At 49.6% G+C, this 59,856-nt stretch overlaps 1 protein-coding gene and 1 pseudogene across 1 annotated transcript; one reads left to right on the forward strand and one right to left on the reverse strand.

The window, feature by feature from the left end:
• Nucleotides 1-24,575: 24,575 nt before the first annotated feature.
• On the forward strand, nt 24,576-37,365 carry LOC103285911 (cofilin-1-like; annotated as a pseudogene).
• An 18,886-nt stretch (nt 37,366-56,251) lies between these two features.
• Nucleotides 56,252-57,896, reverse strand: LOC103285910 (protein FAM209). The gene is made up of 2 exons (XM_008141325.3): nt 57,569-57,896; nt 56,252-56,682 (listed from the first exon to the last, which is right to left on the reverse strand). Exons 1-2 carry the CDS (start codon nt 57,815-57,817, stop codon nt 56,419-56,421), a joined length of 513 nt encoding a protein of 170 aa, XP_008139547.1. The 5' UTR covers nt 57,818-57,896; the 3' UTR covers nt 56,252-56,418.
• Between the last annotated feature and the right edge of the window lie 1,960 nt (nt 57,897-59,856).

A 59,856-nucleotide genomic window follows, 5' to 3' on the forward strand; every position in this document is an offset into this window, starting at 1 on the left:
AAATCTTTGACTTGATTCTTGGGATCCTCTAGTCTGCTGTTGGACCTCTGTATATTATTCTTTTTTAAAAAAATATATGTTTCATTGATTTTTTTTTTTTTTAGAGAGAGGAAGGGAGAGGGATTGAGAGTCAGAAACATCAATCAGCTGCCTCCTGCATACTCCCCACCAGGGATGCGCCTGCAACCAAGGTACATGCCCTTGATTGGAATTGAACCTGGGACCTTTCAGTCCACAGGCTGACGCTCTATCCATTGAGTCAAACCGGTTAGGGCTCTATATTATTCTTTATTTCAGTCAGTGTATGCTTAATTTCTGATTGGTCCTTTTTCATATCCTTGAGGGTCTCACTAAATTTCTCAGAGTTTTCTAGAAGATTCTTGAGTAACATTATAACTGTGGTTTTGAAATCTATATTCAGTAGTTTGCTTTCCTCCATTTCTTTCATTTGTGACATGTTTCTTTGTCTCTGTATTTTGGCTGCTTCCCTGTGTTGATAGAGTTGCCTTGTGTGTTAGGCATTCTATAGGGCCCAGTAGGTCAGCCTCCATAATCACCTGAGGTGGACACTCTTGGTGCACCCCTTTGTGGGTTGTGTGTGCAGTCTTGTTGTAGTTAAGCCTTGATTGCTATTGGTATTACTGGGAGGAATTGACCTCCAGGCCAATTGGCTGTGAGGACCAGCTGTGTCTATAATGGAAGAACTGCTGTGCAGGAGACACCCTTATGGGGCAGGACTTGCTTCAGTGGGCCTTTGGTGCTCACTGAGTCTGCCCCTTGAGTGTGTCTCTTATGGATGTGAAGGGTTGTAATCTGGTATGGTCTAACACTGACCACTGGGTACACTGGCTCTTGGATCTCTAAGGAGGTGCAAAGTCAGCCACTGCCTGAGGCCACCCATCAGGAGCTACAGAGAGATCTGCAGATTCCGCCTCTTTGTTTGGGGTTTGGAAGTGCCCAGCTGTGAAGGGCACTCCAGATGAGGCCCAGCTGTGAAGCAAGGCAGGCTGCTGCTGCCAGGCCTTGGGTCTTCTTTTGGAAGCTTTGGAGCTCTCTGACCCAGCTTCAGTTTGTTAGGTTTTAGGTTGCAAAAGGACAGGCCATTCATATGCAAAAGCCAATGTGCACAGCTTGGGTGGGGTTGTAAATTGGGTGGGGCGGTGTCTCAGGGAATCACCAGGGAGGAGCAAACAGCAATGGCTGCCAGTCAGCCCTGCACCATGGAGGTCTCCAGGTCTCTGTGTCCCGCGATCCCATGCAGGAACAATGATCACTGTGAGCACCTCTGAGAGAAAGCCACCCTCGCATTCTGGCCCAATGCCAGACAGTCCAGTTTCTTCCCATATGAGTCTGTGTCCCCAGAGTCTCACCCGGAACTGGAGTTCAGAGCAATTGGGAGCTTGTATCTCCCTCCAGATTGAAAAAAACATCAGTGCACCCAGTTGCCAGCCCGTTTCGCATGTGTCTCTGCACCTCCGCACTTCCGCACCTCCTACCAGTCTCAATGCACTTTTTTCTTTCCTTCTAGTTGTAGAACTTCCACTCAGCCAGATTTCCCATGGTCCTGGATGATATTTGTTTTGTCTTTTAGTTTGAGTTTTGATGTGGTTTTGAGAGGCAGCAAGTACAGGTGTTTACCTATGCCACCATCTTGGTTGTCTACTCTAATTTTTATATATTAACTAGAGGCCCAGTGCATGAAATTCATGCACGGGGGGGGGGGGGGGTGTCCCTCAGCCCAGTCTGCACCCTCTGCAATCTGGGACATCCCTCTCACAATCCAGGACTGCTGGCTCCCAACCATTTGCCTGCCTGCCTGCCTGCCTGATTGCCCCTAACTGCTTTTGCCTGCCAGCGTGATCACCCCCTAACCACTCCCCTGCCAGCCTGATTGACACTTAACTACTCCCCTGCTGGCCCGATTGCCGTAACTGCCCTCCCCTGCCAGCGTGGTCGCCCCTAACTGCCCTCCCCTGCTGGCCTTGTCACCCTCAACTGCCCTCCCCTTCAAGCCTGGTCAACCCTAACTGTCTTCCCCTGCAGGCCTGGTCACCCCAACTGCCCTCCCCTGCAGGCCTGGTCACCCCTAACTGCCCTCCCCTGCAGGCCTGGTCCCCTGCAACTGCCCTCCCCTTCAGGCCTGGTTCCCCCAAACTGCCTTCCCTTGCAGGCCTGGTCCCCCCACAACTGCCCTCCCCTGAAGGCCTGGTTGCCCCTAACTGCCCTCCCCTGCCAGCCCAGTAATCCCTAACTGCCCTCCCCTGTCGGCCCGGTAAATCCTAACTGCTCTCCCCTGATGGCTTGGTTCCCCCTAACTGCCCTCCCCTGTAGGCCTGGTCCCTCCAACTGCCCTCCTCTGTAGGCCATCTTGTTTCCACATGGGGGCGGCCATCTTGTATGTTGGAGTGATGATCAATTTGCATATTACTCTTTTATTAGATAGGATCTTTTTGCCCTGATCAGTGTGGCTCAGTTGGTTGGAGCATCCTCCCATACACTAGCAGATTTTGGGTTCAATTACCGGTCAGGCACATACCTAGGTTTCAGGTTTGATCCCAGGTTGGGGTGCATGCAGGAGGCAACCAATCAATGTTTCTTTCTCACATTGTTATGTTTTTCTCTCTCTGCTTCTAAAAAAATTAGGTGAGGATTAATATATATATTAATAACACACACACACACACACACACACACACACACACACACACACACACACACTAGAGGCCCATTGCAGGAAGATTCCTGCAATAGGGCTTCCTGGGGAGGTCTCCGCCGCCTGCCTGCTTCCCTCCCTTCTCTGCCGCCCCGCTTGCTTGCTTCTCCGCAGCTTCGATCCCTTCTGCAGTTTCCTTCTATGCTGTCTTCAGTCTTCGCTCTGTGCCTGGATATGCAAATTAACCACCATCTTGGTTGGGTTAATTTGCTCCTGATTGGCTGGTGGGTGTGGCTTGTGGGGCGTAGTGGAGGTACGGTCAATTTGCATGTTTCTCTTTTATTAGATAGGATATATATAGATAGATAGATAGATAGATAATTTTTTTTACCAGTAATCTTAAATCTTACTGAACTCCTTCACTTGTAATAGTTTGCTCAATCTCTCTGATTTTGGATGTAGTCAGTCATACCACTATTGAATTTTTCATTTCTTTCTTTTTAATTCTTATGCTCTTTCCTTCCTTTTTCTCAGCAGGGATGGGCTTGGCTTAGAAATGGGAAGTGGGGAGCTCTGAGGCTTTTATTAAGGCTGTTTCTATTGGACTTTTGTGCCTTTGCTTGTGTGGTTGGTCTTATTTTTAATAAAATAACTGGTGGTATTTTTCATTATAAAAACAAAATGTGCCCATGATCCAAATAAATCCATGTGTTAGGATAAGAAAAGACAGTCTCTGGTCACTGGCCAGGAACTCCAATGTCATGTGGCATAAAAGTAGCAATAGTGTGAGTTTCAGTCTCATTCCTAAATTTAGTGAAACATTTTCACCATCAAGAATGAAGTTGACTGCATGTTGGTGGTGGATACTCTTTGTCAGTTTCAGTTGCTCTTATAGAAGAGATTGTTGATTTGTTTAAACTTGAGTGTGTATGGAATTTTACCAAATGCCTTTTCTGCAGCTACTGATAGAATCAAGGAGCCTAAACATGTTTGTTGAATGATTGTCTGTTTTCATCTTCAAAACAACCCAATGAGCCAGGTATTGGTTTCCTCATCTATGAAATGAGCCGATAAGACCCAGGGAGGTTGAGCTTTCGCAAGAACAACCTGCCTGGAGATGTCAGCTCGGAGTCCGTGGGTCCCAGCATCTGTGATCTGTCTGTCAACTCTTCATGCGGGCCTGTGACTGAAAGTCAGAGAGCACCAGGTGAGCTCCAAGTATGCACAGGGTGGAGAGGCGAACGGAAGGGGCCAGAGACACCCAGGCCGTTGGCTCCTTGCAGACAAAGGTCAGTTTGGATTTGCATTTCCAGGGCCTGATGTGTTGGGTTCCAAAACTGGCTGTGGAGAGATCTGGAAGTTACCATGGTAACCCGGGGGTCCGGTCCACGGTCAGTAACTTATCCACAGAGAGACCCCCTGAAATAGACAGACAGCAGCCCTGTGGTTTTAACAGGGAGTCCAGATAAAATGTGGTTAAGTTTGAACTTTGGATAAACAATTAATATATCATTCTTAGTAGAAGTAGGTTATACAAATACTGTGTGAGGCATAACTTATACTAAAAGAGTGTGCATTATTTATCTGAAATTCAAATGTAGGGTATCCTATATTTTGATTTGCTGTATCTGTCGATCTTACCTATGAAGAGTTTTTGACAAAAAAAGTTTAACCTGAATCTAATTAAGCCCATAAAGCCCACCTCCAGTTTCTGGAAATAGAGGGAGTGAGTTAAAGATGCCACCAGTGGATAGAGTGTCAGCCTATCTACTGAAGGGTCCTGGGTCCGATTCTGGTCAAGGGCACATGCCTGGGTTGCGGGTTCGATCCCCAGTGTGGGGTGTGCAGGAGGCAGCTGATCAATGAGTTTCTCGCATCATTTATGTTTTTATCTGTCCCTCCCTCTCCCTTCCCCTCTGAAATAGATAAAAATATATTAAAATAAAAAAAAATACACCACCAGGGAAGGACAGAGAGTCAGGTGCTGGCTGGCACAGGAAGGTGTCACCGGCACTGCAGGTGCCCACTGTTGGCCAGTCCCCACCCACCTCAGGAGCAGGTCATGCTGAGGACAGGGTTGAGGCCACATCTGCTCTCCCCAAATCTCTGTGATTAAAAAATATATGAAAGATAAGCCTACACACAAATTAAGACCAAGTCTTTAGTTTCAGTGCAGCTTTGAGGAGAAAAACGATGAGCAATGAATCAGTGGCTGAGGCTGCCTCTTAGTCAGGACTTTCCAGATTGGTGCCTCGGTCGCCTCTCCAAGTGGGGAGACAGCGGTGCCCAGTGCCTCGAGCTGGTGTGACCAGCGAGTGGAAGGGTTGTGTAGGGAGCTTGGTGAGGGCAGGGCCCTGAATGTACCACCCTGTGGGCTACTCGGAGGCCATGGGGAGGGAAAAGTTCTCCTCACCCTCCTAGGGTCTCGGGCTGGGCCAATGAATTAACCTGACGTAAGACAGGTGAGCGGGAGAAAAACATGCAGGTTCTGTTAAGTTTCCCAGGTACCTGGGACCTTTGTAAGAGAGTGAAGACCCCAAGAAGTGACCCTAACAGGGAGCTTTTACCCTTTTCTGACAAAGAAATGATACCTTGGTGAAGAAATGACAAGACACAGGGTTAGAGTGAGTACCTGTCGAGAAGTGATGAGGAGACATGGGGAAGGGCTAGTGGGAGATAAAGGCGACGTCAGTAGGTTTGTTTGTGTGGATTTATTTCAGCGTCTGTTTCCAGTTTCTGGAACATTCTCTTCCTGATGCAGGGAATATTCTTTCTCATGGGAAATTCTATGGCCTATTTTTAGGTGGAGACGGAGAGGTCAGGCAGCCCTTCCTGTACCTGTCTCTCAGGTGCCTTCAGCTCAAAATAACGAATATGGCAAAGCAGCCTATTGTAGGGCGGAATGTCCTAAACCCCTTTAAGGTTTTCATGTTTCTGTGGGAAGCTACATGTGTGAATACAGATATTGTTAAGGAAAATCATTGCCTAGAAGTTTTCAGAACTTTTCACACACACCCTGGATGGTTATAATGGAAACAACCCAAATGTCCATCAGCAGAAAAATAAACATATGTGGTCCCACCATGCACGGAATGTTACTCAGCCGTAAGAAAGGAAGGATGGCTACTTGCTGCAATGCAGATGGACCTCAAAACCGTCATATTAAGTGAAAAAAGCCAGTTACAAAAGAGCACATACTGTATGATCTAATTTATATGAAATATCCAGAATAGGCAAATTCAGAACCCATGAAGAGTGACTGCTTCATGGGTCCAGGGTTTCCCTTCTGGGTGGTGAACATGTTTTGGAATAGAAGTGATGGTTGAACCGCCTTGTGAATGTACTAAATGCCACTGAATTGTACACTTTAAAATGGTGAATTAAAAAAACAAGATTAAAAAAATGGTGAATTTTATGTTATATGAATTTACCTCAATTTAAAAAATGATATATCAATATAATATATTTATATCAATTTAAGCACCTGCAAAAGAGGTATCAATAACTCCACAGGAAATAAAAGAATAAAAATATGAAAGGGAAGAAAAACTTTAAATTTAAAACCGTTTATCTGTGGGGAGGTTGGAGGGGGCGGGGGGCATTCATTGGTGGAGATGCACCCAGGGCTTCTCCTGTGTCCTCTTAAAGATAATAATAATAATAATTATATGTATATATATATATATTTATAATATATATATATTATTGATTGATTTGAGCAAGAAAGGGAGAGAGAGAGAGAGAGAGAGAGAGAGAGAGAGAGAGAGAGAGAGAGAGAGAGATTCTGTTGTGCCACTTATTCATGCATTCATTGGTTGTTTCTTGTATGTGCCTGCAACCTTGGAGTCTCTAGACGCTGCTCTAACCAACTGAGCTGCCCGGCCAGGGCTCTCCTCTCCTGTGTCCTCTTATGAGCTGGGCACTGAGCACACAGGAGGTCCTGGTGTTTAATGTGCCCCTTTCTGGCTTCATGCCTGAAACATTTCACATTTGCAATTCTTATGCGGTGAAATGTACCAGCCTTTCCCTTTAAATGAGGTGTCATTTAAAAAATGTCTTTGGTTAATATTATTTTGAATAGTTCTTTCTCTGCCATTTCCCAGAGCCCCCTTGAGCTGTCTGTTTTTCCTTTTGCTAGTACCCGATGATTGTACTTTTTGGTCAAAATTTGGAAGAATTAGTATTGTTACAAAAAAAGATATATGTTTATGGTAAACAAAGTTGAAACAACAAATAAAGGGTGCGATTTCTCACTCCCTACCTAATCCCACTTCCCAGAGGTCTGGGTCAGGGTTCACAGCGGGATTAGGGAACAGGAGGCTGGCGGAGGGCCAGCATTTCAAAGGCAGCCTGGGGTGCCAGCAATTTCATGGAGCTTCTGGGTGGTCCTGACCTTTCACAGGAGAGGAGGACCTGCCAGACTGGCTGCTGCCGCCAATCTGAATGCCACTCCTCGTCCCTTCCTTCGCCCATTCCAGGGGCATCCTTGTACACTCCTCTTGGCCAGGCCAGGGGCTTGGTCAGTGTCAGAGCCAGTGAGATGCTGAGCTGGACCTGGATGGAGGGCAAGCAGCCCTCATGCCTGGGCCTGTCCACGTGTGTGTGGGGGTGAGGTGGGGACCATGGGGTCCCAACGCCTTGCGTTCAAGTCTCATCTTTATCCCTCACTAGCAAGTTGCATAACCTCGCCATGCCTGTTTCCACACATCTAACAGACATGACATTCTCAAGCTCTTGGTCGGGGGAGGGCAAGTGAGAAGCAAAGCCCTTAGTGGGAGCTCTGACCCTGAAAGGTCATTCAGGGTGTGCTCAGCGCCCCGGAGCTTCTGGGCATCAGCATGGGAGAAGCCCAGATTCGTGGTCCGTCTCGTACTGAGCTTGTTATCCGTGTCACCTTCTCAAACTGGCCTCCCGAGCCACCTGCTCCCCATGGTCCCCTACCCTGTGACCCCCCCATCTCCGCCCAGGTGTCTCTCTGCATCCTCATTCCACGAGCATTCGTGACGCACGTGTTACGTGCCAGAGCTATTCCAGGCATTAGGGATACAACAGTACACAACATGCATTCACATTTCCATCCTCCTCGAAGGACCTAACACATAAATGTGTCAGATGGACTCAGCCTCAGAAGACGCGGGGCCACGGAGAAAATGAGGAATAAGAAGGCAGGGGAGAGGGCGGGGACAGTGGCCAGCTAGAGCATTTCAACCAGAGGTGGTCAGGAGGACCTCCCACTGGGGATGTGAGCTGTCACAATTTGTAGTGCCTCATGGATTTCTCATTTTCTTATTTATTTTGTGCTGGTCAATGTCCACACCCCCACTGCCCTGCCACAGATAGGAGCCCAGGAGGTGGGGGCCCTGCCATTGGCTAGCCCTATCCCCAGGAATTATCTCAGTCCCCAAAACTAAATCCAGCAACTCTGTATTTATTCATAGGATTATAAGGGTGGTCCCCACTCTCTAGAACTCAGATTAAAAAAATAAAGAGGGTAAAGCTGAAAAATTTGGAGCTGGCTGATCCCCTCTCAGAACTTCATTCAAATAACCTCCAGCACCAGGACCATGCCCACAGCGTCCCTACTTTGGCCTCAGGAAAAGCTGAAAAATACAAGTGGACTGTGGAAATCAGGTCTCAGGGACGGTGGCATTAGCTCATGAACCCAACTGAGGCTCCCGGTGCTGTTACCTGAGTGAGTATCTGTATGGCCCACTGGACCCGGATGCCAGCCGTCTGTCTGGACAATGATGCCGTAGCATCGGTGCTCTTTTCTGGAGAGAAGGGTAATCGTGTACTTTATCAGACAAGGCACAAGGCATTTTTGAGAATGAAAGGGGGTGATGTTAGTCATTTCCTCAGCTCCAGAGAGGAGACCTGGTCACAGGTCACCTTAGGCCACAGCTCAGCCAGGGGTAGGGGTGGGGCGATTCTGCCTCTAGGGGACAAATAGCAGTGTCCGGAAACGTTTTTGGTTGTCTCATCTAGGAAAGGGGTTGCTGCAGACACAAAGGGGGGAGTCTAGGCCATGCTGCCCAACATCCCAGGGAGCACAGGGTTATCCGGTCCCCAAAGTCAGCAGTGATGAGGCTGGGAGACTGGCCTCCTTCGGTTTCTCAACCTGGTTTCAGACCTTGCAGGGAGCTCTGGCAAAACAGCAATGCTTGTTTTGCTGCCGCCTGCCCGGTCCCTGATGTCATCTCTAACTGTCTCACTACTTTCTGGAGAAGGGAGGCATTCCTTTGCATGCATATACCCTGATGTGTGTGCATCATGGCCCCTCCCCGCTTAATGGACCCTTAGGTTATTCCAGTTCTTCCTGCTGTTACCAAGCGAGATAAAAGCTCGGTGCACCTGTTGGCCCCGTGTGTCTCAGAGGATGAGGTTCCAGGAATTGAAACTGCTGAGTCATGGGATCTGCTGGGATTGTCTTAAACTTTCCTATCATGGCAGAAGTTTTAATATCGGGACCATACGTGACCGTCCTCTAAATATATACCTCTCTGAGGGTTTAGTTCCTCATGGGACACCCTTGTCAAGAAGACCAAGGCAGAAAGCATTCCTTGATCTGTTACATTACAGCAGGCGCTATTTTATCAGGGCCAAGAACTCCCACCTGATTGGGTGGTGATAACCTTGTAAAGGCCAAGCCCGAAGTATGGTAATTACAGGAGAAAATCCAGTTTGTTGGGGACATTTGTGGTCAGGCCTCGCCCACCGTATAAACCACACCTGAGCGCCCCCTGTCTGCGTACAGTCCATCTCACTTCCTGTGTCCCCAGCTGTGGAAGGGGGTGCTCGTCAAAGACGCTTGGGGGGAGACAATGCAGAATGCCATTTCTCACCAAGTCCTAGGCGCCTCCAGGGGCCCGTGATGAGGGTGGAAGCAAATACTGTCTGTCCCTGACTGCACGCCTGCGGGCTGGGGTGAGGGACCCTCTCAGACTTTGGGGTGGAACATTTGAGGCTGAGTCTCGGAAAAGCTGCCTTGCACACAGACACCCCCTTTCCTGAACACGTACACAGGGGCAGGCTAAGCATGTGTGTAAATGACCCTGAACTCCCCACTGTCTGAGGCACTGCTGTCCAGTCACGACTGAGATTGATCTCATTTGGAGTCCCGTGGGACCCCTGGTCTAATGGGACAAGGACTGAATTTTTAAAATCACACAAACATATAGTACAAAGTGTAGCATTGTGTGGGGGTGGGGTGGGGTGGGGACCACTCCAGGCAGGAGGGATAGCACTGGGCCTGCTGAGCACTTTAACCTGGACCACTCTCCCACGCAGCAGTGTGGCCTGAGCAAGCCACCTCACCCTCTGAACCTCCCCTTCTCCCACAGAGGAGAACTTATAACCGCAGTCCCAGTGCATTAAACTGCACCTGTATAATTTATCACCTACAGAAGGACCCTTTTGAGGATAATAAAAGGGCACCGTTAATAAAGACTCTGCGAGGGCCGGCGTGGACCAGGCCTGCTGTGGGCAAACGGATCCTCTCTCCACCCGTGTCCACCCTCGGGATATGAAGAGTTGTCCTGATTTTACAGCTGAAGAAACAGGCCCTGCTCTTGAGTTTAGCTGCCTGCATTCACCCTGGAAGTAGGTGGAGGAGCCAGGATTTTTATGGGGGAACTTTTGACTCCTAAATCCAAGAGGGGAATTATTAGGCTATACTACTGAGCTTTGGTTGAAATACTTGCCTTTAGGGTTGTTGGAACTGCCAAAATGTATTCAACTTGTCTGGCCTGTAGGAGGCACTAAAAAAGGGGGGAACTATTATTATTGTCACTGTGAGAACTCAGACCAACATAGTCCTCCCTGTTAAGCAATACAGTCCCGGGATCTGGCAAAAGTCACCTCTGCTGTTCCAGGAAATACCTGCCTCTGGAAGATAAGATTATGCATCAGCTCTCACTTCAAAACCTCACTCCCTGGGCCCACCATTCCAAAGCTCTTATGTCAGAAATTGCCCAGTCCTGACCAGTTCCTGACCAGTTCCTGGCCTGACATGACCTGCTTTTAAATCACCCGGCCAGGGCCCTAAAACCCTACACACAGCATTCCCTCGCACCCCTCATGACCTTTCCCGAGGGAGGCCTAATAAACCCAGCTTCCATGGATCAACAGGTTTTTCTGGGGGAGTCAAATCCACGGAATTAAGGCCTAGGAAGGCATTCAGAAATGATTTTTGTAATTCTACAAATTGGGAATAACCAAGTGTGGTAGATCTAGGAATGGCCTCCAAAAGATGTCTGCGCCCAAATCCCGGGAACCTGTGCATGGGACCTGACATGGCGAAAGGGGCTTGCAGGTGTGATTAAGTGAAGGCCTGAGGCTGGGCGATTATCCTGGATTATCCATGTGGGTCCAATGTCATGGATCGTAAGGGTCCATGTCAGAGAAAGGCAAGAAGGCCAGAGTCTGGTGGCAGCAACAGCTCTGCAGATGGAGGAAGGGGCCCCGAGCCAAGGAATGCGGGCCTCCAGAAGCTGGAAATGGCAAGAAAATGGGTTTTCCTCTGAAGCTTCAGAAGGAACACAGCCCTGCCCACCCCTTTTAGACTCTGCCTTCCAGAACTGTAAGAGAATACATCTGTGTTGTTTTAAGTCGCTGTTGTTTACATTGCAGGGATCAAACCCGCAACCTTGGCCTATCCGGACGATGCCTTAACCAACTGAGCTACCCGGCCAGGGCCTGACAGTTCATTTCTTAATTCACACAACCGGGATTTCCATGAAGTACACTGCATGTTTGTCTAAGTGGCTGTATCTATATATGGTCTGTTTTGCATGAGCATGAAGCAAGGTGCAGAAGGACACAGGCCAGGCAGAGGGGAAGAGAGCGTCTGGGGTGGTCAGTTTTCCTTCCCCTCCCCAGCTCCTGCCCCTCCTCCCCAGCTCTTGCTCCTCCCCTCCATGCCCCTCCCCTTCCTCCTTCTTTTGCATTGCTCCACAGATTGCATAAAATACCTGGGAGAAGGAGAAAGGCAGGAATGGCATTTCCAGTTAGCAACAGGAACAACAAGAAAGTTCATGGTGGGGGAGGGGTAGGAAGGGTGGGTAAGGCAAGGGGTTTGAAACCCAAGTTCCAATGACTTAATAGAAAAAGAAGGAAATTCTATAAAGTAGGTCTTCTGGACAGGAAATTCTCAAGTACTTTATACTGCATCTCTCTCTCTCTCTCTCCCTCTCCCTCTCACTCACACATACCAACACACACACACACACACACACACACACACGGAGACCTGTTTCTAGGTAGGATTTCTAAACCTAGAGCCTGGGAAGATGGGTTGCAAGAGGCTGTGAAGGCCAGGACACCGTGGGCCAAACCTGCTCTTCCTGGGTTCCTTGTTCCTGCTGAGGAGCCACCAGCATTCCCATCAGGTCTTCCTTAGGAGGGTCTGACCCCCAGACCAGCATTCCCATCAGGTCTTCCTTAGGAGGGTCTGCCCCCCTGACCAGCATTCCCATCAGGTCTTCCTTAGGAGGGTCTGACCCCTGGGCCTCAGAGCTGGAAGCCCCAGGGTCCCCATCTTCTCCGACTCACACTATTTCCTCTCAGATGCGGACTCCCGCCTGGTCTAGGCTTCATCGCTGCTTCTCAGATGGAATGGGTCACCGAGCCAGGCCTGGTGGAAGCTGGGTGACCAGACTCCATGGAGGCAGAGACCGCCATGTGTGTGCGAATACGCATGGTCCCCAGTGGTCCCTGGTGCCTGGAGCGAGCACCAGTACCCTGTGAAGCTGGTGGAGGGAGGCGGTGCTCGGTCAGATCAGCTCCCACAACTCCCAGGAGGTCCCACCCTTCCGAGGAGAGGGTCAGGACCACCCAGAAGCTTGGGGGAAAGATGCAAACCTCTCCATTCCTGGTGCCCAATCTGGGCACCGCTGCCTCTGAAATGCTGGCACCTCTGCTGAAATAACCCTTGTTTTTAACATTATTCTGAAAATGAGGTTTTCCTGTACAGAAATAGTATGGTCCTAATTCAAAGAAATTGAATAGATGAGGGGAGAGGGGCGTGAACATAGATACACACATAGATTCGGTGTTTGATAATACGTGTCACTTTCCTTTCAGTGAAAACAGAATGATTATCCAATAAATCACATCAAGTCCCATTTTGAAAAATAAAAAGATCAATAAAGCAAAGATTAATGAAAAGGGAAGAACTGACTTCAGCCTTAAACTCACCATCAGCGGGCCAGCCCCCCAGACGGGCAACTGAAAAGGCAGCTTCCTGTGGAAGTAACAGCAGGCAGGTCAGGCCTGAGAGCGGAGATTCCGCCGGGTCTCCAGAAGGTTCTTCCTACTTCCTGCTGGGAGTGAACCCACTGGCCCTCATTGAGGTCTTTCCAAAGCTCTGGAACCGAGAACCTCAAGTGTTCACGTGCATGAGAAGCACCTGGGAGCCTGTTGGCCAGGGTTGCGAGGCAGAGCTCGGAGTTTCCAATTCAGTGGGTCCGGATGGGTCTGGCAGTTCGGGTGCTGCTGGCCTGGGGGACCGAACAGGGATCTGCAGGGTTAGGTTTCTCCATAATGAAGTTACTTTTCCCCTTTTACATTTAGTAAGTATTTCAGGGGGGAAAGACTTAATTTTCTATTTATCTTCTACCTGCTAATTTTAGCAGCCATTCTTGTTTCTTGTCTGGATTATTTCTATGATGATTGACAGTGATATTCTTATTCCATCATTCTCTCTTTATGTATTAGTTTACAGTATAACAGTGTGCCACAAGAATTTTTAAAAAATATTTTTTTTATTGATTTCAGAGAGGAAGGGAGCAGGAGAGGGAGAGAGAGATGGAAATATCAATGATGAAAGAGAATCATTGGTCAGCTGCCTCCTGCACACCCTCTCCAGCGGATCAAGCCTGCAACCTGGGCATGTACCCCGACTGGGAATCGAACAGTGAACTCCTGGTTCATAGATTGACACTCAACCACTGAGCCACGCTGGCTGGGTTCCACAATAATTTTTAAAACAGATAATACCTGGCTAAAAGATCTCTTTTCCTTTAGATGAACTAACTCACTAAATAAATAAATACAACAGCCAACACAAGAAATACCATCTTGTGTGAATGAATCAAAATTATATTGTGGCTTAGTTGGTTGGAGCTTCATCCTGAATATGGAAAGATCCCGGGTTCGATTCCTAGTCAAGGACATGTGTGAGAGGCAATCAATTGATGTTTCTCTCTCACATCAATGTTTCTCTTTCTCTCTCTCTCCCTCCCTCTCTCTAAGATCAATAAATGTGTCCTCCGATGAGGATTAAAAACAAGTTATACCTTTTTTTTTGTCAGATTGGCAAACAATATATTTTTTGGTGTGCCACAGAACTTTAGTAGTTTATGTGTGCCAGGAGGTGGGAAAGGTTGAAAATCCTTGCATTGCAGTGTCAAGAAGAGCTTCCTCTTCCTCTTATTCATTCTTTAATTTATGTCAGTGTGAACTCAAGGACTCCTATTTGATTCAGTGGGTTGTAATCCATTTCTATCATTCCTTATTTTGAAGTTCAAGGTGTCCCAGATTTGGAAGTGGGAGTCCACTCAAACCAAGTGTAGTGGCTTTTGTATTATTGTATCAGTCTTGAAGAGCTTTCTTACTCTGTTGCCTAAAAGTAAGTTCCAGGAGCATCCTGTTCTTTTCTGCCCTCGCCCTAGAACCATACAGTTCTCTATGCAGTCCCGGTTTCTCTTAGTGCAGAGTGGCATTTAGAAATTTAGACACCAAGATCTGGGTGCTAGGTGTGCTCATTGCTGCTGGGGTGTCTGCTCCCAGGCCATCTTCGTAACAAGATAGGAAAGTGTGTGTGTGTGTGTGTGTGTGTGTGTGTGTGTGTGTGTATTTGCATATTTATTTCTATATTTACATTGAAAAACATACATTCAACCCTTCCAATGCTAATTCAGTTTCATTTTTTAACTTGATTTTTAGAGAGAGGAAGGGAGAAAGAGAGAGAAATATTGGTGTGAGAGAGAAACATCAATTGGTTGACTCCTGCATATACCCCAACCAGGGATCAAACCCACAACCTTGGTATGTGCCCTGATCGGAAAATGAACTTGCAACCTTTTGGTGTATGGGATGAGGCTCCAAACAACTGAAGCATCTGGCCAGGGCTGTTGTTCAACTTATTCATGCATTCATTGGTTGCTTCTCCTATGTGCCCTGATCAGGGATCGAACTTGCAACCTTGGTATATGGGACTGACACTCTGAGTTACCTGACCAGGGCCCCTCCTTTCATATTTGGATCTCCTTTCCCTAACAGTAAGAAAAATGGATCATGTTATTCTCAATATAGCTACATATTTTCTTGAGCCTTTGAGTGCAACAAACCCAAAACACTAGGCAACCGTTCTCACACATCCTCCTCAGGTGAACATCAACTGCTGGCTCTTACCTCACCATGTCCAAGGGCCTTCACACAAGGGCTCCATCCTCATGGATACTCTACATATTTAGTTCCATTGGACTTGGTAACACTTGATGTAAGATTTTTAAAAAATATATCTTATTGATTTTTTACAGAGAGGAAGAGAGAGGGATAGAGAGTTAGAAACATCGATGAGAGAGAAACATCTATCAGCTGCCTCCTGCATACCTCCTAATGGGGATGTGCCAACAACCAAAGTACATGCCCTTGACCAGCAACCAAAGTACATGCCCTTGACCAGAATCGAAACTGGGACCTTTCAGTCCGCAGGCCGATGCTCTATCCACTGAGCCAAACCGGTTAGGGCGACGTAAGATTTTTAAAAAATTTATCTTTACTGTTGACAGTATTACAGATGTCCCCTCTTATTTCCCCATTGACCCCCTCCTCCCCACTCCCGCCCCCTCCCCAGGCCTTCACTGCACTATTGTCTGCATCCATGGGTTATGCATATAAGTTCTTTGGTAGATCTCTTCCCACCCCCACCCCCTTCCCTATGAGAATCCTTAGTCTGTTGCATGCTTCCATGTCTCTGGATCTATTTTGTTTGTTAGTTTCTTTTGTTCATTAGATTTCTTCATGTACGGTTTTTGAATCTATGTTCATAAGTTATATTGGCCATGTTTTTTGTTTTGTTTTGTTTTGTTTTGCTGTTGTAGCCAAGAAAGAGTTTATTAGTCGAAGAGATGGCACCATGCCCAGAGTCAACAGTGAGCAAATGCCCAAAGACCTGGCTGTTGGCCATGGTTTTTGGTTTTGGTTTTGGTTTTTGGTTTTGAGAATTTTTATGAGTTTATTTGAGCCAAACTGCTGACTTATGCCGGGGAGCAAGATCACAAATGTTCCTGGCCATGGTTTTAATTTCTCACAGGTTCTTCTCTGGTATTATATCAAGGCAAATCTAGACTCATAAAATGAGGTGGGCAGCTTTTTTTCATTTTTTTTATCCTCCAGAACAATATAAGAATTATCTGGGTTTTGGTAGAACTTTCTTATGAAATCCCTAGGGTCCTATGGAGTCTCTGGATGTTAAACTACTGATACAATCAAATGGAGATAGGTCTATTGTAGTCCCCGTAAGTGATTTTGAAAGGTTATGTTTTTCCAGAAAATCGTCAGTTTCTTCTAATTCTTCAAACTTATTGGTATAAAGCTGCTTCCAGGGTTATCTTATTTTATAACCTCTAGAGCAGTGATGGGCAACCTTTTGAGCTTGGTGTGTCAAACTTCGCCAAAAAACTGAGCATAACTCGGGTAGTATGTCACTTTGAGGAAAAAACATTATTTCGCGATATTTATAGTTTAAATAACATAAATGTATAATTGTTATATATAATTGTATTTAATAAACCAAAAACTAAATATTTAACTTACCTGCTTAGTGACTTCTTTGTTCATCCGTCAGTCGGTTTCTTTTGTTGGTCTTGATATTATTTAGTTTGTGTGGGGTGCCGTGAACTAAGATAAGTGAGGGGGAGGGGGAATTCTTTAACTAACCTGCCTATTAGTGACTTTTTTGTTGCTGAATTTCATTGGCTAAATCTTCAATTGAAGGTTGGTATTTTGTACACTTCAGGCCCAAGCAAGCGCTACTAACTTCATCTGTCAATCTGTTTCTTTTGTTGGTTTTGATATTATTTAACGCTGAGAATAAGGCCTCACAAAAGTATGTAGAGGGAAAAATTGTGAGTAAAGCCATTGCTATATTTTTCAGGGTGCTAAAAGTGTCTGGTAGTTGGTTCCAGGCACTCCAAATTTCCTGTTCGTAGTGGCACTCCTCTTGATTCTCCAAGCGGCAGCTTTCCAGATTCTCAAGCTTTGACCTCAAGTCAACAAACACCTGAGCCCAGATACTGTCTTGAAATTCTGCAAGTTGCATCTCCAAATCATCAATTTGCATCCATTGGAAACCATTTAATTCCAAACTACTGTAGACTACTACATCAGGATACTTAATTATTTTCATGGTCTGTTCTAGACTTCTAAATTGACTATATCTATCACTAAACTGGTCAAGTAACGAGTCTAAAACATGCTGGTACTTCATATGCAAGAGTTCCATTTCATTTTGTACAGCTGCACTGGCCTTCTCAAAATACTTTGTTACTCAAGGAAAATACTTATAAGTTTTAGTTTCTACATCTCGCTTGAAAATTTTAACTTTACTTTCAAAAGCTTTTATGTATCCAAACATAACGTCAATACTTTTGCCAAAACCTTGTAACTTTAAGTTCAGTTCATTAATATGAACAGAGAGATCTGTAAAAAACATCAGGGTGTTGACTCACTTATCATCATTAAGCTGAGGAAAGTTTCCCAGATCCTTATCATCAAGAAATACCTTAATTTCTTCAAAGCACTCCACAAAGCGCTCAAGAACTTTGCCTCGGCTCAGCCATCTTACATTATTATACATCAGCAGTCCACTGTAGGTGGAATCAACCTCCAGTAAAAGTGCCGAAAATTCTCACTTGTGTAGGGGGCGAGCAGCTATTAAATTAACTATTTTTGTAACAACTGACATTAAGTCGTTTAAGTCGGTAAATCCTGCCTTGGCACATAAAGCCTCCTGATGGATAATACAATGAAAAGGCACAATCGGATGTCCAATAGCTTCTGTAAACAATTTGACAAATCCGACTTTTCCCCCCACCATATTTGGTGCCCCATCTGTCGTCACTGACACAACTTTAGAGATATCAATGCTTAGGTCACGAAATGTTTGTATAACAACTTTACATATTTCGCTTCCTGATTTACTTGTTGACACTGATACTAACTTTATCAACTCTTCTCTCATTGTGAGACCATCAGAATATCGACCAATAATGGCCAACTGAGCATGTGATGTGATATCAGTAGTTTCATCAAGAGAGATCGAAAAATATTTACACTTCCTTATGTCTCTCTTTAATTGATGTTGTACATTTGTGTTCAGTCTCATTATTCGGTCTTTTATGATATTACTACTGAGTGGTAACTCAGATATTCTCTTAATAATTGCATCTTTATTCTGCATATTGTGAAATAGAACTGGTGCACATCTTAGGAGAGTTTCTTTAATAAATTCTTGGGAACCAAGATGGCGGCATAGTTAAACAACTAATCTGCTGCCTCACACAACAATTTCAAAAATACAATTAAAAGACAAAACGTCTACCACCCAGAACCACGGGAAAGCTGGCTGAGTGGTAGATTTACAACTAAGGAGAGAAAGGAGCACAAACGCTGAAAAGCTGAGTGAGGTACGGAGGCGCGCGAATCGGGCTGGTAGCGGGTGACTGGGTGCGCGGCTTTTCTTCAACCCAAAGGGAGACAAGCTCTCCATCACTCTGAAATCCAGTTTCTGGGGACACTCGGGGGACCCAGACACCTACGGGGAGAAGCTGGACTCTCGGCCATCAGGTCAGAAGGTGAGAGTGACTTTTTTGCAGAGGTGCACCCAGAAATCATTGTTTTACTGAGCTGGAGCGCCGGGCGCATGGACTTGGAAACATGGAAAGGCAGAGACGGCTGACGCCAGCCATCGCCGTTGGCCACGCCCTAGCCTAGTGACGCCCTGAGACCCCGCCCCGCCCTGAGACCCCACCCTGCACATTCTACAAACCCGCCCAGGCTCCACACAGCGGCTTTTGCATATAAATGGCCTGTTCTGTGGCAGCTCAACCAAATTAACTGCAGCTCCAGTCAGACTGCTCCAAAACTGCCCAAGCAAAGGAGGAGAAAACTAGTTCTTGCTGTAGCTCCTGCTGGGGGACACACAGTACACAAGGGTACACCAAGAGTGTCCACCTCAAGTAACTGGGAGGCTGACCCATTGAACCAATAGGACACCTAGTACACAAAACTACCCTACCAACTCAGGGAAGCAGAGAAAATGAGGAGGCAAGGAAACAGATCACAAACCAAAGAAATGGAGGAGAGCAAGTGACTGGACATAGAGTTCAAAACCACGGTTACAAGGTTTTTCAAGAATTTCATGGAAAAGGCCGATAAATTCAATGAGACCCTCGAGGATATGAAAAAGGACCAACTAGAAATTAAACATACACTGACTGAGATAAAAAAATATTATACAGAGACCCAAAAGCAGACTAGAGGATCGCAAGAATCAACTCAAAGATTTGGAATACAAAGAGGCAAACGACACTCCTCCAGAGAAGCATGAAGAGAAGAGAATTCAGAAAGTTGAAGATAGTGTAAGAAGCCTCTGGGACAACTTCAAGCGTACCAACATCAGAATTATGGGGTGCCAGAAGAAGAGAGAGAGCAAGATACTGAAAACCTATTTGAAGAAATAATGAACGAAAACTTCCCCCACCTGATGAAAGAAATAGACTTACAAGTCCAGGAAGCACACAGAACCCCAAACAAAAGGAATCCAAAGAGGACCACACCAAGACACATCATAATTAAAATGCCAAGGGCAAAAGACAAAGAGAGAATCTTACAAGCAGCAAGAGAAAAACAGTTAGTTACCTACAAGGGAGCTCCCATATGATTATCAGCTAATTTCTCAACAGAAACCATGCAGGCCAGACGGGAGTGGCAAGAAATATTCAAAGTGATGAATAGCAGGAACCTACAACCAAGACTACTCTACCCAGCAAAGTTATCATTCAGAATTGAAGGTCAGATAAAGAGCTTCACAGATAAGAAAAAGCTAAAGGAGTTCATCACCACCAAACCAGTATTATATGAAATGCTTAAAGGTATTCTTTAAAAAGAGGAAAAAGAAGAAGAAAGATAAAAATTATGAACAACAAATACATATCTATCAACAAGTGAATCTAAAAGTCAAGTGAATTAAAAATCTGAGGAACAGAATAAACTGGTGAACTTAATAGAATCAGAGGCATAGAATGGGAGTGGATTGATAATTCTCAGGGGGAAAGGGGTGTCTGTGTGGGGAGTATGGGAAGAGACTGGACAAAAATCATACACCTATGGATAAGGACAGCGGGGGGGAGGTAAGGGCAGAGGGGGAGGTGGGAACTGGGTGGTGGGGAGATATGGAGGGAAAAAGGAGAAACAGTTGTAATCTGAACAATAAAGATTCATTAAAATAAAAAAATTAAAATTAAAATTAAAAAATAATAAAAATAAATTCTCCCTCACTGAGCACTTTTCCATGCTGAGTTATAGAGTGAGCAATGCTCAAACTTGCAGATGTTAAATTTGTAGAGCCTTTCATAAATTTAAGGATGGAATTAGATTGGCTCTTATAAAGGTGTAGCTGCCTGGAAATGTATTCCTTCCTTTCATCCTCACTTTTTTCCAAGAGCTGGGAATGATTAGTTTCAAAATGTCTATTTATATTCCACATTCTGCTTACTACTGTTTCAGTACATAGAACGCAAAATGATCTGTCATTTTTTTTCTATAAAGCCATACATCTTGGTCCATGTCTCTTGAAAGGGTCGGCCACTGCTACTACCACTTCCTTTACTTAACCTTAGTTTTTTATTTTTTGGGTTCTCCATCAGGGGGGCAGTGACAGAAGATAGAATTATAGATAGCTTGTTAGGCCTGCAGGCAATTAGGGGTTAACTAGCCTAACTAACCACAAAATGGTGCATATAATTGTCTTTTAGGAAAGGGCAGGGTTAATAAGCAGAAATAAGGGTTAATAAGGATGCACAACAGTAATAGTGATGAAATGGAGTCTGCACTATGGAGCAAGATGGTGTTCCTTATGTGAATTAAAATGGCTGCCACTATTTCTAATGGCAGGAAACGGTACCCATAGCATGCCACAAACCCTCACCTCTCCCAGCCTCCCCCTCACTTATCTCAGTAATGATGGATTAGAAATCCATGACACCCCAGAACAGTAGATAATGGTTGCTGTGGTTAACTGTTATTTGGTTACTGGTAATGGCAGGGCCCCCAGAGATGCGTCCCCCGCTGTGTTCCGCTGCTCCCTGCTCTGCCGGCAGAAGTGAGGGCAAAGATCCTGGCTTAACTGGAAGTCCCAGAACTAGATGCTCTGTGCCGGACTTCTGTTGTTTTGGCCTACAGACCTCCAGCACAGAGTGTCTAATAGGGGAGGATGAAACATTTGCGACTCTAGTCGCAAATGTTTCATCCTCAAGAGCAGCAAATGTTTCATCCTCGGCATGCGGCCGCCTCAGCGGCCGCGTGTCATCAAAAATGGCTACGTGTGTCAGTGCTGACACGCGTGTCATAGGTTCGCCATCACTGCTCTAGAGTATCTGTAGTGTACCTCTTTTCATTACTAAAATTTATATTTTCTTTTTCCTCCACCTAAAATAATAAAAGCCTAAGCGACTGTTAACCCTTTGCACTCGCTTGCTTTTTTCTCGATTCCTTTATTCTAATGCTAACCGTGTCGAGTCACACTCGACATCCGAGTGCAAAAGGTTAAGGCACAATGACCAGAATGACCAGTCGCTATGATGCACAGTGACCACCAGGGGGCAGACACTCAATGCAGAAGCTGCCCCCTGGTGGTCACTGCACTCCCACAGGGAGAGCGCTGCTCAGCCAAAAGCTGGGCTCATGGCTGGTAAGTGCAGCAGCAGTGGCAGAAGCCTCTCCCACCTCTGCAGTTGCACTAAGGAGCAGCGAGCCAAGTGGTAAGGAGCAGGGAGCAGACGGGCGGTAAGGAGCAAGGGGTCTCAGACATCCCCTGAGGGGTCCCGGAGTGTGAGAGGGTGCAGGCCGGGCTGAGGGACCCCCCCTGCAGTGTACAAATTTCATGCACTGAGCCTCTAGTCCTACCTAATAAAATAGTAATATGCAAATTGACCGCACCTTCGCCACGCCCACCAGCCAATCAGGGCAATTATGCAAATTACCCAACAAAGATGGCAGTTAATTTGCATACACTGAGGGAGGGAGGAGTGAAGACTGAAGACAACTTAGAAGGAAGAGGGAGGAAAATCGGAAAGCAAGGTGGCTGCCAGAGGGAAAGCCCGGGTGGGCAGGGTGGGGCAGAGTTGGGCAGAGCGGGGCGGGTGGCAGCAGCCCGCGGGTGCAGGCGCAGCGGCCATGGCGGCCGCAATGGTGGTGGCAGCGGCAGTGCACACAGCCGCAGTGGCCGCTTGCAGGATTCTTCCTGCAAATGGGCTACTAGTAAGTAATATAATCAGGGTTTTATTTTTGAATACCAATTTTTAGTTTGTTGATATCTGAGTTGATTCTAATTCATTTTTATTATTTTACTAGAGGCCTGCTGCACGAAATTCATGCACAGGGGGTGGAGGACGTCCCTCAGCCTGGCTGTACCCTTTCGCAGTCCAGGACCCCTCAGGGGATGTCTAACTGCTGGTTTAGGTCTGATCCCGCATCGGGCCTAAACTGGCAGTTGGACATCACTCTCACAATCTGGGACCACTGGCTCCTAACTGTTCATCTGCCTGCCTGCCTGATCACCCCTAACTGCTTCTGCCTGATCACCCCTAACTGCCTGCCTGCCTGCCTGATCACGCTAACCACTCGCCTGCCTACCTGATCACCCTTAATTGCCTCTGCCTCGGCTCCTGATGCAGCAGCTTCGTCCAGAAGGACATCCGAATGACATCTGGAAGGTTGTTCAGCTGTCTGGTCTAATTAGCATATTATGCTCTTATTATTATAGATCATTCTCTTCCAATTTCTTTGCGTTTACTCTGATATTCTTTCTCTAATTTGTTGCATTGGACACTTAGCTCATTAATTTTAGTCTCTTTTCCTCAGTATATATGTTCATTTAAAGACATACAGTATGTTTCCCTGTAGGCACTACCTTTAACAAGGTACGGTTTTCATTGTTGTTCAGTTATATTTTCTCATTTATATTGCGATTTCCTCTTCAAGCCATGAATTATTTAGAGATTTGTCTTTAAATTTCCAAGCATATAGAATGTTTTGGTTTTCATTATGTGTTGCATATAAAAATACTAAAATCTGAATCACAAGGACGAAGTAAATAATTTGTTCCTAGCAAAATTCAATTGTAAAATCCTTTTTCATTTATACCAAATAAAATGTTTTTATTTTATATTTTAAAATATATTTTTATTGATTTCAGAGAGGAAGGGAGAGGGAGGGAGAGAGAGATAGAAGCATCAGTGATGGGAAAGATTCCTTGATCTGCTTCCTCCTGCACGCCCCATACTGGGGATCAAGCCCGCAACCCGGGCATGTGCCCTGACCAGGAATCGAACCATGAACTCCTGGTTCATAGGTTGATGCTCTACCACTGAGCCATGCCAGCTGGACCCCAATAAAATATTTTTAATGTGTGCAGTGGATGCATTTTTATATGCTTTATAGTTTGTGGGGTGGCACTAACTAGCGTGGGAATACCTGAGCCCTACAAACACCTTCAGCTGGACTCTGGAGATGGACAGACAGTTGAGACGAACAGGAGGTGCTGTGGGAGGTGTAAGATGACCCCTGGGTCCAAGGGACCTAGAGACAGTGGGCACCAGGAAGAAAGCACCCAAAGATATCACCCCTTTATCCGCATTATTCACCCTTTGGCAGACTTCTTCCGGGTCCAGCCCATTGTTTCTGTTCTCCAGGCTTAGAAAACTTAGAGGAAAGACAAAACAATGGCAGAATCAAATGGGGACTTTCCTGTCCATGGCGTTGAGGACACAGTGAGCAGATGACCCAAGGTACATTCTCTGAGTGGACAGCAGGTAACCCGGCAGCTGGAAGGTCAGGGAAGGTCAGCTTGTGGTTTGGAACCTGCCTCTGTTGGGAGGTTCAGGACCAAGGAGCCTCAGACGGCGTCTGCCCCCCAGCCATGCCGTCCAGGGCTCTCCAGGACTCCTGAGCAGGCTTTTGTTTCCCATTAAATGAGTGGTTGCCATGTCCGTCGGGGACTGGGGTATTTCCAACAAGGGATGTCCCTGCTCCTCTTCCCACGGGTGTACTGTTAGGGGTGGGAAGAAACCCCCGGAGGCCCTCAATGTCACTCCTTCTTAGCCCTACAGGCCTCGTTCCTCTGGATCCTAAGTAGGTGGGTGCCAGCAGCTGAGTGTGGGTGGGACAGAGGAGGGCCTCCCTGCGTGTCAGTCCTGGGGCAGGAGCCATTTGTATCCTTTATTCTATTTTTCAAAAAGCGATGAGTGAGGGTAACCCTGCTTCCAGGGTTACCTTATTTTATAACCTCAGAGGAAATCTAAGTACACTCTGGAGACAGGCTCCTTAGGAGAACACGTCCCTCCTCACCAGCTCTTCAGAGCACCCCCTCCCCAGAGGCCAAAGCTTCTGGTGGCGCTGGGCCCTTTGGTGGCCGTGAACCAGTCACCAGAGTTGAGTGGAGATGGTTCAACTCTAGACGCAGCACTCACTAGCCTGGTGCACTCACATCACCCCCCTGTGCCTCGGTCTCCTCATCTGTGAAATGGGAAGGAGCCTTTGGCAAGGCTGCTGGGGAGAGGAAGTGGATGATTGGCAAGGGCGTGGTCCGCGGTCCTCCGAAGACAGCAGGTATTCAGTCCTGATGAGACAAAGGGCCGCGATGGCGGCTGCACAGTTTGCTGGGATGGAACAGCTGCTGCAGCGGTGAGTGGCCTGGGCAGGGCCCATCCTCTCTCCCTGCATCTCAGTTTCTGCTTCTGTGGAGTGGCAGGATGTTGGGCACGGTCTTCACTCAATGCCAGCAATTCGGCACAACTGGGAGCTGCCTGGGCACTGAGCCCCACTCTCGGGTTCTCTGGGTGCCTCTCCATCCGCCTGAAGAAGGACTTGGCTTGCAAAGGGCCATTCCTGAACCCCATGTGGGGTGCCCACCTCGGACCCTCTGCCCTGCAGAGTCCTCACCTGAGGGCAGAGCTCTGGACTCACTGCTGAACCAGCTGAATGAGGAGGGGCAAGTCGCACTCTACCACCAGAGCCTTGAAAACTCTGGCTCCTAGTTTCTTCTCTCTCTGAGTTTCAGCTTCTTCTCCTCTAAAAATAGGAGGTCCCACCTGATGACCCCCAAAGACCTTCCAGTGCTAAACATCCAAACCATCCAGGCACCTCACTTTCTTGTTTTAAGGTGACACTGAAGAAAAGTGCTCTTATATCAGCTTCAGAAAACAACACCCATCAGCCACACACAGGAGACTTGGCAAGCCTGAGACAGCCACGGGCTCACTTCTCATTGGGTCTTTATCTGGAGAGATGAGAGCATTTCTCTGTCCACAATTCAGAGAAGAAAACAAAGTCCTGCCCAGTGAATAGAGCATCGGCCAGTGGACTAAAGGGTCCTGGGTTTGATTCTGGACAAGGGCAGGTACCTCAGCTGAGAGTTGAGGCAACCAATCGATGTGTCTCTCTCACATCGATGTTTCTCTCTCTGTCTCTCCCCCTCCCTTCCACTCTCTTTAAAAATTAATGGAGCCCTAGCTGGTTTGGCTCAGTGGATAGAACACCGGCCTGCAGACTGAAGGGTCCGGGATTCAATTCCGGCCAAGGGCACATGCCCAGGTTGTGGGCTCAGTCCCCAGTAAGGCATGTGCAGGAGGCAGCCAATCCATGAATATCTCTCATCATTGATGTTTCTATCTCCCTCTCCCTCTCCTTCCTCTCTAAATCAATAAAAATATATTAAAAAATAAATAAATGGAAAAATATCCCAGGGTGAGGATTAACAAAAAAAGAAAACAAGAGTTTTCTTTGATCATGGCTGGGAGTGGTCAAACCAGGACTTGAACTAGGCCTTTAGACCCCAGACTCTGGTGGGACAGCAGACTGGGGTGCAAACCTGGTTCCACCGCTGCGGGAGCACTGGAACCCACGGTGGGAAGGATGTAGTCCTCAGGTTTGACCACAAGATGGCGAGCCGACTCTGGGCCCTGCCATTAGGGGGGAGCAGGGGCTCAATTGGTGTCACAAAGGTGTGTTGACACTGACACCTTACTTTCTCTCTCCAGTTCCCAATCTGGTCTCCAGAGGGTTGCAGTGATCTTTAAAACAAACAAACAAAAAGCCGATAAAAGCAGGTGGTGTGTTTTAAGAGCTCCTCACCTTACTGATCCCTACTTTCTTCCACCCTGAGGGCAGCCTGCCTGCTGGTGACAACTGCCCTTGAGCAAGGGCTCAGCTGGACCCCCTCAGAGGCTCAGAAGAGGAGCCCTGGGTGCTCTAGGAACCCTGCCATCTGGTCACCCGACAGTTCCATGACTCACAGAGTGAAGCTGTGCCTGGTCTTATGGGTGCTGATAAAATTAACCCCTGGAGACCTAGAACATGAAATGTAGACTCTGGTTTGAGAGTAATTTCATTCATGCCTTCATTCATCAATATTGATTCAGCCCCTACACTCGGATACAACCAATAGTGATGCCACAGGGTGTCAAAAAAATATGCTATAGTGCTCTGGCGGGGTAGCGCAGTTAGTTATTGTCCCAATATGCCGAGGTTGTGGGTTCGATCCCTGGTCAGGCACATCGAAGAATCAACCAATGAATGCATAAATAAGGAAAACAACAAATTGGGCCGAAACCGGTTTGGCTCAGTGGATAGAGCGTCGGCCTGCGGACTCCAGGGTCCCAGGTTCGATTCCGGTCAGGGGCGTGTACCTTGGTTTCGGGCACATCCCCAGTGGGGGGTGTGCAAGAGGCAGCTGATCGATGTTTCTCTCTCATCGATGTTTCTAGCTCTCTATCCCTCTCTCTTCCTCTCTGTAAAAAATCAATAAAATATATATATATAAATAAAAAAAGAAAACAACAAATTGATGCTTCTCTCTTTCTCTCTACCTTCCTCTCTCTCTCTAAAATCAATACATTTTTTAAAATGCTATAGCCAGCCTCCTACCCACTAGAGCCCTCAAGCCATCCAAAATAATAATAACGATAATAATAATAATATAAATAAAACAAAATTAGCCAAGGGTGTGTTTAAAATTCCAGAAGATGGTGTTTTAATATGTTAAAGGCATTAACCAATTCTTTAATCTGTCATTGGAATAATGGACCACCCATTAGGAAGAAAAAAAAATGGTTTCTATAAAACCCAGTGAAGTATCTGTTTGGATGCTGTCCTCAACGCTTCTGTTTATCTGTCAGGAAGATGGCAAGTAGAAAGAGGACGTGCCTGCCATGCAGACACGGCTTTCCTAATCCCTCCTCAGGGAAGAAAGGAGCTATGACTCAGCTTTTTTGATCTGATTTGCTTTTGTTTTGTTTTGGGAGAATGAGTCAGGGAAGGCTTTCTGGAGGAAGTGACATCTAAGCTAAGCCAAGGATAGAAGGATAAGTAGAAGCCAACCAGAACTGGGGAGTAGGGGCGGGGAGGGCACCCCAAGAGGGAGCAGCAAGTGCAAAGGCCTGGAAGGGAAAGAACGTTCTGGGACCTGAGAGCCTGTCAGTGACTGGAGCCAGAGTAGGTGCTCACTAACCTGTGGGGGCGGCACTGCAGGCTGGGAGGCAGGGAGCAGGGAGGTGCTGAAGGGCTGTGTAACCGAGTGAAGTGCATTAGACTTCTTGGGAGCAGTGGAGAGCATGCGATGGTTTTCAGCAAGAGATCTGATTCCATTTTCATTCTAGAAAGATCTCAACAGCAGCAATATGAGAAACGAGGGCCAGTGATTACTTAGGCGGTTGTCACAGCACCCAGGTGAGAGTTGACGTGGCCTAGCTTGGGGTATAAAAGTGATGATGAAAAAAGTGGGATCTTTGTTAACAAATGTCACCCTGATCAATTCAATAAAAAATAAATTATTTTTTAAAGAACAAAAAGGACAAGGAGACTGAGATCTGAGGACATCTGGGAGCAGAGTTGACCATTGGTGGCTACCTGGGTGGGAGGGTCAAAGAGGGAGAATGAAAGGACAGGGTGAGAACTTGGCGGTCTGGGTAGCGGGGCACTGACTGCCATTTCCATAGCTGAAGACTGGGAGGAAGCAGGTAGGGAGACAATGCAAAGTTTCGTATGGACACGTTAGGTATGGAATGCCCAAGCGACATTCTAATGAGGGTGTCATGCAGCAATGGATCTGTGAGGTGACCACAAGACTAGAGGCCTAAAGGGAGGGTCCTCAGCCGCTAGATGGTGTTTGAAAGCACGGTGATGAAGAAGACCATCCTGTGAGCAGCCAGCTACGAAAGGAACATGCTGGGCCCAACCTCTAGAGGCAGGAAGAAGAGGAACGGACGATGAAGACAGGAGTGGCGGGATGAGGCGAGAAGACCATGAGCATGTCACAGAAGGAGAGTGAGGAGAGCGGTCAGCTGTGTCAAGTATAGCTAAGCAGCCCCATCACATGAAGACTTGAACATGTCATGTCCATGAACATGACCTTGGCAAGAGCAAATTCAGGGGGGCACCAAAGCCAGACTGAAGTGGGCTAGAGAATGGGAGTACAGGGAACGGAGAAGTTTGTCTCTGAAGGGAGGCAGAGGAAGGAGGATAGGAGGGAGGGCGCTGGTGTCCCCTGCGGGAGTCAGAGGGTGTCTGTTCTTGTTCCAACATGGGAGCAGTTCTGTGTGCTGCTGAGAAGCGACGGTGGGGAGAAAGGGAAATTCAGAAGAGTCATTCAGGACTTGAAGTCCTTGAGAAGATAAAAAAGTGGAGACTGGCCTTCTGTAAAAGCAGGTTTGTGTCTCCTTAAACCAGGGGAAATGGAGAGCAGAAGGGAACACAGGGGAGGAGCGGGCTGCAGCGACAGCGGGACCACACCCTTGGGCACTGGGATGGGGAACAGAAGTCTCTTGGCAAGATGTGGCTTGTCTCCAAGGTCTGAGGCAACTGGCCCAAGAGGTGAGTCGTCTTGGCCTGGAATGGAGACCCCACCCAAGCAAATGCCCTGGCTCAAAGCTCACATTGGCAGCCTGGCTCACTTCCTGGTGGAGGTTGCACACAGCGGGAGCTCCACCCAGCCAGAGGCGATCCAAAAGAGCCCAGAGAAAGTTGTTACCACGGGAATTCTTTAGCAAGACTTCAGGTCTTGTTTCTGCAGAGAGGAGATGAGAAATTGACAAAGGGCCTTAATCCTCCCTTAATCCTGCCCAATGCCAGCCCTGCTCACACGCCTCTCCTGCTCAGTTAGGTGCTTCTGAAAAGACAGCACTGACTCAGGTGTCTAAAGGAGACAGGGAGGGAAGAAAGAGGAAGATTCCTTAAAGTCAAGGTGTTTCAAGGGGAGAAGCTTCCAGAGTGACTGTCCCATCCTTCCACGTAGAGCCACGCTCTGTGCAGGCTGAGGCTCGGTGGCTGCTCCCAGCATGGCCCCTCGGCCTCAGCTGGGCTCAGCAATGCCCGAATCCTGGCACAATGCCCCTTGAACTCCACGTCGGCAATACGTATTACAACTTCCATCTTTTAAGCACCAAGGTCAGGTGCTTGAATGCTTCCCCACAACTCTAGAATTGCCTCTTGTGTTGGGTGGACCTTCAGGGGAAAGAGTGGGCTGAGCTAACATTAGATTCAGGGGGGTATAGTGGCTATACAAGTCTTGCTAGCTGTCGATCTTAGTGAAGGACCTACTTCCTAGGCTTGTTATGAGGTTGAAATGAGTTCATGCTCACAAAGCACACAGAACGGACCACTATTGTGCTGTATTCTATTCGGTTATTATTATTTGGGGTCACCTCTCCACCTCTCCATCTCCACCAGCACCCCCATATCAAGCCACCCACATATGCATAAAAGGGAAGTGCTTTCTAAGACGACACTGCTTTATGATAATTTCCTACATTCCCTGTGGCTCACCACTCCTATCCCCTCCTGCTCTTATCCATAGAATTTCAGGAACTATCGGTCTGGATTTTGTTTTTGCTGTTATCATTATATTAAATTAAAGTAATTTTGAGTCAAAGCAAGAGCTATTAGATTCCCAGGCAGGGCACATACCCAGATTGCAGGTTTGATTCCCAGTTTTGGGGTGCATATAGGAGGTAACTGATAGATACTTCTCTCTCCCTTTCTCTCTCTTTCTCTTAAAAAAAAAGACATATCACTTCTGTGAGTTCAAGGGGTCAGAAGCTATGTGCCTAGAACTGGGGTAGAGACCATATATATATATATATTTTATTATATCACAGCATCTTAAAATAAGCAAGGAGCTATTTGGAAGAATCATTTATGTACCCAGAATGCTGTAGGCAGGTATTCTCTCTACTTGCCTCTTCCATGTGACCCAAGCTGAGCCAATCATAGCCCTTCCCTGGGGTTTGCCAACTTGAAATCTTGTAGTTCCAACCTTCTACCCTTCAGAGAAAAAGACTTACAAATTTGATTGGGTTAAATTCTAAGGTGCTGGGCAAATATGATTTATTAATGGACCAGATCACTGTCACTTGAAACGGCAGCTCCTGACCCCAGCAGTTCTAGTTTTCATGGTCTGCATCCTTGCTTTTCACCTTTTGGCATGATTAATCCCTGGTGGCCAGGTAAAGGCTGCAGGGCAGTTGGCAATTTCCTTCTATCTTCACCTCTAAACCAAGCGATACAGCCTTATTTATCAATAATCTGTGTTAGAGCTCTGCCCGAAGCTCCATTAATACTAATGACGCTGACTTTTAATTTGCTTTTGCCTCTCGTGTTGGGTGCACCTTAAGGGGAAAGAGTGCGCTGAGCTAAAATAAGATTCAGGTATTCCTAGAATGACATTCCCAACACGGGCCCTGCAACGTCCTTTGGGGAGAAACACTCCTCCCTGAATCCATCATTTGATTCAGCATAGCTGTCAGTCACAGTAGCCCATACTCTTGGCCACTGAGAAGTGCATAACCCAGAACTGGCCAAAGTGATTAGTCAAGGAGTGGGACATGTGACTCAAGGGGAGCCAATCAGAGTCCTTGAAATTGGAGGAGAAAGAGAATTGCCCTTGAGGCAGAGACACTGGAAGACACTTCCCAGATGAGAGCAACTGAATCAGCATCTCGGGTGAGGAAGCAGGCGGGAACCCATGTGTTTTCATCAGCAGCCTCGGTGATTCTTATGTGCTCTGCCTGGGCTGTCCTCAGAATCAGGAGTTATTGATTTATGATACAGAGACGCCTACATATAAAATGAGGAATCCCATCGGCTGCCAGATTCTCTTTCTTATAAGGTACTACACAGCCATGTATTCCAGGATTGCTTGACTTTCCTTCTTGTTCTCTTTTTACTGAACAAATAATTTTTAAACGTTTGCATGGCAGTTGCATTATGTATTTCTCCATGTATATTTTGCTATGACAAAAAACAATAATAGTTCAGCTGTTTTTAATGACTCCTCGGTGGCTCTGTGTCTTCGAACGCCACCTCACATGGAGAATGGACGATGAGGCCCAATGTTGCATTCAGTTGTGTGCTCATGCGGAGGAGGTGAAAGTGGCCCTGCTTGCAGCCGGAGCAGTGAAGATGGCTTTGCTGAAAACCAGACAAAAACATTCTCCCCCGAACAGGAGCAGGGCTCAGAGCGCACAGGCCAGGCCACACAGCGACCATGAAAATAAACACCCTCTTTCCTAACGCGAGTGCTTGCTGACTCGTCAATGTCAGTTCCCACCTGCTCCACTCCAGTCCAGTCCTGCTTGAATCACTGGGAAGACAGTCGATGGTCAGATTGTTCCACTTCTTGGCAGTGTCCTTCCAGAACTGGCCCCGTGTCTCCCATCTCTCCCTAGAATCACCCAGCACAAGCTCAAGTTCCCTCCATCTTCCCCCTCCCAAGACGCTCCCAAAGGCCCCTGGTCCAAGCTGCACACGCTCACCCCTATGCGAGGGCAGGGATGTTCCTCATGGGAGCTGGTTGGTGGGCTTCAAAAGCAGAACATACACTAGCTATTCAGCTTCATTCCAGTCACAGACTCACAACTCAAATTGGCTTAAAATCTGGGGATGTCTCCTGACATAAGAAGTGCAGAGGCAGGGCAGGCACGAGGCACGGGGCTCCTGCTCTATTTCTGACTCTCTGGGCTCGACCCTCTGCCCCACCTCTGTCTCATTCTCAGGTTCCGGGCATCCTAGCTGGTCAGCAGAAAGGACAGCAGGGGCATCTCTTTCTGAGTGTCTCATTTAGGAGGAAGGAAACCTTCCCAGAAGTCCCTTCGCCAACATCTGCCTCCTTATCTCATTGCCCACAACTGTACGCATGCTTGGGGCTGTGAGGGAAAGGAGGTGAGGTAGTAATCTCGGGTTGATCAAGCGTCAGTCCCTCACAGCACCTGCTCAGAAAGGATGCCGGGACAAAATCAGGGGCTCTTAGGAAAGGGGAAGAGAAGGGATGCAGACTGAGAAGCACCCTATGGTGCTGTTACTCTACTAACAGGGGTTGGAAAAGTGGGTCCTGCGATGTTATTCGTGTTTACCTCCCCGGACATGGGCGGGTGGCTGTAGTTTGTTTGCCCAGCCTAAGAGTTCCCAGTTATTCTCTAATGCCCACAGATCATTTTACGATGAAAAAAAATAGAATTACAAATGTTTAAAAACACACACCAAAGTCCCCCCCCCCCCCAAATGCTATAAATGTGGAAAATGAGCGAGCGATGGCCTCTGCTTTTTCTGGCTTTATCAGCTCATCTGAAAGTTGGACGGCAGGTGACATCTGCATGCGGGGTGCTTGACATGATACATGCAGGGGTCTAACCGGGCTTGAGAAGTTTTGCTTTTCACACCTTACTACATTTGCAATGTTGTTTTATTATAAAACGATCTATGGTCATTAGAGAATAATTGGAAAAGCTTAGACTGGACAAACAAACCAACCGGTAGGAGAAACACTCTCATGGCTCAGGAGGAGAAAGGCTCATATTTATCAAGTGAAAATGCTACCAAGAAGCTTGGCAGAAGCCCAAGGTTATGGGGCGCAGACATTGTAAGACCCCTTTTATAGAAAAAGAAAAGCCAAAGAGGCAACACTTTCTAAACAATGACTTCCCCACGGGCCCCCAAGGGATTTGAGGTGACAAAGAGCCCCATGTCATTTGCAAATCCAAGTAGGGTTTCCACCTAAGAAAAGTAAACCAGGGGAGACCAGGAGAGCTCCCGGAAACCAGAAAAACTGGCCTCTGGGTCTTGAGTCCTCCTCCCTACCTTGTTGATTCTGCAGGAAGACCCCTCCCCCCTAGTCCAGCTTGATGTATAATGACCCCAGGCAAGGAGGGAGCCTTTGCTCCCAGTAGGACCAGCTGTAAACTGTAATTAAGGGGTAAAAAAAAAAAAAAAAAAGATTTCAAGGATCTGAAAAATACCTCAATGTGGATGGGACCGGGTTGCAGGGACTATTTCAGGACAGGCTCAACGAGATTCCTCAGCAGGTGGCCTGCTAATTTATGGGTTTGCAAAGTTTCGAGATCTTGGGTCAGGAAAAATGATTTAGAAAATGTTTTTTAGCCTCTCAGAGCTTAGAGAGCAGGGCTGGGCTGGGAGAGCAGCCAGGGAGGCTTTGGGGACACTTCCCATTGCTTCCCAAATTCAGGAGGTGTCTTCCCCTGGCAAACTCAGTTTCACGAACATTTGCCAGGGAAATGAGTGCCCTCCGCAGAGCAGCTTTGGAAACGCTGGTGGGAGAGAAGCCAATTGCAGTCATTGAAAATAGTGGTAAGGACGGGTTTTAAGGACTTGAGAGAGAAAGAGAGAGAGAGAGAGAGAGAGAGAGAGAGAGAGAGAGAGAGAGATGTTCTTGGTACTTGATGGGGTTGGCAAACGTTTTCTGTAAAGGGCCAGATAGAAATTTTAGGCCTTGCGGTTTATATGATCTCAGAAGCAGCCACAGGCAATATGTAAATGATATGGCTGCCGTCACTACTAAAGCAGAATTGAGTCGTTGTGGCAGAGACCAGATGGCCCGCAAAGCCCAAAATGTTTACTACTTCTGGGCAATTACAGAAAAAGCGTGTGGACCTCTGAGTATGTTGGGTGGATTACAAGCCAATCAAAGGAAGGAACTCAGGACGAGCAGCCTCCTCAGAGAAACCTTACCCTGTAATCACTGTCAAGAGGAGAGAATCGACTCCAGCCACCACCACTTGGACCAGGGATTCCTGGTAGGCATCCTTTCAGGGGAAAAGCGGAGACCTGGGGCCAGGAAACCATGGATGTGACGTGTGCTCCCTGAGATGTTGGCTCATGTCCTCCTGCTGTATCTAAGCTCTAAGCTTGTCTCCCTTGGGGCCCTCCTTGACCTGGTCCCAACTATATCTGAGCCTGAACCCCACTGCTCCAGCCTTTCACCTTACATCCCACAAGGGCCCTCACTTCCCTTCTCCAAGTCCAGAGCCCCAAGTTGACCCACCCTGGCCAAAGGTGGGTCATGTGACCTACACCTAAGCCAGTCAGCACTCTGCTGCACCGTAGCCACAGTGATTGATGGGATGAGCAGGTGCTCTAGAAAGAGCCAATAAGAGGCTGTGAGACCATCCACAAGGAAGCTGAAGGAAGATCGCCAAGCTCCCAAGAGCATCTCGCAAACACAGGGAAGCCCTGCGAATGGAGTCAGGTCATAGAAAGGAAGCCGGCCGCGGAGAGAGACCCGATCCGGAGGACAGCATGAGGTGACCTGTGTCCTCGGCACCACTCTCCCCACTTTGAACTTTCCAGTTATTTGAGACGATGAAATTTTCATTCTGTTTGGTCATATTCGGGTTGCAGCTAAGAGTCTGAACCAGTACGCTCTGCCTTCAGTTCTCGACACATTACACACAATTCTTTCTGCCCGGAACGCCCTTCCCAGCGTGGGTCACTTGGCTTGCCCCTGCTTGTCCTCTAGGGCTGAGCTCAGATGGCAGCCACCTCCTCCAGGAAGCTCTCCTGACCCCCCCCCCCCCCCCCCCGACCACCGTGCCCGGCTTGTTTGGCCTCTCCATCTTGGTGTTGGCATGAAACACTCTGTGTACTGGTCTCTAACTGTGTTCAGGTAGTGACACCCATTTATGTCTCTGTACCCCCTACTGTCCCGGAGTAATCATAGGACAGTGACACAGACACAGACTTTTTTTTTTTCTTTTTTAATTGATTTCAGAGAGGAAGGGAAAGGGAGAGAGAGAAACATCAATGATGAGAGAGAATCATTGATTGGCTGCCTCCTGCACACTCCACACTGGGGATTGAGCCCATAACCCAGGCATGAGCCCTGACAGGGAACAGAACCATGACCTCCTGGTTCATAGGTGGATGCTCAACCACTGAGCCATGCTGCTGGGCCACAGACACAGACTTTGGAGACCAAGAGACACGGGTTCAAATCCTAGTGTTACTGCTCACCAGCAGTTTGACTCTAGGCCAGTGATGGCAAACCTATGACACGCGTGTCAGCACTGACACGCGTAGCCATTTCTGATGACATGTGGCCACTGAGGCGGCCGCATGCCGAGGATGAAACATTTGCGAAATAATGTTTTTTCCTCAAAGTGACACACTACCCGAGTTATGCTCAGTTTTTTGGCGAAGTTTGACACACCAAGCTCAAAAGGTTGCCCATCACTGGTCTAGGCAGAGCAACAGCCGGCTGCTTCCTCCTCTGTAAAAAGGAACTGGATGCTAACAACGTCCACATCACAAAGTGGATGTGCTTAAGACGGTAGGAGATTTTTCGTTTTTTTTTTTGTTGTGTGTGTGTGTGTGTGTGTGTGTGTGTGTGTGTGTGTGTGTTTTAATAACCTAAGGTCCTTTGTAAGTAGAGAGGGTCTGAGGCTAATTTAGGCTAGAAAGGAATATATTTGGAAGGCTAAAAATATCAAAGGAAAAGGAAGCTCTCCCTAACCGGCCTCAGACAGGACACAGGCCAGGTATCGCCAGGTGAGGAGCGATCTCATCCGGGGCTCATAGAGCTGCCGCTGGGTTTGCCTTGGCTCAAGAGTCAGACCTGAAGAGGAGCAGGACCGCAGCCAAACCCCACCAAGAAGAGGGCAGTGGCCCTGGCCAGGAGCATCATCCTGAAAGGCCGAGGTTGCAGGTTTGATCCTCAGTCAGGGCACATACTATACAAGAAGCAACCAGTGGAAACATACATAAATGGACCAACAAATTGATCTCTCTCTCTCTCTCTCTCAAATCAATTAAAAAAAAAAAAGAGGGCAGTGCAGGTGAGGGAGAGGGAAAGGGAGAGAGGTGGCTCAGAAGAAGTATTTGGCTGCTCTTACAAAATGGGACATCGATGCCTGCAAACAAAAACCCAGATGTCAGTGCCTCCCCCTCTCAGCAGCAGCCAGAGGCCCCCCTGGGTGCCCTCCAGGACCCGGTCTGTGTCTCCCCTTCAGGCCTGGCTTCCAGGGCCACCCCCGCCATCAGGCTCTCACTTCTTCGCTTTGGCATGAACTTAAACTTTTTTTACGGAAGCAAAGACATGGAAGCAACCTCAGTGTTCACTGCTGGATGAATGGATAAAGGAAGGTGGAATGCATAGTCGATGGAATATTATTCAGTCCTCAAAAGGGAGGGAATCCTGCCTTAGCGACATCGATGGCCCTTGGGGGCATTGTGCTAAGTGAAGAAGTCAGAGAGAGAAAGACAAGTTCCAAATGACCTCACTTACATGGGAAACCTGAAAAACGGGACTCACAGACACAGATCAGATGGTGGGGGAGGGACCCGGGGAGGGGTCCAAAGGTACAAACTTCCAGTTATAAGATCAGTAAGTTCCGGGGGATAACGTCCAGCATGCTGACTACAGTTAATATATTTGTATTGTATATTTGAAAGTTGTCAAGAGCGCAGATCTTCAAACTTCACATTACAAGAAAAAAATTGTAACTGTGGGAGAGGTGATGGATATTAACCAGCCTTACTGTGGTGATCATTTTGCAATCTATGCTTACATCAGATCATTCTGTTGCAATGAATACAATGTCATATGTCAGCTAATCTTAATAAAGTTGGACAAAAGTAGGAGTCATTGTTTTAAGTTGCTCCGGACAGAGCCGGATCCCGGCCGCAGCTGCAGCGGCCCCCTCATCGCAGGCTCTCCGTGCTGTCTCCTTGGCATGGCGTCCCGTGTGGCTGCCTCTGCCGGCGTCATCCAAGTGTTCCTGCCCGAGTGAAGATGGCGAGGACATCATTCTGGAGGCGGCACGAGGTCCTGGTGGGGGATGTGGGTCAGACAGGAGACGACCCTGACACCACCTTCGTCAAGATGCTGCTGGACAAAGACTGCCCTTGTATGGCGCAACCTACGAGACCGAGGAGAGCAAGGGGACCTGGGGTTTACCTCCTGGGCCCCTGAGTCTGCACCCCTTAAGAGCAAAATGATCTATGTCAGCTCCAAGGCTGCCACCAAGAAGAAGCTGACTGGATCAAGCATAAGTCACAGGCAAGCTGCTCCGAGGTCAAGGACGTGCCCTCTGGCAGAGAAGCTGGGGGGCAGTGCTGTCACCTCCCTGAACGGCAAGCCTTTGTGAGACCCCAGCCCCTGCCTGGAGCATCTGGCAGCCCCAGACCTGCCTGTTGGGGGTTGCAGGCTGCTGCCCTCCTGCCAGACCCCAGGGCTGGGGGATCCCCACAGGGGAGGACAATCCCTTCCCCCAGTTGCCAAACAGCCCCCACCCCCGGACCTCCCTCCTCCCTCCACCCCTGAGGGTTCTGGCCTCCAAAACGGCTTCTGATCTTCTGATTCCTCTTGGGTTGAAGCAGACCAAGTCCCCCCACCCCAGGCACTGGGAGGGCCTGTATATTTTTTTAATGACACCCCTACTTTCCACCTGTTCCCCCCCTTCCATGCTGCCAACTTCTAACCGCAATAGTGACTCTGTGCTGTCTGTTTAGTTGTGTGTAAAAGGAATGTTGTGGAGATGAGCCCTCCCCAGGCTGCCTGGTTCCTCCCCTTTTCACCTGGGCGTGGCCACTCCTGGAAGCAGGGCCAGTGAGGGGCCCTTAAATAAAAAAAAATAAATAAATAAAAGGAAGAAAAACAATAAAGATCCTCAACTAAAGGGGGGAAAAGTTTCTCTGGACATATAGAACAAGTACATAATATAAATATAGATATACAAAGTCACATAAATGTATAGTGACTGTATCCTATGATTTTGGATTTTTTTGTAGTCATTTCTCATCCTTGTTTTGCTTGGGTGCCTTCACCTCTTCTCTCCTCTTCCCTTTTTGTTAACTCCCCACCCTAACAAGCAGCCCAGGTTAACAAGCTAGCATTCTGTGTTTTCCAGTGAACACAGATAGCCTCTATATGACCCTTGCCTCATTGTGCTCCTAACTTGGGATTCCATTACACATTCCTGCATCTTTCTCCTCACTTAACACTGCGTTGTGGAAATGGCCCAAGGTCAGTTGATAGCTCCCCTTCATTGTCCCTATGAGCTGCAGAACACCCCAAGATGCCACGTTCTGTTTATAGAATTCTGTCCCTGCAAAACCCCAAATACACCAGCTGCTAAAAGCACACACCCTGGGTTCCAGATAAACACAAAAACAATGCCTTTCCTATGCCTTAGCGATAAACATCTAGGAATAAAAATAAGAAAAAGATTTCATTCACAATAGCGACTGAAATAATAAAATAGAAATAAATGTAATTAAAAAGGCAGGTGCTTTATGAGGAAAACAGTGAGCTCTTACTAAATGACATTACACAAAACCAGCAGGAGACATACCACGTCCTTCCGTAAGAGAAAGTAAAAATTATGATAGAAATGGAATACAATTCTAATTCAAATTCCAGTAAGACTTCTTTCTCGGAGGGAGATGCTGCGAGTTGAATTAAAGCTTTTAAGAAGATCTGAGGAAGTCCTATTCCCCAGCATTTGCAAATCTGACCTTATTTGGGCATGGGTCTTGCCAGAGGTGAGTTAAGATGAGGTCATGCAGTGGGCGGGCCCTTACTCCGAGACCAGGTGTCCTAATGAGAAAAGGAGGGAGCAGGGAGGGGAGCCCCAGGACAGGAAGCAGATTGGAGCGATGAGAATCCAGGAGCCCAGGCTCTCTGGCAGTCCCCCCACACAACCCCCCCCCCCCCAAGCTGGAGGAAGATGGACCTCCTGAGCCTGCAGGGGTGTGGCTCTGCAGAAGCCCTTGCTTTCGGACTTTAGCCTTCAGAAGTGTGAGAACCCCAGCTGGTTTGGCTCAGTGGATAGAGCGTCCGCCTGTGGACTGAAGGGTCCAGGGTTTGATTCCAGTCAAGGGCACATGTCCAGGTTGCAGGCTCATTCCCAGCAGGAGGCGTGCAGGAGGCTGCCGATCAATGATTCCCTCTCATCGATGATGTTTCTATCTCTCTCTTCCTCTCTGAAATCAATAAAAATATATTTTTTAAAAAAGAAGAAGTGTGAGAGAATAAAAGGCTGCTGTTTTCGGCCGCCCGCCTTGGGTACTTTGTTATGAACCGAACACAGGTGGAATAAAAGAACTGCCCAATGAATGAATGGATAAAGTCCTGACCCAGATGAGCAGATAAAAATGTCCTTTGCCAGAAGAGAGGGTAAACTTGGAAAATTCTCCCAAACTGCAAAAAAATTAGAGCCGGCCGAGACCAAACCAGAGGGAGTCGGACCTGCATTACCACCATTTGTCCACCATCCAGAGCTGAGGGGTCAGTGCTGACATGTACACATAAGGAACTGGTGGACATTGAAATTGGGTCTCAAAAGAACTGTTGGTCCAGAAAGAAACTCACTACAGACTGATTCATTTGCCTGTCAGCATAACTATTATTGCTCGTCTCACATTCAGTTCTTTTAAGTATATCTCTAGTGACACATGATCTCACTCATCTAGGGGAAATGATGAACAACATAGACTGATGAACAAGAAAAGAACCAGAAACAAGGAGGCATCGATCAGACTATCGGGCCTCAGAGGGAGGATAGGGGAGGGTAGGGGGAGGGGGGAGAGATCAACCAAAGGACTTGTGTGCATGCATACAAGCCTAACCAATGGTTAAGTTCAACAGGGGGTTGGGGCATCCGTGGGGAGGGGTGTGGGATGGGAATGGGGGGATGAGGACAAATATGTGACACCTTAATCAATAAAGAAATTAAAAAAAATTAGAGCCAGCGAGCAGAGGGGTTCACAGGTGCACCCCGCGGGGCTGGGAGGGTGCTCAGCTGTTAACGCTGCTGCAGGATTTGCGTCTTGGTGGAACCGCGAGTTTGGAGAAGAGGTTCCCAGAAGACAGTGGCTTCCCCCTCCAACACCCCATTCCCCCACCTGCGCCAACCTCTCCTTTTTACCTGAAAGATTCAGAGGGCGACAAGGTTGGTCGCGCAGACTCGCAAAACACAGACCGCTGTGGCCGAGAGGAGCAAGGGGCGTCTCGGGCACCACCTGGGCTTCCCTACCTGGAAAGGACGAGAACTCTCCTCTCCCTCCGCGCGGGAGGCCGGGTTCCCTGGGCCCCGACTCAGCGGCAGCAGGGCCGCTCCAGTCACTCACCCATCTACTGTGGCCCGAAGTGCAGCGGAGATTCAGATGAAGCCGCTCCCTCGGAGCGCACGCAGGGGAGGCAGAGGGAACAGGTGCGCGCAAGGAGGGGACCAGAGGGCTGTGGGGCGCCGGCAGGAAGCAGGGCGATGGGACCGCCAGCTTGTGGGAGGGTGGCAGGAGCTGCACACCACCCCCAGGCCCCTCCATGGCCACGTGCATACAGACTGTGGTCTGTCCCACGAGGGATCATCGCTCAGCTGTAGGAAGGAATGGAGCCCTGAGACCTTTCACAGACACAAAAGGCCGCACCCCCTAGTAATTCATTTATAGAAGATGCCTGGAAGAGGTAAATCTACAAAGACTAAAGTAGGTTAGTGGTGTTCAGGGGCTGGAAATAGGGATAGGAGTGATTGCTAATGGGTACGAGGCTTCTATCTGAGGTGATAAAAATGTTTAAAATGGCCCTGGTCAGGTAGTTCAGGTGGTTAGAGCATCCTCCCCATACACTAAGATTGTGGGTTTGATTCCTGGTCAGGGCACATACAAGAATCAACCAGTGAATGGATACATAAGTGGAACAACAAATCAATGTTTCTCTCTCTAAAAAGCAATCCTATATAATAAAGAGGCAATACGCAAATTGACCGTCACTCCAGGCCGCCCCCATGTGGTCAAAGATGGCCGCCACAAGATGGCCAGCAGGGGAGGGCAGTTGGGGGCGACCAGGCTGGCAAGGGAGGGCAGTTAGGGGTGACCAGTCCTGCAGGGGAGGGCAGTTGGGGGTGACCAGGCTGGCAAGGGAGGGCAGTTAGGGGTGACCAGTCCTGCAGGGGAGGGCAGTTGGGGGTGACCAGGCCTGCAGGGGAGGACAGTTAGGGGTGACCAGGCTGGCAGGGGAGGGCACTTAGGGGTGACCAGGCTGGCAGGGGAGGGCAGTTAGGGGCAATTGGGCTATCAGGGAAGCAGTTAGGTGACAATCAGGCTGGCAGGGGAGTGGTTAGGGGGTGATCAGGCTGGCAGGCAGGCGAGCAGTTGGGAGTCAGCAGTCCTTGATTATGAGAGGGATGTCCCAGATTGGAGAGGGTGCAGGCTGGGCTGAGGGACACATCCCTTCTGTGTACGAATTTTGTGCACCGGGCCTCTAGTCGGTAAAGAAACATTTTAAATGCACTGTGGGGATGGTGCACATATCTGTGAATGTACTAGTATAAAACATACCACTGATTTGCATGCTGCGAGTGAATTGCATGGTATGTGAATTGTATCTCGATGAAGCTGTTACAAAGAGCAGGTGGGAGTTGAGAGCCCTCTGTGAGGTTCAGACAAGGCCTCCTGTGGAGATGATCCTTTATTCAAACCGAGTGATGAGCAAGTACGGCTTCCAGGATGTTCTATTTCTCCTTTGCCAAGATGGTTTCTGTGTCCACCCAACACCGGGCAGAGGCAGCGTGGGTTGCCAGATGACATGCGAGGTGCCAGATGAATTTGAATTTCAGACAACGACGAATATATTTTTAGTGTAAGTGCATCTCAAACATGGCATGGGATATGCCTATCCCAAAAATTAGTCATTGTCTACCTGAAATTCAGACCTAAGTGGGCATCCTGTACTTTTTGTTGCTAAATTCCCCAAACTAGAACACTAGTAGAATCTAGAATGAGCTTTTGATTCGAAGCCTCGTCCAAATGTGCTTCAGGTGTGTGACCTCAGACGCGCTAGTCGCCCTCTCTCTGGTCACCGGTAGCTCTGTGACTGGGTGACCCGCCTGGGTGTTGGATTTTCACCCCACAGCCGGTGGGAAACAGCGGTTGGTGCAGAGACATCCGTGTCCTTCCAGTGCCTGTGAGGAGTGACTGCTGACCGAGACTTGGACCACGGTTCTGACGCCTCTCACAGCAACCCAGGAGACCCAGTGTCTGGATAGTGAGTGTTGGGGTAAATGCAGCCAAGTGAGGATCAATGTTTGATTTCTAAACACAGGCAGGCTGTGGGCTGTGAGGGAGTTTTTTGCATTTTAAGTAATGACCCCGTGTCTTCAGAAAAGACTAAAAGATTAAAAAAAAAAAAAAAGACTAAAAGATGATCAGTTGACTGTCCGAAGGCAGGAAAATATATCATATGTAGCGCTCATAAGATCCAAAATTTTTAATCCTTTATCAAGGGACTTTGTTTCCTTGGGCATCCACAGCGCAGTTTTCAGTGTAAGAATAGTGTTATTTCTAAGTGCCTACTGTGTGCCAGGCATTGTGCTAAGGGCTTCATGGTGCTACTTCGTTGACTCTTTCCAGGGACCCTGCTCTGTCACCCCCCTGCAAACCCACTGTCGAGATTCAGAGAGGTTACCTTACCTGCCTAAGGTATCACAGCTGGCTAGAAGTAGCACCAGGTTTAGGAAGGCAGGACTTCAAGATTCCAACTTCTGTGCCCGTCACCATTGCCCCACATGGCCAGCAACAGCCCACTTCCTGTCTGTCCTGCGGCAAAGCCTTGTGCCTCCATGACACTGGCATGGAGCGGGGAGCTGCGTCTATCACCCCTCACCCCTGGGTGGCACGTCTCTCCCAGAGTGCACAGGGGGTACCCCCACACCCCCTTGCACAATGGCTGTTGCTACCTCCTGTGTTATAGGCACTCTCACCCACACCAGAGAGGTGTTCCCAGACAGCCCCCCGAGTCAGTGGGAGAGGCTGTCCCCAACCTTGGTCCTTGTCTTCTCATATAAATTAATTTATATGAGAGACCTTGACTGCATTGTGAAAAGCCAGTTTATTAAAGCATGCCCCTTTGTTGAAAAAGCAAAGCAAGCAAACGCGTGCATCTGGCTTATGAAGGGCAGACGGGCTCTCAGCTAATCTGAAGAGCGGGTTGGGTGGGGTCTGAGGTGTTTTATACCCTCCTGTCTACAGGGCTCACTTTTCCTCTGCTGAACAGTTTGGTGCAGATTCATTCTCATGGCCCCCTTTTTGCTGTTGTGGCCGTTCCAGAACTCATGAGAAGCACCCGGCAGCTTTATCTCGCCCAGCTCGGGGCTGCTGGCCTCTTTCCCTTCTCTTTCTGCATTCTCTCATTAAGGAGGGTTTTTTGTTTGCTTGCTTTTTGTTTTTAAATATATTTTTTATTGATTTCAGAGAGGAAGGGAGAGAGAGAAAGACAGAAACATCAATGATGAGAGAGAATTCTTGATCGGCTGCCTCCTGGACGCCCCCTGAAATCTGGACATGTGCCCTGACCGGGAATCGAACCATGACCTCCTGGTTCATAGGTTGACACTCAACCACTGAGCCACGCCTGCGAGGTTTTTCCCCAGCCAAGGACACTGAGCAAAAGGACACCATTTGTTCAGTGTCCTTGGTTGGGGAAGATAATGGTTTGTTAGTTATAAGCTGGCTGCAGATTGCCCACACTCTTTGGCCTTGTTTTAACTTTCCTGTCTCAGTTTTCCTATTCCTCCTGCCCTGGAATCAAGTAACACTTATTCCTTCCTCTGAGGACCCTCCCAGCTCCACCCGGGGCAGGTACCAGGGCTGAGAGGGTGATGGGAGACCGTGGGGCCAGGAGAAGGGAATCTCCATCTCCCCACCCACTGTCATTTCCAGTGACATCAGGCCTCTGCACGGAACTGTCCTGTTGACAGCCTAGGCGAGGGACTTGAGAATATGCCTGTTAAACAGCAGGTGACATACAGGGGTTATGTCATACCCTGGGAGATAGACACGGAACTTGAAGGACAGGCCTGGTGTCGCGGTGTGCACCACACAGGACCCTGTGCTCAGAAAGGGCCCGCACTGATGTTATGTTTGTGAAACTCTTTTGAATTAGAGGCCCCACAGATGCAGCTCGTCCTCCTGGAAGGAATGAGGAACCTCCAGTCCTTTTTAAATTGTCACTGAAGCTGCAGATAAGATAAAACCTGCAGGGAAAGAATGTGGCCTTCCCCCTTTCCTGGCTGCTAACTCCTGGTTTAGCAACACTGGCTGCTGGCTGGCCCTCACTCGGTTGGGGCATTGAAGGACACAAAGAGTAGTTATAAGGTGGAGTGCAGATTCTCTGCCCACCCCCCCTCGGCCCCCCGCCATGTCACCTCCATTTCACTGATGACGAAATGGAAATTCAAGAAGGTGGGTCACTAGTTCTGGTTCTCATGGCAGGAAGCAAGAGAGCCAGTGACCCCTGCCTGACTCCAGAGCCCAAAGCTCTTTGCCAGAACAGCTGTTAGTTTAATTCACAGGCCCCATGCACTGCACCTAATAGAGTAGCAGAGAAGTTTTTTCAGGAATCAGGCCATAGTTAGTCTTTTGCATCTTGTTTCTTTCACTGAGCATCCTATATAATACTAGTAAAACCCTAATATGCAAATCGACCAGACGGTGGAATGACCAGTTGCTATGACACTGGTCACCTGGGGGCAGACACTCAATGCAGGAGCTGCCCCTGGTGGTCAGTGTGCTCCCACAGGGGGAGCACCGCTCAGCCAGAAGCCGGGCTCATGGTTGGCAAGTGCAGTGGCGGTGGAGGGAGCCTCTCCCACCTCTGTGGCAGCATTAAGGACCCCTTGGAGGATGTCCACATGCCAGCTTAGGCTCCCGGAGTGGGCCTAAGCTGGCAGGCAGACATCCCCTGAGGGGTCCTGGACTGCAAGAGGGCGCAGGCTGGGCTGAGGGACGCCCTGCCCCCAGGGCATGAATGTCAGTGCACCAGGCCTCTGGTAATGTTATAAAGGTTCATTCAGTTTGTAGTATATGTCAGCCTCCATTCCTTTTTGTGGCTGAATAATATTCCAATGTGTGGATATACCGCTTTTATCCATCTGTCAGGGGATGGACATGGGGGCTGTTTCCACTTTGTGCTATTATGAACATTCACGTGCAAGTTTTGTGTGGACACATTTCATTTTTTGTGGGTAAACACCTAGGAGTGGAATATGGTGACTGTATGTTCAACATTCTGAGGGAATGCCGGAACCTTTTTCAAAAGCAACTGCGTAATTTCACAGTCCCACTAGCGATGTGTGGGGGTCCCAATGTCCCCACATCCTCACCAACACCTGCTGTTGTCTGTCCTTATGGTTCCAGCCATGCTAGTGAGGATGAGCAGGTCTCGGGGCTTAGATTTGCGTTTCCCTGTTGGCTAATGACGTTGAGCATCTTTCACACGCTATTGGCCATCTGTGTGTCTGCTCTGAAGTGTCTCCTTAAGTCCTTTGCCCATCTTTAATTGGGTTACTTGTCTTGGTATTGTTGAGCTGTAAGTTTCTGTATGTTCTTTATATGTTCTTGGTGTGGGCCTCTTTGGGTTCCTCTTGTTTGGGAACTCTCTGCACTTCTTGGACTTGTAAGTCTGTTTCTTTCACCAGGTAGGGGAAATTTTCAGTCATTATTTCTTTTTTAATATATTTTTATTGATTTCGGCGAGGAAGGCGAAAGGAGAGAGAGATAGAACATCAATGATGAGAGACAATCATTGATTGGCTGCCTCCAGCAGGCCCCACACTGGAGACTGAGCCCACAACCTGGGCAGATGCCCTGACCAGGAACTAAACCATGACCTCTGGTTCATAGGTCAATAATGCTCAACCACTGAGCCACGCCTGTCATTATTTATTCATATAGGTTTTCTTCTTTTATATTTAAATTTTTTTTAATATTCTTTATTGTTGAAAGTATTACATATGTCCCCCTTTTTCCCATTGACCTCCTCCAGCCTCCCACCCCCAGGCCTTCAGCACCCTATTGTCTGTGTCCATGGGTCATGTATATACGCACATAAGGTCTCCTGGCACCCCCATAAGGAGAATGTTGGTATGCTTAAAATTGTCCCAGAGGCTCCTTACATCATCTTTATATTTTTGGATTCTTTTTTCTTTTTGCTCTTTTGCTTCCTCATATTCCAACTCGTTGATTTGATTCTCAGAATCCTCTCCTCTACTGTTGAATCCCAGTCTCAATGTGCTTTCTTCTTTACTTCTCTAGCTGTAGGACTTCCATTTCAACCAGCTTTCAGGCGGTTCTGAGTGATGGTTGTTCTGTATTTTAGTTGTAATTTTGATGTGTTTGTGGGAGGTGGTGCGTACTGGCATTGACCTACGCCGCCATGTTGGTTCCCACCATGCCGAGTATTTTTTAAGGCTGAGTAATATTCCACTGCATGTGAAGAGCACATTTTGTGTATCTAGTCACCCATCTGTGGGCAGCTGGACTGCTTCTACTTCTTGGCTGTTGTGAGTCATGCCAGGTATAAACACATCTCTTTGAGACCTTGTTTTTAACTCTCTTGGGTCTATACCCAAATGTGGCGTTGTTGGGACTAACAGTAATTCTGTTTTTAAGTTTTTGAGGAAGCACCATACCTCTTCATAGTGGCTGCACCATTTTGCATTCCCACTGAGTCTACCAGGTCCCAATTTCTCCACATCCCCGCCCACACTTGGTATTTTCTGTTTTTGTGAGAGTAGTCTCTTGTGGGCGTGAGAGGGTATCTCAGGGCAGTCCAGGTTTGCATCGACTCCCACCGCATGCTCATGGAGTGATGCCTGCTGGGTATGCGCTGAACGATGAGCAGATAAGTGGCCCAATGGAGGAAGAATGAATGAGTCAGTGGGAGATGGTGTTTCTGGAAAAACAAGGTCAGGTGAGGTGGCTGCTGATGGCACTGGTCCAAGTGAGAGTCCAAACTCCAGAACAGTCTGCCTGGGTCTGGAACCACACACAGGCCCGGGAGTGCACTGACCCACAAGTTTGCCCACCAAGGCAGGGCTGCTTCCTAAGAGTGCCAGGAGTGGACTCGGGGTGCGGGGGGGGGGGGGGGGGGGGAGCCTCCCGGTCAGCAGAGCCCTCACTCTGGAGGGTGAGCAAGGGAGGGGCTGGCGTGGTGAGCACAGCCTTGAAGGAGGGGGTGAAGGAGGTGTGGAGAGGGAGAGGGGTTCGAGGTGATAATGGAGCTGGCTATGGTGGGAGACACAGCCTTGCCCTCAGGAAGCTGAGTCTTTCATTTGCTGCCTCCCAAATCTCACTCCCATTCCCCCACCTCTGTGCATGGCCCAGGTCACACCTTCGGGCAGGTCACCGCTGGGCTGTGCCTGGCTGCCTGTGATGGCTCCGAGAGCCCGAGGAGGATCCTGTCCTCCGCCCCAGTCCTCCCATCCCCACGGCCCTTCTTTCTCATCCAATTTCCTTTTTTATAGGTTTTCAAAATGGAGCTACATCTAATTTAAAAACAATTTTTATTGATTTTTTTAAAGAGATAAAGGAGAGGGAGAGAGAGAGAGAGAGAGAGAGAGAAACATCGATGTGAGAAACATTGACGTTTGCCTTCTGCACACACCAGGACCAGGAACCGAACCTACAACCTGTGCACGTGCCCTGACCAGGAATCAAACTGTGACCTTTTGGTGAATTAACAACTGAGCCACACCAGCCAGGGCGCATCTAATTTCTTTATGTCCAGAGTAACATGTTGGACTGTCACTCACTCTGAGGAAGGCCGCAGCACTGTGAAAGGGAAATTCTTAAGAGGGCAGAATCAGGACTCTTATTCAACATAAAATGATTATGTGTCGAAGATTCTTTTACTTCAGCTGACTCCTTATTTTTCTTAAGGGCCCCTGAAGCAAAATCTTTTTAAAAAAACTCATTGTTCTTTGTGATGAGCTGTGCCTGCCACCTAGTGGCAATTCCTGGTAACTGCAAGCCACACCTTTTACGATAGATGTATCTAGCCATCTCTCCAACACATTGGTTTAAAGATCTGTTTTGGTTCCCTGGTGAGAATGCAAATTGGTGTAGCCCTTTGAAGTATGGCAATACCTAACAAAAGCACACGTGCACGTACCTTTCTACATAGGAATCCCACCACTAGGCATCTGCCCTGAGAATAACACTGACAACACAAAAATTCTTATGCACAAGGTTATATCCGTTACTAGAGGCCAGGTGCACGAATTTGTGCATGGAGGGTTGGGGGAGGGGGGAAGAGGGACTGCGGGATGTAGGCCCCCAGCTCTGAGGAGGGAGCCGGCCCTCCCAGCCCAGGGCCCGAAGGCCCCAGTGGGGTCGGGAGAGGAGGCAGTGGTTGCCGGGCCAGACACAGAAGGAACGGACACTGGACACCGATGCTGCCCCACCACCGTGTGCTTCTCCCCCTCCCCCCTCCTCCTTCCCTTGCCACTGCACTGCCACCTTGGTGGGCAGGCGGCTCCGGGAAAGGGAGAGGAAGAGGCAGTTCCCCACCGCCCCCACTCCTCCTTCCCTCACCGCCGGCCCCCAGGGAAGGGAGAGGATGGGAGTGAGACAAACCCTTGTGTCGAGGGCTGACTTTCAATAGATGGCAGTGACCCCAACCCAGAAGCAGGTGGTCTACAAGTGGTTTAGCACCGGGGGCCGTGGGGGCTGGCCAGCCAGGGGGGAGGGTCCACAGGCGGTTGGCTGGCCATGGGAGGTTGGCTGTGGGAGCTTCTGTGTTGAGCGTCTGCCCCCTGGTGGTCAGTGCTCGTCATAGTGACTGGTGGACAGGTCATTCTGATCGTTCTGGTTGTTCCGTTGTTTGGTCCTAACGGTGGCTTAGGCTTTTATGTATATGGATGTGTCATTTCAAACCATTGGAAACGACCTGAATGTCTGCACAGAAGAGAGTCCATCCACCCAGTGGAGTCTCTGTGGCCAGAAGAAAGAAAGACCTTCAGGGAGGATGAAACAGAAGGCTCGAGGGGCAGAGGTGGGAGGAGGCGGGGACGAGAAAAGAGTGCTTTGGGGGTGTCTTTCTCTACATGTTTGACTCTCAGAACCATCGTGGTATTGCACACACCTTCACATACGCACAAAGCAAAGTGACAGTGGAAACCGACCAGGATGTGAGCGTGGCGGGGGCGAAACTGAACAGAAACACTAACAAACGGGCCTAACGCTTGATGGGGGACTCGCTAACCACACTGAAAGGCATGGGCAAGAGGCACGCTGGAAGACGGTTCTCGCGGGATGCCGCAAGCTGACCTCCAAGGCCCTGTCCTAAACGTAGTGAGCGATGTGCTCCCTGTGGGTTGGGGTTCGCAACAGGAAGCAGGTCGATAGAAAGCTTACCGTCACACCGTCACACCGTCACACCGTCACACCGAGGTGGGCTTCCGAGAGAGGAACACAAAGCCGGGTGGTGGGGGAGGGTGGCGAGGGTACCAGGGAGGGCTTCTCCGAGGAGGGACTTCTGAGCAAAGGCCAGAGGGACAGCACGGCGCCCAGCAGTGTGACAACTGGAGGAAAAACTACTCAAGGAGAGAGGCCACTTGCAAAGCCCCCGAGGCAGGAAAGGGCTTGGTGTGTTGTAGCTGGGAGCAGGCAGGACAAAGAGCTGGGGGGGGGGGGGGGGGGGGCGCAGGGCCTGGGGGCCAGGGCGAGGCTGGCTGTCACGCAGGGTCAGTGGGAAGGCAGCGGCTGAAGCCTAGGACAGTCGCCCACGTGGTGGTTTCCTGCAGTTACAGAAGCTCCTCGGTTTACAGTGTCTCCCGCACTGGGCTCTGCGGGAAATCTCACTGTGAAATGTTGGCACTAATCCAAAATGTACAAGAAATTACTGGGGGCTGTAGTTATGCAAGATGTGGCCCCTGGGGGAACAAGGGGAACTGGGGGGACTGGGGGAACTGGGGGAACTGGGGGAACCGGGGGAACCGGGGGAACTGGGGGAACTGGGGGAACTGGGGGGACTGGGGGAACGGGGGGAACTGGGGGGAACTGGGGGGAACTGGGGGGACTGGGGGGACTGGGGGAACTGGGGGAACTGGGGGGACTGGGGGAACTGGGGGAACAGGGGGAACTGGGGGAACTGGGGGAACTGGGGGGACTGGGGGAACTGGGGGAACAGGGGGAACTGGGGGAACTGGGGGAACAGGGGGAACTGGGGGATCTGGGGGAACTGGGGGAACTGGGGGAACAGGGGGAACTGGGGGAACTGGGGGGACTGGGGGGACTGGGGGAACAGGGGGAACTGGGGGAACTGGGGGAACTGGGGGGACTGGGGGAACTGGGGGAACAGGGGGAACTGGGAGAACTGGGAGAACTGGGGGAACTGGGGGAACAGGGGGAACTGGGGGAACTGGGGGAACTGGGTCACTGGGGGAAACTGGGGGATCTGGGGGAAACCGGGGGAACAGGGGGAACTGGGGGGACTGGGGGAACTGGGGAACACGGGGAAACGGGGGAACTGGGGGAACTGGGGGGACTGGGGGAACTGGGGGAACTGGGGGAACTGGGGGAAACTGGGGGAACTGGGGGAACTGGGAGAACTGGGGGAACTGGGGGAACTGGGGGAACTGGGGGAACCGGGGGAACTGGGGGAACTGGGGGGACTGGTGGAACTGGGGGAACTGGGGGAACCGGGGGAACTGGGGGAACTGGGGGAACTGGGGGAACTGGGGGGACTGGGGGAACTGGGGGGACTGGGGGGACTGGGGGAACTGGGGGAACTGGGGGAACAGGGGGAACTGGGGGAACTGGGAGAACTGGGGGAACTGGGGGAACTGGGGGGACTGGGGGAACTGGGGGAACTGGGGGAACTGGGGGAACCGGGGGAACAGGGGGAACTGGGGGAACTGGGGGATCTGGGGGACTGGGGGTACTGGGGGATATGGGGGCCTGGGGGAACTGGGGGATCTGGGGGGACTGGGGGAACTGGGGGAACTGGGGGGACTGGGGGAACTGGGGGGACTGGGGGAACTGGGGGATGTGGGGGAACAGGGGGAACTGGGGGATCTGGGGGAACCGGGGAAACCGGGGGAAACTGGGGGAACTGGGGGAACTGGGGGAACTGGGGGAACTGGGGGAACCGGGGAAACCAGGGGAACTAGGGGAACTGGGGGAACCGGGGGGACTGGGGGAAATGGGGGGACTGGGTGGAACTGGGGGAACTGGGGAGACTGGGGGGACTGGGGGTACTGGGGGAACTGGGGGGACTGGGGGAACAGGGGAAACTGGGGGAACTGGGGGAACTGGGGGGACTGGGTGGACTGGGCGAATTGGGGGAACAGGGGGAACTGGGCGAAACTGGGGGAACTTGGGGAACTGGGGGAACGGGGGGGACTGGGTGGACTGGGGGAACAGGGGGAACTGGGGGAAACAGGGGGAACTGTGGGGACTGGGGGAACAGGGGGAACTGGGGAAACTGGGGGAACTGGGGGAACTGGGGGAACTGGGGGGAACTGGGGGAACTGGGGGAACTGGGGGGACTGGGTAGACTGGATGGAACTGGGGGAAACCAGGGGAACCGGGGGACCTGGGGGAACTGGGGGGACTGGGGGAACTAGGGGGACTGGGGGGACTGGGGGAAACCGGGGAAACTGGGGGAACTGGGTGGAACTGGGGGAACAGGGGGAACTGGGTGGAACTGGGGGAAACCAGGGGAACCGGGGGAACTGGGGGAATTGGGGGACTGGGGGGACTGGGGGAAACCGGGGAAACTGGGGGAACTGGGGGACTGGGGGGACTGGGGGAACTGGGGGGACTGGGGGAAACCAGGGGAACCGGGGGAACCGGGGGACTGGGGGGACTGGGGGAACTGGGTGGAACTGGGGGAAACCAGGGGAACCGGGGGAAACTGGGGGAACTGGGTGGAACTGGGGGAAACCAGGGGAACCGGGGCGACTGGGTGGACTGGGGGGACTGGGGGAAACCAGGGGAACCAGGGGAAATGGGGGTCTGGGGGGACTGGGGGGACTGGGGGAAACCAGGGGAACTGGGGGAACTGGGGGACTGGGGGAACTGGGGGAACTGGGTGGAACTGGGGGAAACCAGGGGAACCAGGGGAAACTGGGGGAAACTGAGGGAAACCGGGGGAAACTGAGGGAACTGGGGGAAGGGTACAAGGCTCTCTCTGTAGTAGCCCCCTCACCCGTGGGCAATGTGACCCGAGACCCCGTGGATCTAGCCTGAGAGGAGCATGGATAGAGCCAAACCCTGTGCGTACTGTGCTTCTCCCGTCCGTACCGGCCTGTGGTGAAGTTTAATGTACAACCTGGGCTCAGGACTAACAATAACTAAGAAAATAGAGCCGTTACCACAATGCGCTGAGATGCGTCCTGTGAACTCTCTCTCTCTCTCTCTCTCTCTCTCTCTCTCGCTCTCTCTCTCTCTCTCTCTCTCTCTCTCTCTCGCTCTCTCTCTCTCTCTCTCTCTCTCTCTCTCTCTCTCTCTCTCTCTCTTGCAGCACCTACTGCCCTGGACTCACCCTGCTTCTTGGTGAGATGATAACGTGCCCACGTGGTGAGAGGCATTTGCGGGTTGAGGTGCGACAGCAAAACCAGCGCTGATGTCTTTGTCCTTCACAGTTTCAGGGCTGGGAGGCCCGTTCTGGCCGCGGACCTCAGCACCCTCAGCCTGCGCTGTCTTCTCCTCATCACGTCGAGAACTTCCACCTTCTCACTGAGAGCAGCTCTTCCCGGCCTCGGCCTCTCCGGGCGTCTTTGGGGGCGTAAGCAAGTAAAACAGGGGTGACGAACACGAGCCCCTCCAAGCCCCACGGGGGCCTGACACCCAGGGGCGGCCGCGGGCTGACGCGGGAGTGACTACAGCGTGGACACCGGACACAGGACCAGTCACGTGGACATCCGGAGACTTCATCACAGCTACTCAGAGCAGCCGCAACTTAAAACTCACGACTTGTTTATTTCTGGAATTTTCCATTCGGTATTTTTACATGGCTGCTGAAGGTCTAAAACCATGGGAAGCAGAACTGTACTGTGTTTGCAACTTTGCCTGACTATAATTATTTCAGAATAACAAGTGAAATGAATGACGTGGGCCAAATTACCATGGGAGGGGAGGCTTGGTCGCAGAGCCAACAGCATGGAGGCTCTGGTTTGAAGGAACCTGGCGCTCTTGAGTCAAGGCCGCCAGCCCTGTGGCCCCACCTCCTGGTCCGGAGGCCGGGATAGGGTGGGGGGAGGTGGGCACGGCCCGAGCCTGGGAACAGCGGTGGGCAGGTGTGTGTGTGTGTGTGTGTGTGTGTGTGTGTGTGTGTTGTGTTTTGGGGGTGGGGGGGTCCGCTTGCTGCACCGATTTCTATTGCTGTGCAATAAATGCCACAAACTTAGTGGCTGAACATGACACCCACTCACAGTCTCAGTTCCCTGGGTCAGGGGTGAATCCAGGGGTCAGCTGGGGCCGGGGCCCACCTTCTGGGGCCTCCTCCAGGCCACTGGTTTGGGCGGGTGCCTGGTTTTTCTAGATGTTGACTGGGGACCACTCTTAGGTCCCAGAGGTGGCCCTCACGTCCTTGCCCTGTGACCCTTCACCTCACGATGTGGCATCCGCTCCTTCCCGGCCACCAGGAGGGTGTCTTGGCCACGAGAGAGCCTCTTGGAAGGCACTGTCATCCCTGGAGTGGCCGTCCCGTCACAGGCACCGCGGCTGCCCGCACTCAGGGAGACAGACAAGGCGTGAGGCCCTCTGACAAGTTTGCCTCCCACCCTCACCGTCCTCCATGCTTCTTCGGTAGCGTCCCCATGAAGCCCCCATCCCCTTCGTCTTTCCAGCCGGGTCTGCCTTGGGTTTCCATCCTCAGGCCCTGCTGTCTCGCCCTGGTGTCGCCCCCCACTCCCCCCAGCAGAGCGTGGTGGAGGTGATGGAGAAGCAGGACTCCCGTGGCCCTACAGCGCGAGGAGCCTTCTGCCAGCTGCCTGGGCGAGCCCCTCGGACCCGTCCCGTGGCCACTGCAGTGACCGGCTGAGCCAGGAGCCGGGGGCATTCGAAGAAGCGTTTACGCTCTAACAGCAGAAGTGGGAGCCTAAGTCTCTCTCTCACGCATTTTTGTGTGAAAACATCGCGTGACACTGACTGGGCTGAGAGGCAGGATTTCCTAGGCGCAATGTGTCCTGCAGAGCGGGGTGTTAGGCTAGAGAGCATTGGGGTCACTCTGTTATTCCTCACCCGGGGCATTTCCCATTGATGTTTAGAGAGAGGGGAAGGGAGGGGGAGAGACAGAGAGAAACATGGATGTGAGAGAGACACATCAATTGGTTAACTCCCGCATGTGCCCTGAACAGGGCAGGGGATCAAGCCAGCAACTGAGGTATGAGCCCTTGTCCGGAATCGAACCCAGGACCCTTCAGTCCGTAGGCCGGTGCTTTTCCTGGTTGCGAACATAATACGTGAGGTCAGCATGTGCGAGGGGGTGGCAAGCTTCTCCTGTAAAGGGCTGGTTAGTAAATATTTTCAGCTCCTGGGTCACGCGGTTTGTGCAATAATTGAGTCCACCACTTAGCGCAAAAGCAGCCACGGGCGGTATGTGAATGGTGGGAGTGGTGTGTGCTAATGAGCATTTATGACCACTCAAATTTGCATTTCATGTCCTGAAGTATTATTCATCCTCTGATTCCCGCCCCCCCGCCCCCCAACCATTAAAAAATATAGGAACTACATTTACCTTGAGGGCCCTACAAAAGCAGCCAGCAGGCTGGCTTTGGCCTGTGAAGCATGCTTTTTTGGTGACCACTGGCTTTTAATTTTTATTAAAAATATTTTTATTGATTTCAGGGAGGAAGGGAGAGGGAGAGAGAGATAGGAACATCAATGATGAGAGAGAGTCATTGATCCTGCATACCCCACACTGGGGATGGAGCCTGCAACCCAGGCATGTGCCCTGACGGGAATCGAACCATGACCTCCTGGTTCACAGGTCGAAGCTTAACCACTGAACCACGCCAGCTGGGCATCACTGGCTTTTTAGATGGTCTCTATTCTAATCTAAAATCTGTCCCATGTTGAATTCACAGGCTAAAACCAAAGCATTTTTTGCTTATCTGAGTTTCTTCAGTGTCCTGTGAAAATAACTCAGAGTCTCATTCACTTGAAAACAGTAAGAACCCAGAATTAATCTCAGCTCCTTCCGTTCTCCCCTATCCTGTAAGTCGAGGTCAAGTGTTCAGGGACCACTTTTCAAAGATGAGTAACATTGACAAGAGGGAGCAGACAGGCAGCTTTCATTAGAGCCCTAACTCCTACACTCACGCGGGACAGATGCCGAAGATGTTGCTCCAACAGTGGGAATGAACTTTTTTTTGGCAAAATATATTTTTATTGATTATTAGAGAGGAAGGGAGATGGGGAGGGCGAAAAACACCTTCAAATGGCTGCCAACTAGGGACTGAACTCACAACCTGGCTATGTGCCCTGACCAGGAATGGGCCTGGCGACCTTTGGGTGCATGGGAGGACGCCCAGCCGAGCCACACCAGCCAGGGCGGACCTAACCTTCTGTAGCTGGAAGGAAGGTGGAAGGAAGGGAATTGCCCTGGGTCCTCAGCTGCTCCTCTAGCCCTGCACGGCTTGTCTGTGAACGGTCAGGGCGGCCTACAGAAGGGGCCATAAGCTAATTCAACAGCCGTATTAAGCAAGTGTACTTCCCATTGGCCATATTAACATGCCAAAACATCCATATTTCAATAGGTATAATAAAGAACATTCATAGCAAGTAATTGATGAAGGCCTGGTTAGTATGAATCAATTCTCTGTTTTCTTAATCCAATTGGACATATGTAACTGCTAATTGGTAGAAGGCAGTCAATGCATCATGAGTTGAAATGAATAAGACTTTTGGGTTAAGAAAATCAAGTGGTTCTAGAAACCATCATCCACCTCTCTCTCTCTCTCCTCTCTCTCTCTCTCTCTCTCACACTCACTCACACACACACACGCACACACACACCTAATTCAATAATTTTTTAAACCCATAATTAAAGTTGTCTTTTATAATGTAATCAATTACAAAGATAATCAGTTCCATCATTTGCACAAATAGCTAAATAAAGACAGCAAGCATGGAAATGAGATTAACATTCCAAATTTCCTAAACCTTGTCCTACAGGCCCTGGCCCCTTGGCCAAGTGTCTCACCACCACAACCCTAGAGGAAGCGAGAAAGGCAAAAAACCAAAACCTCAATGGCCACGGCCACGGCTACTGGTCTCACATTTATTTTTTCAGGTTTAACCAAAGAGGGGAAAAACATCTCAGATTTGAGATTTTTCTTCAGAACAGTTTTATTAGTTTGCATATGGCGTGTCTAACCTCGACTCTCCTGTCCTACTTGGACACACAAATCCATTCATTGGCACCCTTCTTCGCCCCATATTTCATAGATGGTAACATTGCTATGTGGGCCCACAGACCTCTCCAAGTTCTGAGCCTTGTGGTCGCTGGCAGTTACCACGGCGACTTTCAGATTCCGCACCTTGGACATGAGCTGCACGAGGTCCATCTCGAGTTGGTTTAAGGTGTGGATCGCGTAGTTTTTGCTGGGGGAAGCACACTGGTTCTTCTTCGGTGCAGCCCGAGCCGAAGAGCCTCGAGGGCCAGGAGGGGTCTTTTCCTGTCAACAAAGATGTGCGGGTGAACACCACGGTCGGCTTTGGGGACTTGGACACGGGTCCGGGAGAGGTGGGCTCACCTAAGAGGAGAAGGTTCTAGCGTCGCTCTAGTCCAGGGGCTGGCAAACTCTATTGCCCAAGGGCCAATCTGGCCCACCATCTGCTACTGTAAACCAAGTTGTATTGGAACACAGCCCTGCTCATTCACACACATACTGTCTAGGGCTGCTTTCAGACTCAGTGGCAGAGCTGAGTCACTCAGTGCAACGCTGAAAACATCTAGTGTCTGGGCCTCGACAGGGAGGCTTGCCAGCCCCCGCTGGTCGGTTTGGACACAGCCCAGGGAGGGGTGGGGTCTGTCGGGTAGAGAATAAGCTGCCATGTTCCATCTCTTTCCCCATCGTGGAGATGATTGCCGCTGCAGGCAGGGGCTGTCACCTTTTCACACCTCTATCCCTTTACGAAGGTCTGTCTCTACCTTTAATGGCGATAATGCTATCAACTGCATTTGACTCAGTAACTTGTAAGAAGTCAAACGCTAGGGAAATTAAACCTCGGGCAGCGAATCTGGCTCTGTGAAAAATTTCGACCCCAAACATGCCAAGTTCTTGAATCTGTCCTCATTGAACAAACTCATTGAACAGGCTGAATATCAAGCAAAGGTTTCCTTCACCCAGTAAACAGAAGGTGGTCTCCAATGTGGTCCCAGCCCCGGTGGGTCTGAGGCTCCATCAGGGAAGGATTGGCCAGCGTCTCCCAGGACCGAGGTGGCTACTTTGCATTAAAATCCCTTCTACTCGACCGTCCTGCCTGTACCACCTCCATGTCTTGGAGCCTGAGATTTCTGAGGTGGCGGCAACATGGGATAAAGAATGGAGCCGTCCTTACCTTACTCTTCTCACTATCTCTTCGAAACTTGAGGATTACATACAGCACAACAATAAAAAAGAACCAGAGCCACTTGCTGACGAGCCAGCCTGGGGCGTGCTCTGGCAGGTTCTGCCTAATCCGGAAGTGCCCTCCGCAGGGCACCTTCCCGGGGGGTTCTTTGACGTTCTCCCTCAGAGAAGAAAACATAAAGGCGTAGCCGCAAGACAGGCACACGGGCAGGAACAAGGTCCATCTCAGGGTCCGCATGGTGAGCAGAGGTGGGGGAGGAGGCTGCTCATGGTGGGTCTGTCTGCCCTCGCACCCGGACTCTGAGTGATGGGCTGAGCCGGGTTGATGTCACAGAGGCCCCAGCCAGGAGCGGCTCGGGCCATTGTGATGGCGGCAGTGAGGCCAGGGTCCGTAGGAGGTCGTAGGGATCTGGAGGCATTCCCAGCAGGCAATCAACGAGAGAGGGTGGATGGTGGTTGCTATGTCCTTGCTAGCCTTTCTGACGCCCTGGTGCTGTGCTGGCTGAGGCCTGCCTTTGTGTTTCGTTGGTTGAGTCCAGATGCCATGTCAAATGCGTGGCATGTGCCCCTGTGGAGCTGAGCCCAGTGAGAAAGACATTAAACCAGAGGCGCCCTGGCCAGGGGCTGTGGTTGGAGTGTCGTCCTGTACACCAAAGGTTGTGGGTTTAATTCCTGGCAGGGCACATACCTAGGTTGTGGGTTCGATCCCCGGTCAGGGTGCGTACGGGAGGCAACTGATGGATGTTTCTGTCACACATTTCTCTCTCTCTCTCAAATCAATAAAAACATATCCTCAGGTGAGGACTAAAAACAAAAATTAAACCAGAGGCTATACATTAGGAGCCATTGGCTTACATTGTTTCTAAAAATAATTATTTGCAGGATTTAATGTTGGGGTTGGGGGTTCTTTTTAAAACCTAGATTTCTGGCTCCTTTTGAAAACGTGTGAGATCTGAAAACACTGGTCCCAGGAGGAATGCCCTCTCCAGCCCTCATGTCCCCACGCCTCACTCACTGCTTTCAGCAGGTGCAGTCCCTGGGTTAGCTAAGGGTGTCATTTATTAAACGGTGATGAGAGCACGAGTGTTGAGTAGAGCAGGTGTCAGATGGTGCAGGCAGGCTTTCCTGAAAAAGGCATTTGGGTGGAGTTTGAAGGATCATCAGGAGGGAACTGGCACCTAGACAGGAGTGAGGGCCGAGGTGAGCACACGGCCTGCAGGCAGCAGGCCGATGCCAGGAGTGTAGCGAGGGCCCACTGCCAGTGAATGACACGCAACAGGAAAGCCGTGAACGAACGCAGGCTTGTCCCTGTCCCCTGGGTCATCTGACTCACTTATCCCCAGGAACCAACGTTCTGCTGAACGTGATCAAGGGTCCACTGGGAGCTTCAAGCTGTGCTGAGCTCTGGGCAGCGACAAAGGTTCTGTAAGAGCCTGGAGCCAAAGGGGCCGGGGCCAGGCCGGGCTGCATAGACGCTCCCCCAGGGCAGCGTGCCGTCTGCAGAGGTGGCTTTCCTCTGGGAAGCGGCTGGCCTGGTCTCTGTGGCTGCGGCTGGAGGGTGTGCCATGGCCTTCAGGGGCTCAGCCTTGCCAGCGTGTCTGCCTAGTCCCTCCTCACACGGCTCCTGCGGGAGAGGTGTTCCTGTGCTCTGGGCCACACCTGTGGAGTATTCTGAGGTGCCCCAGGTGTGTGTACCCCACGCTATCCACCCCCGACGGCGCTCTAACATTTGGTGGTTAGGGGGACTGCACTAAGGGACACACAGCCTTGATTTAGAGATGACCCAAACCACAGAAACTCTCGGGAAGTTTTGTCCCACGTGAGTTTTACTTGGAAATGTTTATGTATAGTCTTCAGAGACAGGAATTGACACGACACCATGGAGTCAGTCCTGATGCTCCCCTTTCTTATAAAACAGTGGGAGGCAGAAAAACAGAAACACAGACCGATGAGAGGAAAGGCAGACTTGCTCTATTTGTATCAAATGCCAGGTGCCCAACCTGATCTCTTCTATCTCCAAAGAAGTGATAAACGGTAGGGAGCGGCCCTAGGGTCAAGCCTCGGGCTGACCTGTGGCAGGGCCACAAAGAAGTCCCAGCCTGGAGGGCAGAGCTCTCCTAGCATAATTAAGCCTGACCTTGTAGCCCTCCCTAATTCCTTCCTAAGTAGCCAATGGGCTGTGGGAGGTGCAGCAAGTGTTGCCAAAACAAGAACATTTGTTCAGTGATGGGCAACCTTTTGAGCTTGGTGTGTCAAACTTCACCAAAAAACTGAGCA

Source organism: Eptesicus fuscus, chromosome 12 (genome assembly GCF_027574615.1).
Source record: "Eptesicus fuscus isolate TK198812 chromosome 12, DD_ASM_mEF_20220401, whole genome shotgun sequence".
Taxonomy (NCBI): domain Eukaryota; kingdom Metazoa; phylum Chordata; class Mammalia; order Chiroptera; family Vespertilionidae; genus Eptesicus; species Eptesicus fuscus.

Coding starts and splice junctions, on each gene's coding strand:
- LOC103285910 (XM_008141325.3), bottom strand. CDS start 57,817: ATGCGGACCCTGAGATGGACCTTGTTCCTGCCCGTGTGCCTGTCTTGC. Junction 56,683..57,568: donor GAGATAGTGAGAAGAGTAAG/GTAAGGACGGCT, acceptor CTTTGTTGACAG/GAAAAGACCCCTCCTGGCCC.